The 61,910-nt window shown below is 41.7% G+C and overlaps 5 protein-coding genes and 1 long non-coding RNA gene across 8 annotated transcripts in view; 5 read left to right on the top strand and 1 right to left on the bottom strand.

Annotated features, from left to right (window-relative positions):
* The first annotated feature begins 1,341 nt into the window (after positions 1–1,341).
* Positions 1,342–34,398, top strand: LOC127603889 (uncharacterized). Its single transcript, XR_007963151.1, has 2 exons — positions 1,342–1,441; positions 34,154–34,398. It is a non-coding gene; the product is annotated as an uncharacterized LOC127603889 (long non-coding RNA).
* LOC127603880 (galactose-specific lectin nattectin-like) lies at positions 5,797–7,366 on the top strand. Its single transcript, XM_052070564.1, has 6 exons — positions 5,797–5,846; positions 5,979–6,041; positions 6,170–6,256; positions 6,368–6,490; positions 6,893–6,995; positions 7,139–7,366. Exons 2-6 carry the CDS (start codon positions 5,979–5,981, stop codon positions 7,219–7,221), a joined length of 459 nt encoding a protein of 152 aa, XP_051926524.1. The 5' UTR covers positions 5,797–5,846; the 3' UTR covers positions 7,222–7,366.
* Positions 11,911–34,398, top strand: pemt (phosphatidylethanolamine N-methyltransferase). 2 transcript variants are annotated; one of them, XM_052070555.1, is made up of 7 exons: positions 11,914–12,651; positions 12,968–13,075; positions 17,302–17,417; positions 22,487–22,632; positions 25,738–25,849; positions 31,729–31,803; positions 34,041–34,398. In XM_052070555.1, exons 1-7 carry the CDS (start codon positions 12,553–12,555, stop codon positions 34,087–34,089), a joined length of 705 nt encoding a protein of 234 aa, XP_051926515.1. In that variant the 5' UTR covers positions 11,914–12,552; the 3' UTR covers positions 34,090–34,398. The 2 variants fall into 2 exon arrangements, with proteins under 2 accessions (XP_051926516.1, XP_051926515.1); XM_052070556.1 differs by lacking the exon at positions 31,729–31,803 and having other exon boundaries at positions 11,911–12,651.
* Positions 34,399–36,330: 1,932 nt separating this feature from the next.
* On the top strand, positions 36,331–38,004 carry LOC127603866 (dexamethasone-induced Ras-related protein 1-like). 2 transcript variants are annotated; one of them, XM_052070546.1, is made up of 2 exons: positions 36,331–37,191; positions 37,369–38,004. In XM_052070546.1, the coding sequence occupies exons 1-2, from the start codon at positions 36,921–36,923 to the stop codon at positions 37,782–37,784; spliced, it is 687 nt and encodes a 228-aa protein (XP_051926506.1). In that variant the 5' UTR covers positions 36,331–36,920; the 3' UTR covers positions 37,785–38,004. The 2 variants fall into 2 exon arrangements, with proteins under 2 accessions (XP_051926506.1, XP_051926505.1); XM_052070545.1 differs by having other exon boundaries at positions 36,338–37,191; positions 37,310–38,004.
* Positions 38,005–59,007: 21,003 nt separating this feature from the next.
* Positions 59,008–61,910, bottom strand: part of LOC127603874 (5'(3')-deoxyribonucleotidase, mitochondrial-like) — an 11,342-nt gene continuing 8,439 nt past the window's right edge. Inside the window, exon 5 of the mRNA XM_052070557.1 lies at positions 59,008–60,040. Within this exon, the coding sequence (XP_051926517.1) occupies positions 59,901–60,040 (140 nt within the window). The 3' untranslated portion in view covers positions 59,008–59,900. The remainder of the gene's footprint in view (positions 60,041–61,910) is intronic.
* The window catches only part of cops3 (COP9 signalosome subunit 3), a 16,716-nt gene continuing 15,864 nt past the window's right edge, over positions 61,059–61,910 (top strand). Inside the window, exon 1 of the mRNA XM_052070512.1 lies at positions 61,059–61,447. Coding sequence (XP_051926472.1) covers positions 61,435–61,447 — 13 coding nt within the window. The 5' untranslated portion in view covers positions 61,059–61,434. The remainder of the gene's footprint in view (positions 61,448–61,910) is intronic.

Raw genomic sequence — 61,910 nt, 5'->3', positions numbered from 1 at the left:
ATTAACCACTCTAACTGAAGTCTTTCATATTCATTTATGGTTCATTTCCCTTTTATTTTAAACCTATGAGACCGAATCATTTATGTGTCATAAATCTGATTGGCTATTGTAATTCAGATTAATTTATTGCTTATGTTTGTTAAAAAAATACATAGAAGACTTGGGGTGGGGGGGGATGCACCCTTTCATGCACCCTGGAACCTGATAAGCTGTCCACTGTACTGACCGCTGTCACTGAAAAGGTTAAATCACCATCATAGTATTTCAGGAACAAAAATTGGAATTGGATTACTTTGCTAAATCGTTCAGCCATAGTGTCAAGATAGTTGTTTGTCTAATTTGTGTCCTGGAAATGGCGGTTGACCAGTCCAGGATGTACACCCCCTCTCCATATAATACATATTTAATTGCCTTTTTATTTATTCTCTTCTGATAGTGATTTTCACAGGAATATCCAGTACATAGCCTCCGCATCATGGACCGCAGGGAACGCGATGGAAGATGCAAAGGATGCGTCCACAAGTGCCAAACAAGGTCGTGTGTGTATGCGTGTGCATACGGCGTGAACAGGCAAATAGGAGCAATCATAGTGACGAGGTTCCATGGAGGCGAGTGACTTCAGGGGCCCTCATATGACCAGAGGACCATCTGTTACATGGGATGTTCTTCGTCTCATTAGACCTCCGCCGAGGGCACCGTAACCCTAGTGGCCTCGCTGCACTGGTCAAGCTGCGTGTGCAAGAGTGCGGATTGTGTACGCTCGTACTTCAGCAGTTGCCCAGCAGTCCACTGACTGCACTAAATTGACTAGGAACCCCAAACAAAACCATGTGGCCCGTGTGTGTGCAAATGCTGCTTCATTTTTTCCTCTCAGGAATGACATGCATGCTGAGACTAAGTGCAGCATGCTTAAGTAGTCCAACTTGAGTCCATTTGGCGTGCTCGTTGTCATCTGCCCTTTGTGATTGAAATTGATTTCTACAAAAAAACAAAAAAAAATATATGCTGTTGTGTGTGTATATTTATATATATATATATATTTTCCCCATGTCACTCTATGGAAAGGTGTTTGATCATATGTACGGTAATTCCCATTTTAATACCACCATAATTGCGGTTATAGAAACCATCAATGCTTGATAGAACACAAGGTAGCAGTGCATGCAAATGTGTCATGTAACAGCATATGGGGCAGTTCATCACACTCATCAACAAATGTTAACTTTTTTTTTTTTTTAATCAATGATGCAGCGAAACTTTTCTGGATTAATTTTTAAACGGATTTGGAATCTCCCCTTGTTTTTTCTCGAGCAAATCCTGTTTTCGTAATATTATGTTGTGTTTATTATTTTACCTTATGTTAACTGTTTTGTAAAGCGCTTTGTTACAGCTGCCGCTGTTGTGAAAGCGCTATATAAATCAGCATGTATTGTATTGTATTGTATTATAAAATAAATTAACTTATGAATTAAGGGTTTAAGCCAAAATATGCGGTATGCCATTGTAATCAATATTTATCGAATAACATGACACAAACGTAAAATATTTCCAGAAAATCACCAGAGATGTTGATGATGCATTTCGCTCGTCAAATTCGGTTGGAACTTGTGAGAGTAAACAATTCGCACCATGGTTGGATGAAAGTTATGCTGATGTCATCAAAGGCCCATGCTGACGGCTTGAGACGGACTACCCCGAGCACTGTTGTCTTCGTACATTTTATGCTCAAAACAGTCGAGATCCCTTCCAGCTTGTGTTTGCGCTACAGCGAATAAATCGATTAGCATTCCCGCTAATGTACACTTCTTCATCTGTACAGACTGGACTTACAGTAATATGGATGATGTGCTGTCGTTGAAGCCCTTTGACAGAAAATGACTCAGTGTTTGCGTTTGTGCACGTGGCTCTGTGTTTTGTTTGTTTGTGTGTGTGTGTGTGTGGGTGTGTGTGTATGTGTGTGTGTGTGTGTGTGCGCGCGCAGGTGCATCAGTAATGTTATGGAGCCTGGCTCGTCTTCCAGCTTTGCAGTCTCATTAAGATAAGCCGCTTCCACTCAGCTGATGAATGTCAACAAGTAGTGAGTCAAACTCTAGACATGACAGACGTGCACACACATTACACACACGGCTCATCACGGTCGATTTGTTTATTTTTCTCTGGAAATAGCCAGGACGGCGTACACGTGTCCATCTATCTTTCCGCACAAAATGCACTCTCGTGTCGTATCGTGATTATATTACCCACGGTTCATGTTTTTTAATAGGGGGGGGAGGTTGCTTAGGAAATAGATTGTAATCCATCCATTTGTTTCCTCCAGCCTTTGTCCTCAATGGGATGCCCCTCCCGGCAGACTTTGGGCACAAGGTGGGATACACACTGGAATGGTCGGGAGTTAATTGCAGGCCAGATGACTGGTTGGTTCACTGCAAGAACCATGGTGTCAAATTTGTCACATTCACCCAATTGGATTGGAAGTGTGGTTGTGGCCCAATAAGCTGTGAATCACAACAAATAGTTTTGCTGCACATACCGGTAATTAAAAGTACATTCGTAAAATATTCACGTTTTTGTCTGATGACTGTGAATTTTGTGAACCCGTATAAATCATGAACCACCTCCACGTATTACATACGCAGTGAGCAACTAATTGAAGGATAACTAGTTTTGACATCAGAAGTCAAGAAGAAGGGGTTGTTTATTACATTGTAATTAGAACGTTTTAGATGAAAATTTGAAATTTTGGTTCAGATTTTAGTTGACATGCTTGAATTGCTTAAGCGGGCCACATAAAAGGATGTGGCGTGCCAGATCTGGCCCCCGAGCCTTGACTTTGACGCTTCCGGGTTACAGGGCGCATGAAAGGGTAAAATATTCGCAACTTACAGATCACAGTGGAGGTGTAAATGCACAGGCCATCAAACCCTAGAAATCATTTTAAATGATTGAGACAACCTCAACTGACTCATCGCACCAAACAAACTAAAACGGTGCAAGCGGTGGGCATGTCAGCTGAGTCGCAATGCCTTGAAAGTTGTATGAAAGTGTTTTTCCTGGTTATCTCAGAAATGAATTTGAAGAAAAGCAAATCATTGCTGGTCTTTATGAGAAATCCAGAGTTGGGCCAGTTCAAGACTAACACATTTGGGAGTTTAGTCAGGGGACAAGACAGAGAGCTTCAAAATGTGGTCTTGGGACCGGTCTCAGATCTTTCAATGTGACTTGATGCCGAGGGCAATATCAAGCAATCTTGACGTAAGCAGGATTGACAAATCAGTCCAAGTATCTTGGCTATGCCAATGTCACACCCGAATGATTCAACTGACGAAAAAAAAACCCTTTCATTCACCGCTACCCTGTCATTGCCCAATAAAATGGATAAGTAAAAAGATCAAAGTGAGTCACCAGCAATCCAAATTTGGGCCTAACAAAGAAATCATTTATTTCCAGCCATCCACTTTTGGAGTTCCTTGTCATGACTCAACTCATTTTTGGCGAGCGGTGGGCAAATCGCAGGGTTATAAAATAACAGTGCTGAATGGATGATCACGTGACAGCAATTGTGTTTCTGGCATTTCAAAAATGTTTCCTCAAGGCTCTTCTTCCATGACCAGTTTCACTGGTCAGGATGTATGTATGTAGAGCACACAAGGAATTTGTCTCCGGTATAACACGCTGCATTAATATCATAAACAAGGATATGACAAATAAGTATGAAAAAATGAAGTATGGAAGGACATTTCGTAATGTAAGTGAACCGGAGTGCGGTGGTACCATCCCGTGACAAGTGTGAGACAATGTGCAAAGTATCAAGCAGAGCTAAAGTGATCAGTGGTAGAATACAATACCATAACAGTTGTACAGCTGGTGCAGAAAATCATTTAACCATTTTAAAGTGACCAGTTTTGTACGATAAATAGTGTGAAATTGTGCAGTTGTCCTTGAGCGCTTTGAAGTGTCTAGTGCGGTGGAGTATATGTCAGTGACTGTTTAGGGAGTTAACGGCTAGAGGGAAGAAGCTGTTCAAGTGTCTGCTGGATTTGGTGCGCATGGATCGGTAGCGCCTGCCTGAGGGGAGTAGCTGGAAAAGGTGGTGGGGAGGATTGAAATTGAAGGATTTTGAAGGCCACTCTGCTCTTCGGAACCTTGAGTCCTGGAGAAATTCTTTTGTAACCTTGCCCACAATTCTCTCTCTTTCTCTCTCTAATCTAGGAACAATTGCCTCATATCGCAAAAATATTTCTACCTCTTCCCGCCTGGCTACTCCATCGATATGAGGTGTTGGCGTACGTGCCACATTACGGACGTGTTGCATTCACATAGAAGTTATTTTTTATTTTTTTTCTGAGGGAAAGGATTTATCAGAAAATCTGATTGGTGCATCATGGCCTAAGGTTGCGGTGCATCAAGAGTTGCAAAAATTGTTGATAAGGTTGAATGATCAAATAAAAATGAACTTTGTTTCACCTTCCTTGAAGCTGACGTTTTGGTTAAGTTTCTTTCCTGGCTTTGTTCCTTTTTTCGTGTAATTGCTTTTGTATTTCAGCTATTCTAATATGAGAAATGTAGCTGGAGCGCAAGTAATGGGTAGATAAACAGGTCTAATTGCATACAATTAACTGTCCTAAATTGTCTTCCAGCATGGGTTTACGTGCTGCTGAGTGACAGTGTGAATTTTATTTCCTTTTTTTGTGTGTGTGTGTGTGTGTGTGTGTGTGTGTGGCGACCAGTCCAGGCTAAAAATAGTTTGCCATTCACACAGTCAGCTTGCCCTTGAACAGGATAAATGATATAAAAAATGGATGGATAAGTGGATGATGGAAACTAGTTGGACAATTGCACGGCACGCAAACAAAAATTATTGTTATGACTGGAACAGAAAAGTATTCTCTCGTTTAAAGATGCCAGTGATGCAGCAGAAATACAGTACCTGCACTGCGACTATCTATCTATTCATCAATCTATTCATTATCTATCATCATCAAAGAGCTATCCATCTAGCTAGCTAGCTAGCTAGATGGATAGCTCTTTTCTTGTGTGGATTAGTCAAGATGACCAACGCAGAACATAATTTCCACTGACAATCCTGAGTCTCCGCCACTAACATTTGTTTTATAATACACACACACACACACACACACACACAAATCTCCTCTGGCATTAGACAGATCCAAATACTTTATTGTGTATGACCAAACACATGAACAGGACATTCATCTTCCGTACCGCTTGATCCTCACGAGGGTCGCGGGGGGTGCTGGAGCCTATCCCAGCTGTCTCCGGGCAGTAGGCGGGGGACACCCTGAATCGGTTGCCAGCCAATCTTTTGAAACTGTCCTGTTCATGTTTTTTTTTTTTTTCATGTTCATGTATTCCAAAAACATGAACAGGACAGTTTTAAAAAAATTACCAAAAAAAACACAGGGCATTCTGACAGCCAGAAAATACAATGAACAAATCCAAATAGTAGAAGACATAAAAAAATGCTAGGCTAACAGTTAGCTTCTAACCTACAAAGGGCAAGTGCTTTTGAAAATGGACGATAAAATATTTCTACATTCGTCCCAGAGGTGTGGCTTTCGATGTCCAAAACGGATTTGGCAAAGACAAGAACGTTAATGGTTTTGTTTTGTTGTGTGCGCGTTTTTTTGATGACTGGATTTTAATTACAATTAATTACATAGAAATGATCAACTTTTTTTGGGTTGTTGTTGCCGAAACTCACCCGAATTGTCATGTGATCTTGGCACCCCTGGGATATTCACAAGTGACACAAGACTGTCAGCCCAACCTTTAAAGGCGATCGCTCGCCGTCGTGATCGTCAGCAGCAAACCTCGCGACTGCAAAGGTAACTTTTCAAACTCCATTCAACTTGTTAGGATGGACTATTTGTCTTTTTTTTTTTTGCTTCAATATGAACAAATGTCAATATAGCCTTCGTTTATTTGTGACAAATAAGGGTTTTTCCATAATTGTACAGATGGCATTTACTCTTCGCTCATTCCTCCTCCTTTGCATGATCAGTGGGGCAGTGACTAAAGCCGTAAGTCACACTCTCTCCCGCCGACTTAAATAATACGTGAATGTGTTTACGGTGGTGTTTGCTCCATTAACGTCTTCAATTGTGTCAATTTTTTGCAGTCTGATTTTGAACAATGTGCTTCTTCACAGTGGAAGCGGTGTCCAGAGGGCTGGATTGAGTTGGAGCACCGTTGTTACATCTACCAGAGTCAACAAATGACATTTTTAGGAGCAGAGGTTTCGAAAGCTTCCATGCAGTACATGTGGATTTTAAATAGAATTTAAAATGATGTGCTGATTTGTTTATTTTTACGATTGTTTTTTTTTTTTTACTCTGCTTTCTTTCAGAACGCCTGTAATATTCTTGGTGGGAATCTGGTCTCCATCCGTAATTCCCTGGAAAATGCAGTCGTTTTTGATCTGATTCAGAGCGGCCCCACAGCCTGGATTGGACTGCATAATGCAGTTTTGGTAAGAACACCCCCCCCCCCCAAAAAAAAAACTGGGCAGTCCAAGAAAATGAATGTCATCCATATTCTGAATGTTTTCATTACTCTCTTATGCTTTTTTAAATTGAGTTAAAACAGTTTGCAGATGTCATGACACCTCTGTGTCCCAAAGGATCAAGAATTACGGCATACTTGACACTTTTAACAGTCCACGGGAAATAAACCGGATGGGGATGGTGGATTTTTTGAGTTCCTATAGCGACTAGGGCAGGGGTGTCAAACTCAAGGCCCGGGGTGCCAAATCTGGCCCACCACATCATCTTACGTGGCCCATGAAAGCCAATCAAACATGTCAACTTCCACAGTGCCCCCTAAAACTCATAACCCTATGACTCATTCAAATCTGACTTTGTTTTTCTGGCAGGATCAGGACTTCCTATGGACAGATGGCTCCGTTGTGAAATTCACCGCTTTTAATTCTGAAGGGCCTGACGGCTTGGGCAACTGTGTCCAGTTTTCTCGAGTTGGTATGTAAAGTTTGCAATGAAAATAATGCTGTCATACATCGACATTTTGTCGTCATCTATAATGTGGATCCGCATACCTTGTTATACTGGCAATTTTTTTTTTAATGAAGGACATTTAACATTTGAACATTTCTTTCTTTCAGATGGATTTTGGCAGGATCATCCCTGCGATGTGAAGGCCCCATTCGTTTGCATCCAGGATGTGGAGTTTTTTGGCGGCTTCTAATCTGTCCTTTTACCACCGCGTCTTCTGCCACGATGTCTTTCCCGAATCATTATGACGCAACGACGCTCTTTTCTTCCTCCAAAATGCTGAGTTATTGGCAACACGCTGATATGTTCATTAAAAAAAAAATCGCATCTGCATTCAATTGTGTTCGGATTTTGTCTTCTGAAACTTGTCGATGGTATCGCTTCTTCACAGAATGGCTGCAACAAATCCAACATATTCAATTTGGTAAAATAATATCTTTCTTTTTGTTGATTTGAAGATAAATGGGACAGAATGACCACCGAATACTTGCTACTTAACCCTTTCGGGGACAGCGTTGATGACAGTGGACAGCTGAACATGTTACAGTATCAGGTTACAAGGGTGCAGGAATGGGTTAAAGGACCCTCGGTATGGTGTCAAGATGGTCCATTTTTCTCGAACAAGCGTTGTTTTGAAACACTTCTGATACTCAATTTGAATGAATATCAAGTTTTATAAAGGATCGTCGGAGATAGGCACTCAGAAATAACGACAAGACACTTCTGGCTACCAACAATAGGCACTTTATTGGTCCCACACAGAAATGATAACACAGTTCAAACAAGTTGTATGAAGCTAAAGAACTCTTACCGTGTGCCAGTAGGGTGGAGAGCCAACACCCTCAGCAGAGTGAGCTTCAATACGAGCTAGGCGTTCGTACGTAAACCCATAGCTGACTCTGCTGAGGAGCATCGCTCCCCTCCTTTTATCCTCTAAAGTGTGTGCATCGGGAGAGGTGAGTGGCCATTCTCATCCCTCCCTACGCCACACTGTTTGTTGTGTAACCAAGTGGCACGGACTTGTAATTATTTACTTGCAATTATTCCAAAGCAGGTTCAAGAGTTTATCTCACTTGTGATCATTTAAAAGCATTCCAAAGGGTTTATCTTATTTGTAATCATTTACTTGCAATCATTCCAAAGCAGGTTCAAGAGTTTACCTCTGAGAAGATATACATTGGTTAAAGGAAACATCACAAAATATCTTAATATACCAAGCGTCTTGGGAGGGGGGGGGGGGGGGTCTTTGAGATGAGGTTGATTCTATATATATATCTACATGCACAGATTCCGATCTGATTGAAAAATAATCTATTTATGGGCGAAACAATACAATACGATTCGGTTTAGTATGGAAGCGATATGACACTTTGTTGTCTTCAAATACTCAAAAGAAAAAATTGCAAGAACCAGGGAGAAGTCATTCCATTGTAGATACCGCCCACCCCCTTCTAGTGAGCCTAAAAATGAGCCTGATCGTTTTTTAAAAATTATTATATATTTTTTTAACCTTGTCTTTTTTGCCATTTTACAGACAGAAACATCGGACAGATCATGGAAGAATATCCAGTGTGCTTTTGTGTCTCACGGGAGGTGACGGGCAGTATCCAGTTATTGAGAAATGAGTCTCATTACACACACAAACAGTCACTCAACCACCCGATTGAACCCCTTGACCGGGTGAGTCACTCTTGTTCTCTATCTTTGGATGGTCACAATTAATGGCCTCTTCGCAGCCTGCCATTGTCACCGTGCCAGTTGCTTCTCCATGACGGCCTCATAATGTTAGCATATGCAAATTAGGAGACGTATTAATAACTAGGGAAGGCTGGAAAGAGCCACCCCTGGAGGGAAGTGACGCATGTTTCTTTCTGACAGTGTGGAGTGATTTGGAGTTGAGCCTGCCTTCTGTAACTCCAGGGTGTATAACTCACTACAGCATATTTTATACTTCTTAAAATTCAAACAGCTGCATAACTTTACACCAACAGCTAGTGTCAGAAAAAAAAAACGCTCTGAAAAGATATTATGATACTAGTATACAATTTGTTGCTTGACGGCCGTAAAGCAATCTGTACACTTTGACATTTCAAAATAAAAGTAACAACATTTATAAATAACGAGAACAACAACGAAAATGGATTTAAAATATACAACAATCCGCTTTGCATTGCCGTCTAGCAGATTGGAATCAAAAGTTGTTGCATCCTTTGCGTGCGTAAGTGACGCAGATTAGAGGGTTGGGCAATACTGTATGTTGCGCGAAACAAATGAGTAAACAGCTTGTACGTTGCAAGTCGCGAACGGGAATCATCATTGGCCGTCGCCATTGAGATAAATGCTCAGCGCTAACAATATCCTGCACTGCGTTGTCTGATGGTTTTTGTGAGACGTCATGGCTAATTAGCACTGAGCAATGAACTCTTCGAGTGGAAGAGAAAATTGGTACTGTAATTATGGTGGCTGACTCAAATCGCTTGTGATTACTGTTTGCAGACAGTCATTAGTGGCAGGTTGTCCGAAGTGATTATTGATTTCTAAAAAACAAACAAAACAATGCATGTTAATTTTATGCTTTTGTGTGCTTAAAAAAAAAAGGCCATAAAACTAGTGGTCTGTGTTCACGCTCACAATGGCGCAAACCACATTTTTCTCACTGATCTCACTCATCTGCAAAAAAAAAAAATCAAAATAAAGCCAATCTCATCGTAATCCGAATTAAGAGTTCATCCATGTGTCTCTTTGATGAACATAATTCTCTATTTTTTTCATGCACTGTTGCCAGGAAAACAGATTGCGCAACATAGTGATAGATGTCATCATAAGTGAGTTAAAACGGGGTACCTCACATTACCGATTGCTTTTTCATTTTTATTTTTTTTACCCCCCTTCGTGGAGCGTATATGTCAGCCCCGCTCCTGTGCAATTATCAAACGGCTGTATATTTTGCTGGTCCACAGAACGTTCAAGTATTATTCAAAATTGGAAGATGAGATGCCAAAAACAAAAGAGTGGTTTGTTAACGTCAACCTTTAAACATTGATGTTAGAGCAAAGTCGTCCGCACAGGAAGACAACTCAAACATTTCACTTTGCAACGGTGAGCTAGACGTCCTAAAACGAAAATCCAAGTAACAGTCAGGTTTTTATTTGTTGCCAGGCAGACTTCAAGGACTTCCATTTTAAGCAAATTACAGACCCGTAGGAAGAACTTAATCGAACATGAGAGATGGAATTATAACATAGAGAAGGTGTCACCAACATTTTTGAGGGTGAGAGCAACTTCATGTGTACCGATTGTGTGAAGGGCTACCAAATTGATACACGTCTGAAATAACATATTTGTCCAAAATACCTTCAATAATATGAGGATGTGTTATTTTTAATACTTGATGATTTAAATTGTCAGACTTTGATCGTGTTTCGAAATGTCTCACAGTACTGCCAATGTTTGCATTTTTAAATCATAATTTCTACTAGCAAATCACAATGTCCAGGCACTGGCGGGCTACTCAAGTGGTCTTCACGGGCTACCTGGTGCCCGCGGGCACCATGTTGGTGACCACTGACATAGAGCAAGGGCCAAAGTGTATCGAAGCAAGGACACCGAGCGGGTGTGTCAATTACAGCCGTAATTGTCACCTGCGGGCTCGATGTCACGTTCACTTCATTTTACACGGCAAAGCGCTTCGCTCCTACATCTGGCCGGCTGATGAAGAGACAGCATGCGGTGTCATGGAGACGGCCGGGCTGCCTCGACATGGGGCAGCTTCTTCACAAACGGCATTACACGAAGCACATTACCGGAGGCGAGTGGAAGACACTAGCGGGAAGGACAGAAGATAAAATAATGTGGTGGGATGGAAAAAAATATATTTTAACACCACTTTATCAGATATCCGTGACATAAGTTATTAAAACCTAATGCTCATTTTTTCAAAGACTAAAAACACCAAAGTGTTTACGAATTAAAGCTTGATTGATGAAACATCTGGTGTCTGTTTGTTTTTTTTTTTTTTTTAATCTTTCCGGATATCCATACAGTATATTTTCACCAGAATACGTTTGCTGGCAAAAATTGGTGAGTTGTCAGACATTTTGGGCGGCCCAGTAGTCCAGTGGTTAGCACGTCGGCTTCACAGTGCAGAGGTACCGGGTTCGATTCCAGCTCCGGCCTCCCTGTGTGGAGTTTGCATGTTCTCCCCGGGCTGGCGTGGGTTTTCTCCGGGTGCTCCGGTTTCCTCCCACATTCCAAAAACATGCGTGGCAGGCTGATTGAACACTCTAAATTGTCCCTAGGTGTGAGTGTGAGTGCGCATGGTTGTTCATTTCTGTGTGCCCTGCGATTGGCTGGCAACCGATTCAGGGTGTCCCCCGCCAACTGCCCGAAGACAGCTGGGATAGGCTCCAGCACCCCCCGCGACCCTAGTGAGGATCAAGCGGCTCGGAAGATGAATGAATGTCAGACATTTTGAGACCACCCCCAAAAGCCAATTCAGGACAACAAAAACAGCAATTCATAGAGGGCAGTGGTGCTCAGGCCCACAAAAAAAAAAGATCTATCTATATATCTATCTATCCATCTATATCTATATATAGATAGATCTATATATAGATATAGATAGATAGATAATTTATTTATTTATGTATGTATTTATTTAAATAAGGTCCCAGAGGCTCTGCATCAAATCCATCTCTTGTCATGTCGTCCCGGTTCCAAAAAATCTCCACCTCAACATGTCTCAATGACTAATGGCCCACAGCTCTCATTTTGCGTCATCACCAATTGGCTTGAGGTCACACTGTTTAGTTATGAAAACACATTGATGGCGTTGCATTAATTCCACGACGTTGACATTGCAATAGCAGGTATAAGCATTAATGTCCAAATATTTCAGAATTGAGTGTTTATTTGTGCAGTGTAACTAGTATAATTACAAATGCTGATTTGATGTTGCTTAGCTGCTTTTGTCATTTTCGTGTAATATTCTTGTATTGGATCGCTACATTTTTCTGGTGGGTTGCTTCAGTGTCGTTGATCTTTCACTTAATGTAGAAGCTCTACATTTTGGAAGTGGCATGCCCAATGTCTCTCGAATCTCGATACAATCAAAACCTCATCAAATCTTAAAAAGGATATAAAACTCCGCCTCCAGATGTCGCCGTTAACGACACCATAGCCTAGAGAGGATAAAATAGAAAATCGAACAATTTGATTTACGAGTGACCCGTTTCACGAGTTAATTTGCACGAATTATTTTCCCCATTTTAAAACAATCAAACACGGCACTCCCCTTCATCGAATCACAACTCTTCACTCTATCGGAGTTCATCTAAAACGACTACATTTCCCAAGATGCAGCACGAGCTGGGTGACACGCTAACCGGCCATGTGAAGCAGCGATTGAACGCTGTCTCCCTTTAACCAGTGTTACACTCGACTTTTTGCACTTTCTTTTGATACTTTGAATACACATACAGTATACCGGTGTTGACATTGTGTTGTTGTCAGCTGAACGTGTTTGATGAGCAACCCAGCCGGTGGGGTTAGCAACAACCCTGCAGAAAATAAACATCACGTGCCGGACTGTTGTGGAGGTCTTGGCAACATCGACTACTCCAAGGTAAAACTCAAAACACTTGCACACGTAATTGTCACAAATAACACTAATTGGTGATAGTGAAAATGCTCCGAAAAGCGAAACGCTAGCTTTCGCTGATTATTATGTCACCGCATGCACGTAGATTGACAGCCAGGAAACCAGCTGGGACAACTTGACGTATCAAAATAAAACTATGAATTTCTGCAATGAGATAAAAACATGTAACCGGCTATGCATTCCGTACCGTGCATGCAGCGAAGTCATTAATCAGCGAAAATGGAAAATATAATGTTTATGTTTACACGTTTTTAACATGCTTGACTCTTTCTCGTTTCAGATGGACCTGAAGGTTTTTGACGAAGTCTTAAAACACATCGACTTTCACGACCCCAGCTTCCACATTGCTGTGATTGCAATCATTTTCAACCCACTTTTCTGGAATGTGGTAAGTGGTTCCGTTTTGAATTGCACTTGTCACACCTGAGTGTGCTCGCACACCACAAATGAATCTTGTTTCTCAAGGAGTAAATTGTGCAGCTTGACTTAACTGTCCCAGTGGTGCCCTTATTCATAATTGATTTTTGTAATAGGTGTAAAATTTGAATGTTGACATGTTTAATTTCGATATCCATCTGTTTTCTAATCTTAAATCAAGAGTCGTGGGGGGGAGGGGGGGGGGGGCTATCCCAGCTGTCTTCGGCCAGAAGGGGGGGTGTGGGGGGTTCCACCCTCGCCGGGTTGCCAGCCAGGCACATGTAGATGAACAACCATTTACGTTCACGATCACACCTGGGGACAATTTAGAAGTGGTACATCAACCTGCCATTCATGTTTTTTAAAATTCGGGAGGAAACCGGAGTACCCGGAGAAAAGCCACGCAGGCACTGGGAGAACATGCAAGCATATCTATATATTTGTACTTATGACAAACTTTTTTCTGAAGGTGAATGTGTGTTCCTGTGAGTTGCTCCCCTTTAAAATTGTACATTTTAATGATTTCCACAAAAAAAAAAAATAGTTATATAATGGTGAATTATCCACCCGGACCGCTTCCTTACTTGGAAGTCTCGCCGGCGAAAAGCTAATTAAAACGCCCAGGCACAAGAGACTGAAACTGACACTTTTTTTTATTTTAATTTAAGGCTTCATTCATGTTACATATCACGCCATCCCCCGTTTGCCCCCCCCCCCCACACACACACACTCCGAGGCATGACCAATCAACCACGGCGTAATCCACCTGTCGGATTTGTCTAACAGTTGGCTCGAACATCAATTGTTTAGTCATGCCTACAGAGTGAGCAAGAAGGATGATGTCGTCCAAACTCCGACTGCTGTTTTGTTGCCGTTTCAGAGGTTATGTTACCGCGACAGCATAGACAACTCAGTCATCAAATTAAAAAAAAAAAAATTGGGGGATTTTTGTGACATCCAGACGATGACCCCGGATGCCGCGAGTCTTTTTCCGAGTGTGTGCAAAATGTCTTTCCCTTGTTGTCTCCGCATCAGGCAGAGGTCAGCCTTAGTTGAGGAAATGCGCCTGGATGCACGTATCTCCCCTCCCGTCCATATGTGGCAATGAAATCGATAGCCCAGCTAGCATAATTAAGCATCACCTGATCTACCTGCTTCGGAAATTTCTCGGTCATGGGGGGGGGTGCAATGTCAGGTGACCTCAATCCACGGGGAATAACCTCATCAAACTCATTCTGTGCCTGTCTTCAAAAAAAAAAAACACAAAATAAAGGCTCATCTGCTGTCTCTCAAGAGTCAACCTTTGACTGATCAAACCGGAGCGCCACACGCTTGCAGTATTCATGCGTTTTGGGGTTAGTTGTCAGAGCATAACCTCAAATGACTTCCAAGCGGAAGGTCAGTATCAAGAAGCGCATCTTTAAGTCATGTGTATTTGCCTCGGTCGTGAACGAGATCCTCATGGGTATCAATTATGTCAGCAATGACATGACACACTTGTCTGATGTGCTTTTATTCGGTTGCCTTGTTTTGACCTGCCCTATACTCTGTGCAAGGTGAAGGTTGTGGTTTCCTGTCCACTTGTGGGATTTTTTTTCAACCTATGTCAGGGCAAGTGTTCACATTTTTGTTGTTGTTAGGGATTGGTTGATTTTTGTCCCATTAGGCCTCAAATATGGTTTCATTCTGTCCAGTATACGTTTTGTGCAATTGACATTTTTTTTGGTCTTTGTTTCATTGTGGTGAAGTCATGTGAATTAATCTGCCTTGAAGTTGTGGCCGCGTGAGTGATGTGTAGCCTCCTGTAGCTCTCCCACCCTCACAAATCGTATTCAGTACAGTAACCAAGTACTGGGAGTGAACTTTGTTACTTTTCACAACTGCCTGTGATTCGCTTGGGACATATTTACTCTCCAGATTGGAGGCATGAGAAATAGTTCACGCGATATGTTGTGGTCATCGCTGTTCCGCTTAGCTTCCTGTAGGTGGTGCTAAAGTGCATTTCAATTTGTAGCACATTTCAGCCATCTCCGGACTCGTTAACAGTTCAACCAAACTGCATTTAGATACACAACAACAATATTGACTCTCTCACAAATATAAATTTGTGTACTGACTGCGCTTATAAAATACTTAATAAATGAAAAAAAATTGTGTACCGTTTCAAATATTGCGATCATTCAAATTTTGAATGGGCTTGTTCTGTACGTTGTACAGCTTTACTCATATGACAAGTGATGGAGGACAGTCCGTTATGTACCAGAAATGCAAATGTGTGTTCATTATGTAAGGAAACGTGTCGGACGATGTCATACTTTTTAGGGACTATCACATCCTTTTTTTTTTTTTAAATCCACAGCTTGTTCGGTACAAATGCAGTTAGCGAAACATTTATGCGTCTCCCGTTTGAATATTCAGTCAGCTCTGTTCTAATTAAGACCCATTTGATCAGAGTGTGCATGTGATCAATGTTTTTGTTCCTAGTCTCGCTAGAGAGCTCCACACACACATACACACACAAACATTCACACATGAATCCACAGATTCATGGTCAGGCGTGTGTTCGCATTCTGTTGAACACGGTGTTCAACACTGCGCAAAAAAACCCCCTAATGGACGCGCAACTATCAGCCAGACCCATCCCTGGACAGTTGAACATGTTCTGTGGGAAACATCAAAACCGCAGTCCGAGCCAAATGTTCCGGTGGGGAGACACAAGGGCCCTGTTAGCTAACTTGATTGAATTAGTCTTGCAGGGCTGCAATCCGCTTCTTTGTAACCTCGAGATGTACACGACTTGATAGATGAGCGGAGTGCATTACCGGTGTTTTTACAGTATTTTTAGCCCGTGGGCGTAATGCACTGGAGAGTTTGTCAATCACTTCGGAAGATTGCGGGGGAGCTCGAATTCCTGTCACCGCATCGTCTGAAATGGATAGCCGGCGCTCATATTTCTGGTGGCCGTTTTTTTTTTTACAAAAGATAATGTGATGTGGCCACGGGTTGATATTTTTTTTCTTCTCTGATGTAAAGAGGATGAAAGGAGGAAAAGCTTTTACTCTCTTGGACCAAACGTGCCAACTCTGTTAAAACTACAAACCCAAATTCATGTTGAACCGACTCATCTTACGTGCAGGCTACACGACAAATTGGTGAATAACTAGTTTTGAAATCAGAGGCCAATAAAAAGTTATTTTTTCAAATAATTGTTTCCTTTAAAAAAAAGGATGGTTGGGAATAAAAATGCTTGCTATATCTCAACATTTTAACTCATTCAGTACCAGCCAATTCTGGACCAAATCTGAAAAGACATTTAAAAATGTATTTGGGAGTGAATGAGTTAAAAAGTAAAAGAATTTGAAATTTTGGTATTTCGGCAAGAAACATGACGTGGATGCACATAATTTTCTTTGATGGGCCACGTAAAATGATGTGACGGGCCAATTCTGGCCCCCAGACCTTGAGTTTGACACCTGTGATTTTGGGGGGGAAAATGCTGTAGGTCATTTCTAGTAACTCAAAATATCTTTTCAACCACCTTTTTGCTTTTTTTCTATTCTTATTTTATTCTTTTTTTAGGGGTGGTGTAGGTTTTTGAAGAAGGAAACTCGGTTTATTGGAAAATGTGACCATCTCCGCATGAATAACAACAGTGGCTTGCCAGTCTCACAGACTCGTCACTGAAGCACACGATGCTGCTCCGAATATGCCTTAAAAAAAACAACAACAACAACAACAACAAACTTTTGGGTGATATGCAATCACTCTTCAGCAACACTGTCATAATAGAATTTCAGTTCAGTTTATTAACCAACTGAGCAAACCTAGGCTGTCTTTTATCACCACATGGAGTCTTTTTTCCGTTCAGGTTTTTCTTTATCCTTTTTCTTTCTTTTTTTTTTGGAACCAATTGAGGAAAAAAAAGGGGGTTGCCATGGCGATATCTAGTCCTTTCTGGCTTAGCCATCCAGTCGTCTACGCACTTCCTCAACCCACAGAGTGTTATTTAGAGTTTGGCAATGAGTCCATCCATACAGTGTCGTTATTTCAAAGCATTGCAATATATCGCCTGCTCAGATTCATCCAGACGTATGCAAATTCGACCTGAACAATTTCACATTTCTCAAGAACAGTGCCGATTCATGTACGATGGGATGAAAGACGAAAGCTCATGGTATGATCTCGTTGATATTTCAGGTGGCAATGTGGGAGCACCGCACACGGAAACTCTCCAAGATTTTTGGAAGCCCCTACCTCGCCTGTTACTTCCTGGGTTTTGTCATCATCCTCCTCAATGTGTATCGCAGCCACAGGTACGACGACACGCCTTCCTGTTATGTTTAATTAATCAAACTTTTTTTTTTCCTAATGGAATAATTGAAAATATATCGTTCTGCATTGTGATGGGAATTCAACCCTTTCACGCATTTCATGCGCCCTGTAACCTGATAAGATGTCCACTGTAGTAACCGCTGTCTCTGAAAGGGTTAAAATGGGTTCATAGAATGTGCCTGCGGGATTTCATCCAAAAGAATATTTTTCAAGTCGGCCATGTTGGACATGAGGAAGGGTCTCTAATTTTTTCTAAGTTTGAGGTCAACACATATAGACGAACAGCCATTCACACTGACATTCACATCTATGGACAGGTATTCCTCAATAACCCCAAATAGGTAAATTATAAGACCGTTGAGCCGCTCGGCTTTCCTTTTGTATCTCTGATTTCTTGCATCTTAGCATCGCATTTTGTTCTTGATACCACGCACACTCCCACACGTCCCACTATGGATCAAAATGGCAGCAGAAGCTTTGGAGGACTTTGTGCTTCCTTTTTCCTCAGGCGATTTGTGTTGCCTGGGAACAGCACTTTTCGAAAACAACGGTCGCCAACAACAGCGTCGTATCCTACTGGACTGCTCCTTGTTGTCGCTCGTGTTGCTCAAAAAGACCTTGTGTGAGTTTATTGAGTATCGGAATACATTGGTGCAAAATAGTGATTAAATCCGTTTTGTGCAGAAGGGTGTTATCTGTATTTATTCCCCCCCCCCCCCCCCCCCCATTTTTTTAATGGAGGTCCAGTAGAGTTACTTCAAAGGAAAAAAAATTGTCAAAGTCCAGTAGAGTTACTTCAAAGGAAAAAAAAAGTTGCTCGTGGCAGGCCTGCAGAGGATAACGATATTCGTCTCAGAACTGCACGGCTGTCATGCTTTATGCGTGCCTCTGTTCTGTCACTGACGTGTAGGTTGAGTCTACATACAGCGTGTAATCATACACTTCTTCAAAATTGGCCTAATTATTGAACTAAATTACGTCAATATGCATTTGGCGAAAAAAAAAAAATCAACTGTTGTGGTGCAGCCATACAGCTGAAAGCCTTCTGTCCAAAATTGCACTTCTTGTCGTGTAAACAACTTTATTATGTAATGCCACGTCGGATGAAAAATGTAAGTCAGTTCTACGGTGTCCTGTAAAACCTTTTTATAAATATCAGTGGTGAATGGGACTGCATTTAGCCAGACATTGCCCATGTAACTTTAAAGATGTTTTTTTTTCTTTCAAACCCCCTCAATGGCAAAGCTGCCCGCTCCCCTCTTTTTCAAAAGACTGTCCGAGCTGTGTTGAAGAAGTGAAGACTGCAAATAGTTCAGCTTTCAACTTTGTAAGATGGTGACGCATACCAGGAAAACCATTTCAAGCATTAAAAGCCAAAAATGTAGTAGCTGAGGCTAGTGTGCTTATGCCTGGAAATCTATAGTACTCCCTTGTACTATTTTAATTGCATTTTTACTTTTCCTGAATAAATAATCAAAATAAAATAATCCCAATAAGTTTTTGTAATCAAAATAAAAACTGTTATGAATCACTCAAAACTATGCTAACCCTGGCTCCAACTCACACGTGACCCTGAACAGGATAAACATTGTAGAAAAGAAATGGATAGAAGCAACTTATTATACTTAATTACTGTCTTTGTTTCTTCATAATAACTTCTCATTTCCTGTTTTAAATGGCAGAGATTTTCGTAAATTTGACTCTGTGGTTAAAACATGCTTTTTTTTTCATATTCCAGTTTCACAAATTTACATTGGTCAGTCTTTCATATACGTTTCACATACTTGCTGTTAACTAATCCATTGCGTCGAATCCCACGTTTTCTGCTATTTTCACTTCCTGTACGTCGAGAAATCAGTTTGTCATTCAATTAATTGTTAAGAACACTTTCAATTGAGTGGAATTGATTGTTAATTAGCCATTGAAGCAGTGGTGCTCAATCTCTGCTAGCATGCAAACAAAAACAAGATTTGAGCTACATCGACTCATGTTAAAAGGAAATAATTATTTATTCATGGGGGTTTCCCTGTTGTTAATCAAATAGCATGCCTGACTACAAGATTTGAGCTACATCGATTCATGTTAAAACGAAATAATTATTTATACATGGGGGGTTTCCCTGTTGTTAATCAAATAGCATGCCTTGCTACCAATAATAGCATATGCAGTAAAAGACTGTTCCCCACCACTGATTTAAAAAAAAAAAAGTATTTTTGTGGTTGTATAGGTTATTTTTGACTCAACTGCTTTCTCAGATATTTGCTACTACGATTTTTTTGATTTTGAGTCTTTATTTTGAAGAGGTCTGAATAAGCCACAGCTAACACAGCTAACTGTGCCTCCCGCAGTGCGTGTATATGCCAAAGGCCGTGTCTAAGCTCATCAAATGTGCGGTTAATTGTTGTAAATTATTCATCGTGTCAATGCTACCCTCTGTTCCAAGAGTGCGCGCGGAAAAGAATGACAGTGAACACAAATGACATACCCATCTTAGTTAGCTAACGATATAGCCAAAGCCCTCATCCGTTTTTTTTATTACAAAATAAAGCAGGCCCATTCAGAAATCTTAACTACAACCTCACCTACGCCCCATTTCTCAATTCTTTTCCTATCCCGATCCCAGCAGTATGTTATGCAGGCCCATCATAGCCCAGCAGTCGTTGTTTCAGTTTGATTTGATGCGAAAATCATACCGCATCTCTCAGCAATTTCTTTCTAACAAAGCCACTGCTCCATAAGTGTCGCAGCGCAGACCCCGTAACCCAGTTTTTTCTTATTAACCCCAAACCTAGTTTCGATTTGGAGCCATTTTGATCCGCTGGGCCCAAGCCAGTGATGTCTGCTGAACTCTAGAGCACAGTAGCTGAGCGGGGGCTGCAGGTAGGGCGCAACGAGAATCACAAAATGAAGTGACACACAGCAATGTAGGCACAGTAGCGCGCCGCTCACAGGCTTCGGTCTGTTTGAAAAGAAAGCCGCTGGTGCTAAATTAACCACAAAACTACACAATAACATTATAGCAGCGCTTTAAAAGGATGTGGCTATCAGCCCGGTGTTTCCTAAACACACACATACATACACATAGAAAGTGGGGAAGATTTAGGTGTCAGAAGTCGGCTTGTTTATTTCAGTTATATTCGGGTAAGCATTTCTACGAAAACAATTGGGGTTTAAGTCGATGTAATTTTTGGAGGGTTTAGCAAGAGCAACATCCTGTCCAAAAAAGATAATAATGAGGAAAATTTTATCTAGCTGTTTGATTTTTTTTTTATGGGCAAAATAATGCGTCCATTGTTAACATCAACTACCCAAAGGGGATTATGAAACGGCTGCCTCATGGTTGTTGTTACACAACACATAATCCAGAGTGAGGTAATAAAAACATCTTCCAAGACATACAATACGCAATACCTTGTATCATTGATATCGCGCTCTCGCAACAGCTGCAACAAAGTAAGTGACTCACATTCAATGAAATGGCCCAAAATGCAAGCAAGCACACAATCGGGTCGCCGTTCCATCCAAAAGGTGAATTTCCTTGACTATTTATGATGCAACCACTTGCACAACAACTAATATTGGCCTATTTTTCACACGCTGTGTTGAACATTTTCGTTTTGGGCTACAATCTTTCATGCTTGACTTTTTAATACAAGAAATCATACTGTTTTTACATTGTAATTAACAATTAGCATGCCTTACTTTCTAATAAAGATGCATTCCTGAGGCAAATCCAGTCGATGCTCCTCAAAGAAGAAAAATAGAAATATCGTACGTCGATACTTTCTGTGGCGTTCCAATTGCAGAGAGTGTCCTCCCCATGCAGTAATGTCACGTTGTCACTTAGCCTGTAGTGATGGCATTTTGCTTAACCCATGGAGCCAGATGACGTCAAACATTTGCACTTGGAACAAGACTCCTCATTACTCGGGATTTCTTTGATATTTTTTTTTTTTAAAGGTCATTCTCTGCTTCATGCCAGCATTTTTTGTGCCACATGAAGATAGGCAACACAGGTTTTTAAAAGTAGATAAATGAACATATTTTCATATTTTGGACGGGGCAGCCTGGTGGGTGGATCAGCGGATCGCATATCTGCCTCGCGGTTCACAAGTTTGGGTTTCGGTTTCCAGGCTCGGGCTTTCCTAGTGCTTGGGTAAGGGTCGTCCGGGTACCCCAGCTTCATCCCACTTTTAAAGCAGTGTTTTTGCTTTAAAAATATATACAGAGCAGTGGTCACCAACATGGTGCCCGCGGGCACCAGGTAGCCCGTGAAGACCACTTGAGTAGCCCGCCAGTGCCTGGACATTGTGATTTGCTAGTAGAAATTATGATTTAAAAATGCAAACATTGGCAGTACTGTGAGACATTTCGAAACACGATCAAAGTCTGACAATTTAAATCATCAAGTATTAAAAATAACACATCCTCATATTATTGAAGGTATTTTGGACAAATATGTTATTTCAGACGTGTATCAATTTGGTAGCCCTTCACACAATCGGTACACATGAAGTTGCTCTCACCCTCAAAAATGTTGGTGACACCTGATATAGAGTATATAAAAATAAAATAAAAATATCCTGATTGTGCTGTCCACATTCTATCCCGACTTCACCGTGGCGGCGCTCTCGAAATGAACATTTTCAACGCGACATGTCGTTCCGTCCTGGCGCCCTCGCAGCACATCCGCGGTGAACGGGTTCATTGACGGCACGTTACCAAGTGCAGTGTGAAAAGGTCCGGAACTTGCTGTAACGAAGAGAAAAAAACTATTTTTTTAATGCCGTGACTCTTCAAAGTCATGTTAAAGTAGGCCAGCGGTTTCTATTGTCGCTTTTTGTCTGATCTCACTTCCATTTCTCATTAATACCGTTTCGAAGAAGCTGACAAAAGGTTGAACGTCAGTCCCACTCTTCCTATTAGACCTCTTTCTCTTTTTTTGAAAGAATAGCTCGGATATGTCCGTAATTTTCTTTTTTTTTTTTTTTTCACCTCGCAGTCCTTTCACTGCTCCCTTTAGCAATCATTGTGATCTGTTTTTTTGCAGTATGGCCGTCGTGATGAAGACCCAGGCCAGGTGGGAGGTACTCAACAGGAATGAGGTCGTCAGCCTGGGCGTTCTCCTCATAGCAACGGGCTCTCTGCTTGTCGTCAGCAGCTTTCTCGCTTTGGGATTCACTGGAACTTTCCTCGGTAAGTTGATTTGGTTTGAGATGTGTCGATGTCACCTGATCTCCCATTCCCGCCAATAATATGTTCCAAAGTCATAAAATACATTTGCCTTACCTTTGCCGGTCAGTAGCCCCGTCTTAATCGTCGTCCGCTTGCCCATCAACCTACTTTTTGTGACTGATATTTTAAAATAGGTCAGATCATAAATGAGTCAGCCTTGGCGAAATTCAACACGCACTGTGAAGAAATTCAACTTACTGACGGGTATGCAGATCAAATTCTGACACCGGTTGTAACAGGACCGAACAGCAAACAAGGGGTCTGGTACTCGGTCAGCCGTTCTTGAACTGTGCGGGGGAGGTGAAATAGCACATTGAAAAAATAAATAAAAAATGTCTTCGTGGATTTACATCTGGTGCACAAAACAAATTGCATTGTTTTATTCGCATCCAGGCGTTGTATTTTGACTTTTGCATCGGCGTTTGCATTTCAATTGGTTGATTTCCAAGATGGAGCTCTTTATTTTATTTTTTCCCCCACGATTGCAGTACCTTGTTCGTGTTTTCATAGATACACCTTGCCACCCTATCCATGACTCGCGACCCCTGCAACATTGGGTTGGGACCCTGCAACTTTTGCTCAAATGCAGTACAATGATCCCTCGCTATTTCGCGGTTCGTTTCTCGCGGATTTGGTGCATCGCGGATTTTTTCCAAACACATTCATTTAAAATTAATTAATTCCTATACATGGAGTACAATACTATATATGTTGCTCTAAGCGACCTGCTGTTGTTTTGCAGCTTCTCACAGACTGTTTCCTGACTTTTTTGCGGACTTAAAAAACAACAAACATTTTTTTTAACCTGTATGTGTTAACTCGTTCAGTACCAGCCAATTCTGGACCAAGTCTGAAAAGACGTTTAAAAACGTCTTTGGGAGTGAATGAGTTAATTGGTCGCTACTTCGCGGATTTTCGTTTATCGCAGGTGGTTTTGGTCCCCATTATCCGTGATAAACGAGGGATTACTGTAATTTCTGAAAAGTTGCGTCTCCAATGCAGATGTAAATAAAGGCTGAGCGGTTGATCCGTTGCCTAATATTTATGATTGAACGTGCAACCCCAGATGCTTCTATCTACAGCCAAAATTAAGGAATTTGCTTCGCTGGTGCATATCATTTACCCTTTGTCGGCATCCCAATATTTACGTCCATTTAATTTAAATGATATCTAGGACAGTAGGTCTCATTGTAATGCCAACCCCGGCCGGTCGTACCTCTTATTTTCGGAACACGAAAATTAGGAGAGAACTGTATGTATAATATTCGGAAAGCCTTTCAATTGATTTAATGTATGCTCACAAGTGGCTGGGCTAATCAAACGTGTAAATATGTACATTATTTACACATTAATATGAAGATTTAATATAATACATTGTATAAATGGCCTCTTTCGTCAAGGGAACAAACGGGATTTCAAAGTGAAAATCCCTCAAGCCCACAATAAGATCACGGGGTTGTTGGCCCAATGAAAAGACAATTACGCCTCACGAACATTAATGCCTCCGCGGCGCGCGATGGGATCATCGACACCCAGACGCTCTCGGCCTCTCAGGCAGATTTCGAAGCAGTAGTACGCGTAATTAGGATTTAATTTAGCGAGGAGGGAGGTGGGGGTGGGGGGGGGGATGTAAGCCCTCCCGATCCACGCGGGCCTTAAGAGACTAAAGCCCGTGTTGATTCGGTGTGTCATCTGCGCTCTATAATTAACCCCCTCATGTCACCGTGACCTGATGAGTCAAGGCGATAGAGCAGAAACAAAGATCATCAAACGACACGGGGGCGTGAATGTGTCCGCCACCTGGCATGACAACTTTTCCATTTTCTTGCCACTCCGCACTTGAGGGAAACCAGCTTTGGCCTCTTCTGCCCCCCCCCCCCCCCCCACTAACATCAACTGAAACCAAACATCGGTGACACAACAATGCAGCAGGTTGCACTTGGCTTTGAATGGTTTGAATTATGGATGAATGGATGTTGGTTATCCGGAAGCCAAAAATTGGGTTAAATGAATGTTATGCATCCGTATGGCAATTCCCCCCCCCCCCCCCCCCCGCCCAGCCCTCCTCCCAATTTCAAAAACAAACAATTGCCTCCAAAGCCGTAGGGGTCTCGATGATGTTGCATCACTGCGCCAGTTATATAACTTGGACATTAGCAGCACACAAGGCCACAGGATGTAGGGTTTTTTTTTTTTGGTAAACTTTCCCTCCCCTTTCTACGGTTATTTCCTCTTCCACTTGGTCGAACTATGTCCATGTGTGTACAAGATCTGGGTCAAGCGTATCGCATGATGCTCAGGTTGCAGTGAATGGCCGTGAAGGATAAAAACGATGTTGCCCTTCAGCTGTCACTCCAGTTCTGTTGTTGCAGTTCACAACTTAAATGGGCCGAATATTTTTTATTTTTTATTTTTTCCAGAGTTTATCTGTAGAAACTCCCATTCCGGGACATCTCGATTGATTAGGACAACTTCTGATTTGCCAACCTGTGGCTGATTAAAAACAAAATGCTCCATCTAATTAAAAAGAATAAACTGCAATATGATGATGTCAACATTTTTTAACATTGCAACACTGATCTTAACCAGTTCATGCACGATAAGCTTGTCCACTGTTTTGACCGCTGCCCCTCAAAGGGTGAAAGACACACACACACACACACACACACACACACATGCACGCATTGAGTACTGACTGGAAGACGTCAACTCATTTGAAGTGATGTCAAATTATATTCCGTGAAATAACATTGGGTTGAATGTGTTGCGTATTTCTTACCCACAAAAAAAAACGGAAAGCATAGATAGCCCGTTCATTTTCGACAACATACAAATGCAGCATTCATGACAAGGCACAGCGTTCTGAACACAAAAGTACATTTGTAACTTTTATTTTTATTTTTATTAATTTAATTAATCCAGCACAAGTGGGAACATCTTGAATATGTCACACGTTGTCAAATAAGCACAACGCCAGAACCACGAGGGCGGTTGACTCTCATGTCCTCTTTTACGGCAACATGTTACATGAAACGGCTGTATTGATGTCTCTTACGTACTCTGCAGGTAACTACTTCGGCATTGTGATGGACGAGAAGGTGACGGGCTTCCCTTTCAACCTCGCAGAGAATCCGATGTACTGGGGCAGCACGGCGAACTATCTCGGCTTAGCGCTGATGTAAGTGTTTCTTTGTATTTACAATGCACGCCGTCGTGCGTGATCGGATAGGCAGCAGTTGCGTTCAGCCGCTGCGACTTATTTCCGCTGATTCGTCACTAAGCATTTAAGTGCGGCGTGGTGAATGTTAGGGTTGATAAATGTGACGTGAAATTGCACCTCCGAATACTTGGGGAGCTGATGTGGAAACGGCCCGCACGATGGTCCGCAAATGAATCGATGTTTTGTCGAACTTGGCTCCTTCTTAAAACGGCGCGGAAATATGTTTCCGTGTAAACCGGGAGCACTCCACAATCTCGGCCTGCGTAGTTGAGGCAAGTGCTTGGGTGGGGTTAATGAACTACTAACAGTTGCTGTATCGGCTCTTTTCTGTCACTCACCCCCCCGCCCCCCCGGCCCTTAAATCCATCACCTTGATTGTCCGTTTGCGACAAACGTTTTCCGTGCTCTCCCATTATGGGTTAGTTCATTTTGAAGACGTCACTCAACCTTTAAGAGTATTTGTAAATGCCGCCGAGTAAACGGGGTCTCCCAAAGAGATGAATTAGCCTGGATGCTACGAGACCAGCATTTTTATTTTTCAGAAATGAACAATATTTAAAAAAAGAGCCAATCATATTATTGAGATCTATGGCAGGTTTATTCGCCGTTCGATCTTTCATCACTTTTTTTGAAAAATTGTGATTAGTTCTTTCTCAAAACTACTCTTTTCACAGTTTTTCTTCAGGTTCTGCATTCTTATCATATATGAACGCATTTACAAGGAATGTGAAAGGTTACAGACATAAATATAAATACCAGCTTATTAGCATATAAAACAATGAGTCGAGATTATTTCAAAAGTCTTTCCACCATTGTGACCAATACCCTGTACAATTTTTATTTTTTTATTTTTTTTGGGGGGGGGCATGTTTTCGTGACGGCAACGAAACAACTGAGATGGTTTGTACACTTGTGCAACTATCACCCGCGTTCCTCATATGTGTCGATTGTGAGTGTATCAGGAGCCACGAAAACAAATCCACTTATCGTATTTTCCGTACTGAAAGGCGCACCGAAAAGCCTTCCATTTTCTTAAACGCTCACAGCGCGCCTTAAAATCCGATGTGACTTGTGTATGGTCATAACGGGAATATATATGTATGAAAAAAATTACAAAATAGGCCATTCATTGAAGGTGCGCCTCATAATCCGATGCGCCTTATAGTGTGGAAAATCCGGTAATATATTGTGAGTTCTGTTCAATCTTGCTATTGCCGTAGGCTAGTATGATGAGGTGGGATGTCGTTTTCTGCAACAAGCGCTTTTGGCATTTGCCATCAAAAATGTCTGGAGCATGCGTACGGAAGCGGTTGAGCGGTCATAATTCACAACAGAATGGCTTCAAACCATGCCTTCATCCAGTGTGAGTGCCGATGAATGTATATCTGTCACATCTGCCACGGGTGAAAAATGTCCTAATTATCATCTTAGCAGATGCAAATGAGGAGTATGAATAGCGAGACGAGGAAAAAAAAAACAAATGTCATTCTTCTGGCTCTCGCTGTTCCAGGCTCCAACACATTAGGCAGCCCGCTGTGTAACCACGAAGGGAGTTTACCTGACCCGCATTAGAAGCACTTAGATGAGATGACTGGTTACATGAGCCCAGAGTCGTGTCGTTCGAGAAGCAGGATGCTCGGATGTGAATCGGTCACATGATGCTCCTTCTCTTTTGTGGCAAGAGTGGGGTGTCTTTATATGCAGAGTATCACTTCAGACCCAATGCTGTGCTGGAAAAGGGACTCTGACGTAGGGCAATTACGGAGCCGTGGAGCCATCGGTCAGTTATGTCGGCCAAGATAATGTGCTTGCTCTAATTTCAACACTTTTGGCTTGGGTTGATAGGAGACTCTTCTTCGATGTGTTTCTTCGTGTCTCTTCGGTGCCACAATATATATATTTGACCAATTGTTTCAGAAGGCTGATACAAAGCAGGCATTTGAAAGCCAACCCAGATTTTTTTTTCCTTCCATATGATCAGGTGTATTTATGTGCCCGTTTCAAAGCATTCTGTTATGTGCCTTTGAAAAGCATTCTCCACTAAAATTCAATAAAATAAAAAAAAAAAATCTGCATCCAATGTCGTCACGTGAGCAATAGAAGGAGAGATAATTAAAGGAATACTTTTATGCAGCTTTTTTTTTTTTAAACTTTTTTTAACCAAACAACTCGACTGACTGGTATTTGGAACTGTTCATTTAAGGATGTTTGATACCAATTTTTCCCATCATGAGTACAAACAGTATGTGTGTATGTATACTTTAGTGATGAGTACTGTACAGTATAAACCAAATGTTGCATGGCTGATGTGTCAAACTGCTGCAGTATAGCGCCACCTTGTGCAGAGGAGGCCTTGAAGTCAGACCCACCCCCTGCCCCATACCTTCAAATAAGGCTTGTATAAGCCTTCCTAACTGGTATCCTCCTCTTCTTTCCATCAATTTGGGAGGAACATCCAGTTCTTAGAAATATTCCTGTTGTGGCATATTTTCTCCACTTGAAGGTAACTGTACTGACTAAGGTGTTCCACCACCCCCCAAGTTATAAGAGGTGGCACACACTTGATTTTGCCGAATCAGCAGAATATCGTGCTGAGTGTGGCTGCGGACAGCATATTATTGTCAAAAAGATTTGGGGCCTGACTTCCCCCTTTAAGTCATCACCACAACCGCAGATGCGCTCTATGCGATGTATTCATTTGCATTTCGGTCCCTGAAACTACGCGCTTCACCGTTTATCCACAGGCAGGCCTACAAATTACATTTTAAATATGGTTAGGTGTTGTTTTAAATCACTACAGTATATGCGATATTATCGCTTGATTGATGGGGTCCTGGCAGCCTGCTGGATTTTGTAATTGCTATTTTACAACTAATGTATTTACGATGTGTATAAAATGTGGCCAGTTTTCAATGCCACATCAATCGCTTTTGCATGAAATAACACGTTCTAACCCGTAGGGGCCTTGAGTTTGACACCGTGATTAAACGTTCCTTGCGAATGACTGCTGATGACCCCATTGTGTGCTCTGCCTTTTACCCAAAATCAGCCCTGGCAGACTTTTGATTGCAAATAATACCACATCCGCTGCATGATTGAGCTTAGTTTACTCGTCTCGTCTTGTACCATTACTGGCCTCGCACAGCCAGCTCACTCATCCCGTCACCTGAGGACAAGCACCGTTAAATGTGCACGGATTAATACAGTGTCAAAGTTGGTTAATGTATACCTTGACTCACATCTGAAGACCTCTCATCACGAAATGCAAACGCCTACCTTTTTGCCCATCATTTCAACAGCATGTCAACAAACCTTGAGCAGCCTTTTCAACGCACGTCTTACTGCTTTGAAAAGTCTGCACAATAGCGGTTTCCATGTTCCTCTTTCTACACTTGCTACGTGAGGTCAGCATTCGCACTCATGGTCGACGAAAACGTCACGACAAACCTCGTCACAAGCACGCCCGCTCGCCTTCCAAACTTTCCGTTCTATCAGCTGACATTTGTGTTGTCGCATTCGAGTCAATTTCAGCGGCTGCTTTTAGTGCGCTTTCTCATCTCACGCCGGTCAGAGCAACACTCTCTTCTGAAATCTGTGTCTGTGTCTGGAGCTTGTGGGGGGCGGGGGGGGGGGGGGGGGGGGGGTTCCTTTTTTTTGTGGATGTCAAATAAAAATTGTCAATCCAACCAAGGGGCAAAATCAGGTTGAAGTACTCACCATCTGTAGTCTGTATTTAACTCATTCAGTCGCAGCCAATTCTGGACTGTCTGAAAAGACGTTTAAAAACGTCTTTGGGAGTGAAGGAGTTAAGCAGAGATACAAAAAATTCAAATTACAATAATTGATTGAACTATTCGGCATGTGCATTCAAAAGCTGAGTCACATTAAGTTCACCAGGTACAGGTTTGAACGCTTTTTAGGCTCGTTCTGAAATTTCACCTGAAAGCCAAATTTTCCGAACGTTTTGACTGTAATGTCTACTGGAGACTTAATTGATCCAAGAAACTTGCTCCAAAGCTAAACAATCAATCTGTCCGGATGTTCCACAGGGAATCTTTACAGTCGATTGCCTGTTTGCGATTTTTGCAACTGGGAATTGAACAAACATGCAACAAGACACTACTCTAGTCACAGCAAAGGTCAAAGGTCAATTATCCCATCGTCCTTTTTCGTCGTAATATGACCCAGGGGGAGTTTCAATCGTACGAGATGAAGTGCTGCATCTCAGTGTGACGAACACCTCAGCAATGATTTTTGAAAAGGTCACTTGTCTGCCAACGGGCACAAAAATAAATAAATAAATGGAAATCTCCTGGCTCCGCTTTCGTCATCTCTCGTTTTGACAAACGTGGTTAAGTGACATTTACACAACAACATTTCGATATCCACTCAATGTTTATTTGTGGCGTAATTCATCATGTTTAAAAAAAATTTTTAAATCCAAACAAACGCCAAATAAAGAGCAGCAGTCTGCGGAATGTTGAGACAGACCTCGGTTGAATTCAGGAATGTGCGACTTTGTGAGCCTTCATTTACATGTTCTCACGGTGCATCATGCAAGCATCTTGAAATCCCATATGGCCGCGCACCAACCTCATGGCGCTTACTCATGAGGTTGGTGTGCACCGACGCAGTAGACAGTCTGTCTGGGTAAAATAAAGAAATAAATGAATACCGTGCGCCGCGAAGCGAACGTGCTAACCTCTCGAGCGCCGTGCCGCCCTTGAGATATTTCCATCAAACCCTGCCATTTGGATACTGATCTCATAACAAAGTGAACTGCAGAAAAAAATCTGATTATAAAAGCAACAAAAATACGTTTTGGCATATTCATATTTATTTAAGCATGATTGATGCTTGAGGCGAAATGACCCAAGTGGCTCATTAACGGAGTGAATGAGCTCGCAATTAGTAAACAACGGAGAAAAATAAGGTCACGGCATGATCGAGTCATTGCGGCGACACTGACCATTTTTTTTTTCCTTCTCTGCGTGTCACCATCACGGTCTGGCGAACTGGGTCAGTTTTATAAGCTTCATCAACAATTCAGCATGTCTCACCGCCATGTTATGGCGGTCATGTACATAGTTTTCTTTTCACGTCGTGAAGCGCAAAGAAATTGGTCACGGCCGTTTGGTTGTGACTAAGAAGTCAGCCTCTTATTTATTTATTTGTTTTGTTTTGGGTTGAATGCAAAAATATTTAGTACATGACGTGAAGGCTCTTCCTGGTTCACCCACAGTTTGTCGTATTATTTTTCATTGACCTTGTGCCCTGCTCTACTTTCATTCCGCTTTACAAAACTTAGTGTGCCTTCTGGATGAGTTATGTTTTTTCGGAAAAAAAAAAATTATTATTCCTGTCTAAAAAACGAAAAAAAGTAGTGCGAAATGTGTCAGTGGGCCACTTTCTCAGCAGGATTATGTAGGTCAGTGTATTGTACGGTGTATGCGTTTCATCTCCAACTGTCACCAGACATCATTTCAGACGGATGCTTAATCGGAAATAAATGTTCGATCAGTCGACGTCACAGTCCTGTCTGGTAGCATCAATTTATATTCAGCTAAAGTTGGCTCCAAAATACGAATATGATATCATTGGCATTCGGTGTATGTGTTCCGGCCCGAATCAAATTTGGTACAAAAATGAATCCATCTCTTTGGAAGACCATCGTCTGTCTTAGCGTGAAACTGAAATGGTGTTTTTTTTTCCCCTCTCACAGTTACCCCATAATAAACTTCAAGATGCACGTGTGTTGTTGACTGCAAGACGTACTGAACACACAATACGCAGGATTTATTTTCTCGATGGTTTGTTTTCCTTTTGTGTGTCACCAGAGGTGCCAGTCCAGTGGGTCTTTTGTTGACTGCAATTGTAGCGTTGGCCTACAAAATAGCAATACACTTTGAGGGGTAAGTCCTGCGCATGACTGAACTCACGTAGAGTACTTCTATAAATGGAACGGCAAGCCCCATTTCCACTGAAGTTGGGACGTTGTGCATGCAGTGCGTTTTAATTTCTTTTCAACCTGTATATTCCATAAAATTTATTCATGCATGCAAAGACAAACTTGGTGGGCAAAAATTCAAATTCAACCCTCTGATTTGAAATGCGCGGGACAATCAACTCCTCTGTTACAGTGTCTCAACGTCCCCCTTTTTTTTTTATGACTCTACCCTCCCTGCATGATGACGCATTGATATACATAAAACGATTTGGCTTTTTTTTTGAGCAAACAAACCTCAGATGACCACGGTCGTCAGCTATGTTTGTGGTATTTAGATTAAACTGGAATGCTTTGAGCGTTCCCAGAAGATTTCAACGCAACCCGAGTGGGGCCTCTTTCACATTTCCATCAAGTGGTACTGTCGAGTTCATCTGAAAATAATCACAGCGTGATGTCAATGCCGCACAGCGAGGTGCCAAGTTGTTACCCTTTCAATTAGTCCCTCAACGGGTTGGTGCAGAAAACTGGTCTGGTGCGGATTTGTTATCTCTTATACCGTCAAAAATATGCACCGAACAGGCTCGATCTGTGCATCATTGTCAAAACTGAAATATTTCTTACCTTTGTGAAATTGTTCCAAGTCCTTCAGCAGTCTTATTTAGGGGAACAGCCGGCCTATTCTGTATTTTGCGGTGGCCTCGTTGAACCTTTCGAAAACCTTGTTTGGGAACTGTGTATGCGACACGCTGAAGTGACAGTGTCATCCATTCATCATTCGTGGTTGCAAAAGATCACGCCGCATGCCGAGTTATCCGTGCTTCAAAGCAATGCAAGTTAAACCAAACCGAGCCATGATCCCACGTACAGTACGGCGGTACCTCTACTTACGAACATCTCTTCATATGAAATTTTCAAGTTACGAAATGTCTAAACAGGAAAAGACTGCCTCTTGTTACGAAAGAAATTTCAAGATACGAATGGTAAAAAAAATAGTGTGGCCTGCTACTCGCAATTCTGAGTTTCCTGAACGCAACATACTTAGAGCTGCTCTAGTCTTTGTTTTTTACATTCTGCACAACTCTCATTTATTGCCCAATAGTCTAATTGTAACGTAATTTGATGTATTTTTATGCTTTAGAAAGCATTTTTGCGGGGCTTGGAACGGATTAGGGCATTTGCATGGAAAACGCGCCTCTACTTACAAAATATTCGAGTTCAGAAAATTTCTTCCAGAACCAATGGATTTCGTAAGTAGAGGTACCACTGTATTTGTTCCGATCGTTGTCAGAGTCACTGAAAAAACGACCCTCTGCTATATTTGTCGGTTATTATGACTTTTACGATGATAAGAGTTGAGTGAGGGCTCCTCCGTCATTCTCACATGACATGAGCCTAATCGCCGAACGAGAACTTTAAGCGACCTCAACAGGAGCCGAGCCCTGGACAAAGTTCGTTTTCTTTGTCGAAGATGAATCAATCAATTCATAAGACTTTTCAGGCAAGGAAACAAACGATTCCGAGGATTGGAAGGTCCGAGTTCTCAAAAATAACCCCCTCTTGATTCCCGTTTCCATCCATAGTTTTCCGCTCATAAATAGCGAACGGGTTTCACATTTCCCATTGTCAGCTGACCGATTTCTGAGCGTTTCAGGGAGGAAAAAAATTACCGGTATCTCAAAAGTCGAGAACAGTATCATCCCTCTGGATAAAGCTTTCAGAGAAATACGATAACGGCACCTGTGACCGACTTCGACTCAAACTGAAGGAAATGCTCAAATTCATGTGATCGGCGCTATCTGTGTACCTCGCTTTGCGATCAATGGCGCTCAGACCTTTGCAAAAAAACAACCAACATAACAAAACAAGGCAACACAGGTGGCTCCCATTGTGAGCCGCACACAATGAGAAAAATCTCTGACCCGTTCCAAGCCGGTGAAATGGCATCGCGAGTCGATATAAAACGAGTCCTCTATCGTCGGCACCGTCGATCGATCAATCTCTCGATTTCGTATGTGACGTGAAATCTTTGACTACACATCTGCGTAAAACGGAAGCCATCTTATATTGGTCCCCGCCGTCACATAGTGTACACACGTATAGTCAACTCACGGTTGATGGAACATGCGCAGGATCCTGGTACAGGGTGGTACGGCTTTCAGATTTATTGTCCCGTAATATATGTTTGTTCTGCTGTATTTGCAGAGGTTTCATTGAGCAAATCTATGAGCAGAGGACGCGCAAACATGAATAATCGCATCCTGTTGGGGTTGTGGGAGGATTCCCACCTGATCCAGAGGACCGTGACATGGCACGAGCGATTGTCAAGACAATTCCAGTGTTACGTTCAGTTGACATTTGCACAAATTTGTGTTCCTATTTTTTCAAATGTCCCCCCCAGCAAATCATAGATCTCATTTTTTAGGATCAAACATCTGGGAAATGTGTTTTGTGGTGCTCTGGGAACAATTTCAAACCATAATTACATGTCAAGAATGCAGCAAGCAATTACGGTAGCACAACATAATTAAGTTGAAGCAAAATACTTTTTTTTTTAAGAAAGGGAAAAGAGCAATTAAAATAAATTGTATGAAGAAGACTAAATTATTTTAGTTTTTCCCCCCCCCCATTATTTAAGAAATTTGACTGAAGACAAGGATTGCTTTTGCGGCCAGTTTTTATTTTATTAAATTGTTTTTTTGCTTTTGCATGCCCAATTTCAAATAATCAATAACCATTTGCTGCTAAATGACTGTTTTATTTTGGCCAAATTTCCACAGTATTAAATCTCACATGAGCTCTCGTGCCTGTAAGAGTCTCAGAAGAAGCTCATTTTGTTGACCCCTTGGCGTCAGTTTAGTTGACACGCATGAAAATATTCTTTCAGACTGAAGAATGTAATGACGATTATGTTGATTGGACATGTTTATGTAATAAATGAAATGACTGGTTTCTCTTTTCCTGTATTATAAAATCGTGTTTATGAATGGCGGAACTAAATTCCGCAAGATGGGTGAACTTTCATTGATTTGTACAGTCGACAACAACAAAAAAACTGTTTTTTTGGTTTGTTTTTTTAAATGATTGATTGTAATTATCTACCATTTGGTTCGTTTTTGTTGGTTTGACCCTTTTTCAAGGCCGTACTTTGAATCGTCCACCTGGACAATCCAATCAGCATGCTGGTCACGGAGAACTCAGAGGTGTGGGGCAGGGCGATCCCGCTTAAAGAACGGAGAGAAAAGGGGGCATCTGTCTTAGCGATCGGTGCTTGACAAAAGGTCGCCATGTTCACTCGGTCACAAATGCGCACGCCCTGACCCGCAAGTAGTACAAATCTCATTTCCTTCTTGTCATCAAGATCGAGTGATCTAATTTGAGTCCGTGGTGCATTTTAATAACCTGAACATTTGTAATTTTCTCCTTGCCGTTATCTTTGAACAATTTTGTCCCTCTAATTCTGTGCAAGCTCTCTGTGGACAATGATTTGGACTAGAACAGGGGGTGCCCAAGTCCGGTCCTCGAGGGTCCCGATCCTGTTTGTTCCCTCCTCCAACACACCTGATTCAAATCTTCAGAAGCCTGATCATGAACCTGATGACTTTAATCAGGTGTGTTGGAGGAGGGGAACATCTCGAGGATCGTACATAACATACAAACTTGGTGGCTTTTATGAGGCATTCTTGTGAACAATATATATATATATATATTACATTTTTTTAAAAATCTGACATAGCCTACTAGAGGATTTTTTTATGTAAAAATGTGTTGACCAGTGTTGTTCTTGCAAAATGTCAGTACAATTTTGTTTCTTCAGTTACAAAAAAAATATTCAAAAATAGATCATATAAAAGCTATACTAGACAATCCGAATTTATGCTGTGCAAATGGAAACAAAATCACACATCTTATATGACCCACAGCACGTACTGCACTTTTACATGGTTTATTTTTAAAAGGTGCACATCCGAACAGAATTTATCTCTTCTAATTTCAGCCACTTTTCAAATGGTTTGCAGTAGCCGCAGACTAACCAACATTGTGCTTTTAGCGCCCCTATTCGGCCAATCTGATAACTGCAGAGATGATTTGCATCCCATCAAATGCAAGCGCCGCACAAAAAAAAAAATATTTACACACTTGCACAAAGCAAGGTCCGAAACGAACTGATTTTTGTGTGGAAGCTTTGAAATCTCAACCTCATCACAAAATAAATACATAAATAAACGTAATTGGATTGGAAAAGCAAAGAAATAAAAAAAGTACTTTACAAAAACAAAAGTACCGATGTTACACGAACAAGATTTTTGAAAAAAGATTTTTAGAAATACTTTAAAAGACCTTAATCATAGGTATGGGGGGGCAGATCTTTACTTTGGTTTTGAAATCATTTACACTCTGCATCATTTACTTTTATCTGTGAATTGAACTTTTTTGGTAGCTAGCATCTTTTCAGACTTGGTCCAGAATTGGCTTGTAAAAAAATAGATTGATTTAATCTTTCAGAAGTGTAGTTTTGCAAACATTTATTCGGGTTTGATTTTAGTTCAATTTTCTGTGCACTTCTTAGGAATACAACCTCATTTTTGATGAACGCGTACTATAGTACTGTACAGTATTTATATATGGGGTCAAGATGGCTGTTTATTTTTTTTTAAGGTGGTACTTTGTGTAACGTTTGGCAGTTGCGTAAGTCACTTTTGTGCGTCTAAGTCATTCTCCTAGCGCACTAAATTGTCTTAAAGACTGGACATGGAACTTAAGTAACTCTCAGGGTTCTTCAATATTTTTATTTATATAGCAAAGAACCCTCCGTCCTCTTCGGTTTCTTTCTCAGGTTCGAAAAACATTATGACAGTGAATTTTCGAGAATTGGAAGACTGACGCACCAGTGGGAGTTTGCGCCGCTTTTTTACTGCGCTCGAAGGACCACCCTGTCGGCGAGCCGTGACGTCACCGGGGGCGGAGTCCAACCCAGCGCACTTAAATACCGCTCCGAGTTTCATCCTGACCGACAGAAAACCACACAACCTTTGAGAATCGCCTCTCCACACCTCCTCTCGCTTTCCAAAAGACTCGCACGCCATGATTAAGAAAATGTCCCCGTCGGAGAGCGACTTTGACATCCCGGCCAAGAACTGTTATAGGATGGTGATCCTGGGCTCCACGAAAGTCGGGAAAACGGCAATCGTGTCCCGCTTCTTAAACGGGAGGTTCGACGAGCAGTACACGCCGACGATAGAGGACTTTCATCGGAAACTGTACAGCATCAAAGGGGACAATTACCAGCTTGACATCCTGGATACGTCTGGCAACCATCCGTTCCCTGCCATGCGGAGGCTCTCCATCCTGACAGGTACTTGCGCGTCATTTTACGCACGCACTGATTTCGAATTGGCACTTTTTTTTCAAATACAAAAAAAAACCGTGCGAAACAACCGAACTTAATTCTCTCCTCTCTCTGTCTCTCACAGGAGATGTGTTCATCCTGGTTTTCAGCCTGGATAACAGAGACTCCTTCCACGAGGTGCAGCGCCTCAAGCGTCAAATCTACGAGACCAAATCGTGCCTCAAAAACAAAATGAAAGAGAACCTCGACGTGCCCCTGGTCATATGCGGCAACAAGGGAGACCGCGAGTTTTACCGCGAGGTGCAGCGCGCCGAGATCGAGGAACTGGTGGACGGCGACGAGAACAAGTGCGCCTATTTCGAGATCTCGGCCAAGCGCAACGAGAACGTGGACCGGATGTTCCAGACCTTATTCACCCTCGCCAAGTTGCCCCACGAGATGAGTCCCGACCTGCACAGGAAGGTGTCCGTGCAATATTGCGACATGCTGCACAGAAAGTCCATGAAGAACAAGAAAATGAAAGACGTCGGGGAGGCGTACGGCATGGTGACGCCGTACGCGCGCAGACCCAGCGTGCACAGCGACCTCATGTACATTAAAGAGAAGGCGATCGGCGGAGGGCAGGCGAAAGATAAAGAAAGATGCGTGATCAGTTAAGAGGACTTGTTGGAAGAAAGTATTTCAAGAGAGACCGGGGGTGGGGGGGGGGGGGCGCGGGGGGTGAGAAAAAGCCGGTTTGTGCGCGCACGTTCTGGCGCCGACGCGCAACTGTCGCCCCATGGATACGGAGCGGATTCCAAAGAACAGCCCCCCCCCCCCCCCCCACACCAAAAAACAGACATAATCCACGACAGATTGAAAGAATGTTCCCTTCTTCTGTCCAACCGTGTGACTTTTCATCACCGTACTTCGTGCGCGTCAGAAAAAAAATTCCGAAATGTGTTCGTTGACGTCATCAGAGACGCAGCGGTGGACAGTAATGTTGTTTACATCTTTGTTTTCTAATAACCACACTTGAATGTTCCTTTGCAATCAGCACTATTTTTACGTACTGTATATTTATTGTGACTGTCACTTTTTGCAAAAAAAAACAAAACCTGATAAAATAAAAACAAAAACAACCAGCTACAAATAGCGCCTGCATTCCTTATTTTATTTACTAAGACGGGGTTCTCATCAACAGTCATCCATAAAAAAACAAAACATTTGCACACGGTAATTATATTGATGAATATGAGAACGCGGGTTGTTCAATGAAAATAAAGCCCCGCCCCCTTCATGTTTACACAACAAATAAATTTAACCATCAAGCAAACTCCATTCCACCGATGGCCCAACTTCTCACACCATGCAGTCTGTACTTCTACACAAGTATATGTACTTCTCTGGACGTACAGATACTTGTGCAGAAATTTGAATCTTCGCTCCATGTCATACATAAAGCATAATTGACAATAAAGATGACCTTGACCCTTGACCTTGACCCCTTGAAAAACAAGACTGTGGGAAAACAATTATTCATTCAAAAGGAGTGTTTACTGCCGTTTTTATGAATACCTGTTTTGATAACTTAAAAAAAATTAACATAACATAAATCTCTTTTATTAACTTCCTGTACATTTTCATCCAGACATCCATTTTCTGATCCGCTTAACCTCACGAGGTTCGAGGGCTGGCTGGAGCCGATCCGACCTGTCTTCGGCCAACAATGGTTGCCAGCCAATCACAGGGCACACAGAAATAAACAAAAATTTACGGTCATAATCGCACCTAGTGACAATTGAGAGTGTTCCATTAACCTGCCATGCATGTTTTGGGAATGTGGGAAGAAATCTGAGCCCCCGGTGAAAAGCCACGTTAGGCACAGAGCCAGAATCGAACCGTGCTCCTGTGCAATTGTGAGGCGGACATGCTCACCAGTCATTCACAGTGCCGCCCCGGACATTTTTATGTTCATGTCATGTTTGGAGAATATCTCGCTCAATTCTGTTGTCATTGCGAGTAATACTCCACAATTCACCTTGTCGTCCCAAAATGTCAATCAATCATCCTCAGGCCTATTCTGATGAATTTGCATAAATCCAAAGTACGTACTGAAGGAAATAAAAATTCATTTTCTCAACTTGAGACAACGGTCAAGAGTGTTATCCCCTGTTTGCGTGTGTGTGTGTGTGCGCGCGGATGTGTGTGTGTGTCTGTGTGAGTCGGTGTTTTAGTACCCACAGCTGTGTGCTCCAACACTGCCCAGCCACTAATCAGTAACACAATGTGCTTGACTCCTTGTTTCATTTATAATAAGATACACACGAATACTAGCTCTTCTCCTTTGCATATGTTTGAATAAAACATGCTGTGATCCACCGGTCGGACGGCGGAAACATGTATAAAAAAAAAGAAGTCGGAATGCAATGCCGGAGGGAGCTTAAGGAAACAACATGAAAGCCTTGCTAACCCTCGCAAGAATGTGCTTCTGTTCAGTGAACTGTGAGGTGGAGTTAGGCAGGCGATTTGAAACCACTGCAAATTCCACCCGCAGGAACATAAGTATGGACTTGAGTTGTAAAAAAAAGCCAAACATTTCAAATCAGAGACGTGCGGTCAGGGGAGGCAGGTGAGGCAGAGCCTCACCTCTGAATGCCCATTGCATTGCGCAATCATCACAAACTGGGTTGATACGTTCAACTGGCTCGTGCTGCTTGCCGTATATCTGCATGTCGCAAATATAATGTTTTGCCAATTGAATAATTGCTAAACATAAAATATTTAGCTTTATATATTTGTAAATCTGACACTAAAGGAGTCAATGCCTCACCAACCATGCACCTCACCGCACGCCACTGTTCGCATAGATTCTTTGGCCATATTTTAGTTGCTTTTTTTTTTTAATCCTCCGTGAAAAGCAAGACATCAAATCTGTTTATGATCAGACATTGATGCTCATCTGTGCAGCCAACGCAACTCAATGCAGCTCTGCTTACCTTTTGGCTTTGATGTATTAGTCGGGGAGCCGCACCTGTGGAGGTGTGTGTGTGTGTTTCTGCGGAACAAATTTATATGTATCATCATGTTTCACACGGTGGGCGGCACGGTGGTCGACTGGTTAGCACGTCCGCCTCATAGTGTAGAGGTGCATGGTTTGATTCCGGCTCCGGCCTTGATGTGTGCAGTTTGCATGTTCTTCCCGTGCCTGTGTGCGTGTGTGGGAGGGGCGGGGGGAAGCGGGGGGGCGGCGGCTTCCTTATTCCAAAACATACATGGCAGCTTCATGGAACACGTCCCGAGGTGTGATTTTGAGTGCGAATGGTTGTTCGTCTCTGTGTGTCATGTGATTGGCTAGCAACCCGTTCAGGGCTTACTACTGGACGAAGACAGCTGGGCGAGGCTCCCTTGTGAGGCTAAGCGCATTAGAAAAATGTATGTATGGATGGATGGTTTCACACAATCCGGTTGCCCGACTCTGGCAGTTTCTTCAAAGTGGCTCTGGACTAAGCGCGTCATGTCATTGATGGACAAATTCCATGCGATTGTAAAAATGTCATGTACTTTTCCTTAGTTCCTAATTCCTGGTATTTTTTGGGGGGGGGGGACTTATTACAGCATACGATTTGAGTGATAAATCCATTTTAGAGCCAAGAATTATTTTTTTTCCGAAAAGATTTATGTGTTCAATTTAGGCTGGTGCAATTGCAGTATGTCACACTGGTCGAACACGAGGATGTTTGTGTTTGTGCTGGCATGGCAACTGCTGGCCAGGCATCATGTCGTGAATTTCTTCAGGTTCACGTGAACGTTGTCTGTCCGTGAAGCGTTTGAAGAAACACAAAGAAAAAACAAAAAGTTGAGCCACTTTTTACATGTTTTGTTATTGGTGTGGTACTTTTTTGCTTAGATTAGCCTTTCACTCAGTTTCCCGAATCCCACAATAATGCTCTTAATCTATATTAATCTGAACGTTCAACTAAAACTCATTGCGGCGCTGCTTATTTTATTTTATTTTTTTTGCTGTTGGCAAATAGCAGTGGCAATAGAATCATCTTCATCATCTTCCGGGCCGCTTGATCCTCATTAGGGTCGCGGGGGGTGCTGGAGCCTATCCCAGCTGTCTTCGGGCAGTAAGCGGGGGGACACCCTGAATCGGTTGCCAGCCAATCGCAGGGCACACAGAAACGAACAACCATTCACACTCACACTCACACCTAGGGACAATTTAGAGTGTTCAATCAGCCTGCCACGCATGTTTTTGAAATGTGGGACAGAAACCGGAGCACCCGGAGAAAACCCACGCAGGCCCGGGGAGAACATGCAAACTCCACACAGGGAGGCCGGAGCTGGAATCGAACCCGGTACCTCTGCACTGTGAAGCCGACGTGCTAACCACTGGTCTACCGGGCCGCCGCAATAGAATCATTGTTGGTATTTATGATTAAAATGCTAACTGCTTTTTGGAGGCAACAACAAAAAAAAAACGTTTTAAAAATGACCGCATTTTTGGTTTCCGCGTTAAAACGGAATAAAAACAGTCTGAGGCGTGTGCTGCAGTCTTCTGGGCACATACGAGCACAGTGAGTCACCGTGGCGGTACAACTCAAGGATGATGTGTTTGTGCTGGCATGGCAACTGCCGGCCTGACATCGCCGTATATCAATGTTTGTTTTGTAGGTTCATGTGAACAGTTTGGTCTGTATGTGAAGCTTATTTAAAAAAAAAGGAAATTTGGAAAACGTACCCTTTGTCCGTTCCCGAAGAGGTTTGTAGTTGGAACGCACTGTCTTTACGGTCGCTGTAAGAAGTACTAGTTTGTTCCATGCATCTCGTCTATCTAGAACGAGATTGCAGTTGGAAAATGTAGCGATCGTATACTCACCAAAAATCCGTCAGAGTTGTGTATTTTTATTTTTTTTTCCTATGGCTTTTAAAACAACCGAACGTAGTCCGCTGTGCAGCTTGTGCAACAGTGTAAATTTGCTGTCCAAAATAACTCAACAAGCAGCTATTAACTAAAGAGCGAAAATGTCCAAATGGATCCTAATTAGACGTTTATCCTTTCCGGTGTCACACGAAATCTTAACTTTGGTGTACAATCTAACTTGCCATCTCTTCCATAATAGACAGATACGATCCATTTTAACATAATTTACAGTGATTTTCTAGTGTTGATCTCTGTGTTCGGGCAAACAAAAAAAAATGTTGGTTGATAATCACCATAAGTTGCATCTTTGGTATTTTCTTTTATACTCTATGGTAGCATGAAGCGAGTCAGTGTTACATTTTAACTTCAACACAGACTTGCGGCTCAAAGAGAGGGCAGTTGGCGCTGTTGTGAGAGTGGTCACAGCCGATTGCACTCATGGCCAATCAAAGCAGCTCCTGTCATTTCCTTCAATTGTGACATGCTCGTCATGTCATGTGGTAGAAAATAGGCACTTGGAAGCCTCATCACCCTCAATCGTTGGTGTGCCCCATCCCTTTCCCCAAGCTGTGTCGCCCAGTGGAATGATTAAAAAAAAAATAGAATACAAGGAACAGAAGGTTTGATGTTCTCTGTTCCCGTATTTATGAATGGAATTCATCTTTTTTAGAGTAGACCAACAGTCAGCGGTGCGGCCATTTTCGATTTTTAGACTGAGCAGGCATAAAGTTGAGACTTTCTGCTCCCAAATTCGCCACGCCCATATCTCCAAGCTCTTCTTAGGATCCGCCGATCGAGGCGCCACGGCAGAGCAGAAGCCTGCTACGGTCAATCGTTTCAAAATATATAACAGAAAATCCTGGTTAGTGTCTTAATTCATTCATTCATCTTCCGAACGCGTTGATCCTCTCTAGGGTCGCGGGGGGTGCTGGAGCCTATCCCAGCTGTCTCCGGGCAGTAGGCGGGGGACACCCTGAATCGGTTGCCAGCCAATCACAGGGCACACAGAGACAAACAACCATCCACGCTCACACTCACATCTAGGGACAATTTAGAGCGTTCAATCAGCCTGCCACGCATGTTTTTGGAATGTGGGAGGAAGCCGGAGCACCCGGAGAAAACCCACGCAGGCCCGGAGAGAACATGCAAACTCCACACAGGGAGGCCGGAGCTGGTAGTGTCTTAATTTTAATGTGTAATATATTTACCTGTACGTTGCAGCCAGGCATGACAGCAGAGTCAGACCTTGCCCAGACGGTTCTGATATAACTGATACACAGTGACATAATAACTCTACCACTTCCACTTCAAAGGCTTAACAGCTTCAATGTAAGCCAGGACGAGACACACCAACTCACTTTTCGGTAAAACAATTATGTAGAATACAAAAATCATTGGAGTTGGTGAACTAGACACGGGAAAAAAAAACAAATTACAATGTTTCCAGAAACAATGCTAAGAAACAGTCCCAATGTTTGATTTGCAATAGAATGTCCAATGTTGCCAATGCTTTTGTGTCTCTGGAAAAAAAAAGACAGTTGTAAGTGATGCGTGATGCATACACGCAATTCACACTTAACCTTTCAAAGTAATTGAGTAACAAATTGGTTTCCTCCAATAAAATCCTCCTCCGGCCTCTGCAGTTCATCATGGAGTTTATTTTGGTTAAGATTTAACCGAGTCACAGGAAGTCATTTACAGTGCCTGTCATACAGTGTGTTTTTTTTTGGTGAAACTAGCAAATGGTTTGTGGTTAGGAGCTGTGCTTCGGCGCACTCCAACCACGAGTTGCACACACGTGACAATAAGAAATCGTAATTGGAGAAATGCCACATTTTGCGTTGTCAATTGGTAACCATGCAAATTAAACAAAATAGTACAAAAATCACATTCGGGACACGCAAAATTTAAAAAAAAAAAAAGGAATTTGGATTTTACGTTCCTGTGTCATTCCTGTGGCAAATTGCTTTGTTGGGCTGATAGTTTTAAAGCGGTTCCAACTTAAATTACTGATTTAGTTGCTTTTTTTTTAAACTCAGTGTTTTGCAACATCAAATAGGATAACAAATGCACGATATGCTGGCAAAATATCTGGCAAAAAAAAATAGTAAAACTACTGAAAAGAAAAGCTTAAAATCATGAGAGCAAATTTGAAACTAATGGTGATATAAACAAATGACTGATATAAAGAAACAAGAGAAACATTTATTGCCACAGATCTCGGCCACTCGTGCGCGTCTTTGACGTCGTCTTCTCCGTTTTGACAGCAAGCAGCGGCGAGAAACAACAACAACGGCGTTTGTAGACGCTCGCGAGCCACAGACCGCTCCTCACAGACCTCGTATGAAAGCAGAGCCAGGACAGACGCAGGCGTGAAGATGAAATTATCGGGCGACATAAGGCGCTTTCATCCAAGATCCCGCTGCGAGCGTGAGGGTGGGGTGAGGGTGTGGGGGGTGTGGGCTGCTGACGCACGACATCACAAAAGCCAAACAAAGCGGCCATGCTTCACACATGTCAAGATCTTGTTTTGGATTTAATGCACTGGGTGCTGTCACTGTAACTCAAGAGCAGCGCTCGTGATAGACACGTCGCCTGCTCTTTACGTATTGCAGTGTTCACTTCAGGCCCATGCGGGGCGTGAAACGAAAATTTGATTGAGGCCCTTTATTTCTTAAATTATATTGAGTATCGATCATACAGCGACTAGAAATTCTTTTCTATAGGATCCTTATTATGGCAGATGTTTTTCTTTTCTTTTTTTGGGCGGGGGGGACCTTGAACTGCACATGATTGCTCAGCACTCCTCCGTTGTTTTTGCCGTCTTCTTTCCCATCTAAATGCTGACATCATCTAAACAATTGTCCCTCCAAAACAATGGAAAAGTGACACCAATGCAGAGGTAGGATATACAAAGAAATTTATGAGTTGGACTTATGAAATGAGCTACGTTTTATAGCTGCTCAGTTACCCCGGTAACATTTCCCCTTGACCGTCCCCGGTGATGACATTACAAAGCAGTCTGTCTATACAAAATAAATGCCCTGACTAGCCATCCTGGCATTTTAAGAGCCGGACTACCTGGAAAAAAAAATGCAGGATAGGCAATGCAGAGATGTATTTCTAACATGGCGATTAAAAAGTCAATTTTTCACAATGTGTCCCCTTTAACTCGTTCAGTACCAGCCAATTCTGGACCAAGTGTGAAAAGACGTTTAAAAACGTCTTTGGGAGCGAATGAGTTAAATAAAGACGATCTTCTGAAAGTAAAACAAATAGCCCGGCTACATTCAATTGGGCCTCATCCATATGCGTCACTGGAATATTACGCATTGATTGAAGTCTTGATAAGAGCAGTCGATTAGCCTTTTAACCTCAGTCAGGGACTCGTATTGTGTTGGTTACGAAACGACGTAACGACAGTAAAAGATGCTTCGGATAATTACGGTGCTTTCGGCCTCTGTGCGTCCACTTTTCTCTCATAAAAGCTGAATTTTAGTGTCAAATCTACCGGCGGGGGGGTGTTCAGCGAAGCGGCGGCAACAAAATGATTAAAACGCTTTTGTAAGAGGAAATAATGACCCTTCTTGACTGAGCGCAATGCTTTCTTTTGTGTCATAAACGCATATGCTTTGTGAAAAGTTATTTGTAGTTGGTACTGAATAGTTGGGCTGGGTTGAATGAGGGCATTTTTTTGCTGCTCAGTGGAGGGTGTGCTGGGGGTGAAGGGGTTTATTCCAATGCATGCTGGCGTCATTGTCTGGGATGCTCAAATACATCCACATGCAAAATGGCTCCATAATGGTCCACAAGCTTGTTGAATGGTGCTATTAACGCAATAACATCTTCAAGGAAATGTTCATCATCATATGACATTTACTAAATTCCGATTCTATACTCTATAATGGTACAATACAATACAATACATGCTGATTTATATAGTGCTTTCACAACAGTTAACATAAAGTAAATGTATATATAATTATAAGATATATGTATAATTGATAAGAATCAATATTTTTATGCATTTATACATTTGGAGCATACAGTAGGAATGGGGGGGTGTCCAAATGGGATATTCGGGCTATATTATGTCAAATTAACTTTTAATTGCTTCCATACAAAATAATTGTGTTTCTGGAGGTCCTGCCCACCCTTAACATGTAAAATTAACAACAACTTACAATGTGCAGTAACATGGATGAACCCATTTGTTGTGCTGCAAGGCGGGACCCTTTACCCTAAATCTAAAAATAATAAGAATAATAAAATATTTACAGTATATAAATAAGTTCCTGGTACTGAATGTGCAGCATCTGAAAAGACAGGTAAATATGTATTTGGGAGTGAATGAGTTTTAATCTTGCTTGGCCGTACATTGCCTCATTGGGATGCGGAAGAAATTGTTGTGGCGGCTGACTTGACTTTGAATTTATTCTGGCCTGACCTCAATCCACTAGCCTCAATCCAAAAGACGAAGTGACTGTCATTTTTGTTTTTAAAAGGGAAAAAAATGTGGTTTTCTCATTTCTCGATTGTATCTTCGAGGCATCCCAAAAACCACCTTCATTTTAATGCACAAGCTTTGTGTTGTTTTACTGACATACACACACAAGAACACTATTGTTCTCAAATGTGTGTCATGAGGTGCATAATGTGATTAGTATTTCGCACGATGCAGTGGTTAGAATTTTGCATTGTATTTTGGATGCCATGCCGTCTTTGTGTATGTCTTGTACATAACACCTCAAAGGGGATTGCTCAATTTGCATTCGATCGTTGAAATTGTGGTCAGCTGGACTTCTAAGTGCATATTGAGCGACTTCTTTTTATCTCACTGCAGGCTGTTGTAATTGGCAGAGAATAAGTGACTCAGACATTTCTGCCTTCACATTGCTCCGGATATTCGATTTCTCCCAGTGCTTGAGTACCCTCCCCAAAAATGCGTGTGAAGTTCACTATGACTCTGAATATTTATTTGGTGCCGATGTTTTTTTTTGTCTAAATATCCAGTCCAGGGTGCATGCCACGCTCAAATTCAGATGAGCGAGGCTCCTACTCACCCGTGATCCTACTGTCGGAAATGGATGGTTGGGCATGGAAAAGCATAAATTCCAGCCATATCATATACCATCGTTCTTTTGTGTCAGACTAGTAACCTACGGTGTGCATACACATCCCACATGATTCATTCGGTGGGAGCAAATGGACAGACAAATGCCAACCTTAGAGTGGGTGAACAACTGAGAGATGCGAGTGTGGGCGAGAGTGCACACGACTAGTTTCGGTCCACATCAGCCTTGCACGCCGGTTATCTTGTTTTTGTTACTAGACAACACTGCGTACCGCAGTTCGAATGTGGGGGAGGCACGGCCTGGGGCTTCAAAAATGGAAATTGATCTTACATCTTGATGCAAACAGGCAGCACAATAGTGTGGTTGGTTGGGTTAGCACCTTTGCTACACAGTCTTCGGGTTTGAATGTCGGCCTGGGCGCTTGTTTGTGGAGTTTGTGTGCTCAACCCTTGCTTGGTGTTTGATGTTGTGCAAAAACAGGCCAGAAACGCATATTAAAAACAATTGTGTTCCGGTAATGGCGAGGCTTGTTAACAAGACATCAGATAGCTAGCTAGCTAGTAGGTTACTAACTTCTAGCTAGCTAGCTAGCTAGATAAATAGATCATAACAATCAACCCGCACTGATGGTGTCTTGCGGCATCAAGCATTGATGACGACACAGTGTCATTCCGTATATTTCTGTGAACAGATTTAAAAGATTTCTCTGTTACACGCACACCGAAAAGCCCACACTAATGTGGGAATTTGGCAGGGTCTCACACTGTGTGAGCTTTATTTTGTGTGGTTCTCGCAATCTGTAGAGGAAAAGACGTCAATGTATTAATTTTCCTGACATGGGGAAAGTTGAGTCAGGGTTGAATCCCTCACTTGCTCTTATTGACACACACCTTATATCAAGGACGTAGCCTGTGGATTACGTAAAGAGTGAGTGCAAAGCAAACACGATGTGAAAAGAAAAAAAAGGCTCAACTCGTGTGGTAATGCGTGATGATGAGGAGACAAACACATCTTTGTTGATTGAGATGCTTGCTCTGGGCTGTTGTGATTGGAGGGTAGAATTGGCCTCTCTGTGTTCAACTTTCCCCGTGGAAGCCTTATGTGAAGAGTATTGGGAACCAAGAATCATTCCCTGCACCTTGAGTAAAGAAAGCCACAGTGCAATGTTATTAAGAGGAATTCAGTCCTTACCCCGATGACCCATTGGACCAATTGTGCTTATCTCTCGAACTAGCAAAACTCGTTGCAGCTTTGCTTACCTTTTGGCTTTGAAACACTAATGGGGGTGTTGCGCATGTGAGCGATGTGTGCACGTCGAGGTTCTGCGTGATAGTGTTTCAGACAGCATCGCGGTCAGACGCCATTCATCCCTTGAAAGTGGCTCTGGATATTCGCTCAGCCAAGCTGATCATGTCATGGGCTGTTAGTGTGTGGTTGAACACGGCTCACCACATTCGATGAAACAGGGCAGATAACTAAAGCTTTATTTATTTTGTTGTTTGATTTTATACTTGGCAGGCACTAATAATGATTTGGATAAAAACGAAAACATTTAAACCTTTTCCCTATCCAAGTTGGCTGCTCAAATGAATAATCTTAATTTTAACACGCTTCTGTCTATGTTTTATCCGCACCGCATCTTCCGCTGAATATTATTCCAAAATGCTTTCAGCTCTTTTCAATGTTGCATGATTCCTGGAACTCTCCCCTTGTGCATGGTATCCTTATTAAAATTTCTCACACTCAGAAAATCCTTGAAGCCTTTACATTTTCACACCACGGATGATTAAGCCTGATTAAAAATACCAATCTCATTTCGATTTCAAACATGAAGGGGCTTTGTCACATGGAAGTGAGTCAAGCGCGGAGCCACCCAGCGACGTCCCCGTTTCTGTCATACAAGTTTGCGTCAAACTGCTATTTCCATTGCGCGGATGTACGTTGCCTCGATTTTGCCACCTCGGCTTCTCGCATCATTCAGTTTGTTTCACGCAAGGGGGGGAAAATGGCTACCTCATGAAAACAATCGAATTTCAATGCTCTCCTTTTTCCTCGATTTGCGTAGATGTCAGAGTGGTGCGTCTTCTTAAAGTAGGATTTGATGTCATTATTATTATTATTATTATTTCTTCAATTCAGACGTTTTCAATTGACCCTTTGAGGACTTAAAAGAACACCAGCAACAACGTTTCCAGCTCGATACTCGGAAAGACAACCAAAGCAATTGTTGTGGCGAAACATTTTAATTCGAATGAACCTCTGTCACGTGAAGAAATAATTGACAGATTCTGTGTCAGCTCAAATGCAACCGAGTTTGTTCTTATAAATTATTCGAAGGACACCGTGGACGTGCACGTACGCGCGCGAGACGTCAACGTCCCCGACGACGCGTAAATGTTCCAGATTAGCTTCACCGCACTCATCGGCCGCACGCAGCCTCTGCGCTTTTGTTGAAGATAGATGGCAGAGAGAGATGGGGTGGTTTTTGGAAAGTTACCAATCCCTCCCCCTCACAAATGCACGCACGCACGCTGACACACACCTTCGAGATGAACGAGGCATAGACAAACAAACAACGTGTGCTCTTCGTTCCCTTTCCCGAATGCATTGTAAATTAATCATGAATAAGCAATACAAACAGTTTCCACTTGCTTACATTGTGTTCCCGCTTTGATCCCTTTTGCATTGCTTGTTTAAAAAAAAAATAATAATCCAATAACTATTAGAAATTATCCTCTCAAGTTCTTCCTCACATCGCTCATCCGCCTCGCCTGCAGAAAAGATCGAGCCGTACCAGGAAGTGAATGACGTTTCCCGGGATCCTTCCTGATGATCAATTTAGTGTTGGAAATTAGACACTCTTTTGTGAGATTAAAATGTACAAGTCATAGTTAGGCCATTTAACCGTTATGTAATTTGTTTAGCATGAAAGAAAATTTAAACTTGGACTAAAATGCAAGCACAAAACAATCATTTTCGCAGGGTTAGGTTAAAGGTCACGATTAATTGGCGTAGCTATGCTATAGTCCGGGCAGTTTTCAAAATTGAAAGTGGTAAAAATACACTGCTACTTACAGAAAATTACCGGTACTCAAAAGGAAATGGCAAAAGTACTATTACAAGAAACTTAAACCAACCATTAATAACAAGAAATCCAAAACATGAAATAGAAGAGAAGAAGCAGGAGCGACTATCAACGTGACTGTGACGTCTAGAAAATATCTCTTGAGCAATCAGCAAGCAAAGATCAGTAATCCGATGAAGACTTGGAAAATTGACTGTCGAGGACAGGCTCGAGTGTGAAAGAGAAACAGGTGCACCGTTGGAGAGGCACGCACTCCACTCTAGCCGGCGCCCAAAACAAAAAGCTATTAGCTTCCGAATGTTATTATGATATATTTATTTATGTCATTGTGAGATTGTTAATTCAAAGGCACACTGCATAATACCATCCATGCCAAATTTAGATCATCGCTATGTTCCAGCCTCCCCCAGAGTTGCATGATAGCCAACTGACCGACAGTAATGTGACATGCTTGAATTACACAAACAATTTCAATGAGGAAAATGTCAATCAAACTGAAAAAAAAAAATGCAGTTAGGGGACACCGATGATTATCATCTGCAGTCATTTGGAGCTTTTGGGAGTATTATATACTGTAGTCGGCGAGCGTAGGTGTATTTGTTCAGTAATTGCTCATTGTGTTTGACCAACACCCACAACGCCAGAGCTCTGCAAAAACATTGTGTCCTCTTCCTGGATGCACACCCATGCAGGAAGAGTCATGTAAGATGCACAGACAAACATCATGCAGTAAAGGCAGCATTAAGCCAGGCCAGCAGACTGACCGACGTGTGCCAACGTTTGACTCATTTGCTGTAACATTGCCACCCAAACACTCGGCATACCTCTGACTCAGATCGAACAAGTCAGCTTGCACGTGCGCTCGGAATTATTCCCGGTCTTCAATAAACTACGTGTGTAAGTGTGCAAGGGGGCTCAGTTCATTACAAATATAGAAATAAAGAAATAAGTACTGTAATTAGAGGCAGGCTAGTTAATAAATCAATCTTATTTTGACACATTATGCCCTATTGCCATATTTGATGTTTTGCAGAACAAGATCAGCTGAGAGGCAAATACTGAGTCTGTATGCAGATGAGTTAAACTGTTTTTGATAGCCAACATTCAGATTCAGATTCAGAAAACGTTATTTATCCCCGTGGGGCAATTAGAGTTGTGCGAGAGCGGCTTATTATGGAGACAGTCAGAACAAAGGAATGACATGATCCTAAACATGTCAAAAATATATATAATAAAATAACAGTGGTCCTAAAATAGACTCTTGCAGTACTTTTTTCCATGTGTGCATATTCATGAGAAAATCCATAAGATGTCTATTGGAATACGTTGTGTATCCTCCAACCATGCATCTCTGTCGTTTTTTTTCTTCATTTGAAAATGTTTATCTTTGCTACAAACATGCAGTCGCTCGCCAGTCCACCGTTGTCCTTGTTATTCTTGCTACTTTGTCAAACGCAAACTATACGCCAGTTACAGGACTTCCGGGCAAGCTGCAAAAACACCAAAATACCATCTCTGTTATGTTGTGGAAAAGACCATGTGACAAAATGATATTACAACATGCTCTGTGTGCCTGTTTCCATTACTTCCATAAAGCAATTAGATGGAGATGTCTATAAACAGACTGGGTGTGAGAGATAAAGGGGGAGTGCGGGCAATGGAAAGGAATACAACTGAAGTAAATAGGAAAGCCTATCAGTCATATGCGGTTAACCATAATGTTTGGCCTTCTATAATATGCTGAGTCAAACCACTAACGCTGACATTTGCATTGTGTTTTGGTCTTGGTTTGGTTTTGTTTTGTCTTCCTGCATTTCCTGTTAACGCCTGTCTGCCCCTCTGTCATGTCTTTGTCTCCACCTTGTCTTCTCAATTCTCCCTCTCGTCTATCAGCCAATCAGCTTTCTCCATCTTCTCCCGATTTGTGCGTCTCTGGGTATCATCCTTTTGACCACATCTTGTCGGCTGTCGTATGTGGTGGTCAGACTGTGGCACTTACTAATTTGTTTCATTGGGATATTTTTTTTTCTCCCAAAGCATATTTGCGGTGAAAGACAAACAAGGCTGTGTGACTCGATGATCGCCGAATTGAATCGTATTTTTAAACAATGTAAGTTGTACAAGTTAAGTGTGCAATGACAATATTAACAGTTAAATATGTCAGGACATATGAGACTGCCTTAAAAAATATATATATAATAAGTGAAGTCCAGAAAGACGCACTGTCAGGTTCACTGCCACTGTCGTGTCCTCCATTTACCTCGTATCGGGGCTCGGGAGTGACAAATGTGGCATCAGTCACAAGTCCGCATGCCGCCTGCTTGGTTGGAACACAGAGTTCGGCCGTCATCTGACCATGCTTCGGCGGCGCATTGCGTTTTGATCTTGGCTTGGTTTTGTTTTGTGTTCCTGAATCGCTTGTTTTTGCCTGTCTGCTTATCATGTCTGTCTCTTCATCTCCCTTGTGACTTGTCTGGTCTGTTTGTTGCTTCTTGCCCGTCGTCTGTGATGGGGTTTCCATAATAGTTTAAGACTTTTGATTCTGGAACCCAGTATCCTTGTTTGCCTTTTTGAGATTTCCCTTCCCCCCCCCTGCCAGGCCTTGCCTTGTACTTGACCATGATGAACCACCTATGTGACTTTACCGGTGCCACAATGATCACAAACCCTACAGTGTTGTACAACGACAATCATAAAAATAATAATAATAAAAATGAAACATGTAAAATGCACACAGGTTCAAATCCCAAACGTTGCCGTGCTAGCATGCTATCAACCACAGTGCCGCCCTTTATTAAAGTAATCCATCACGAACCCCCGTCGACACAAGTTCCCACCTTTCTAAATCCTTGTTACACCTCATAAATGTTGCCTTATAAACGTTTCAGCCTGAAGAAAACAGCCTAAGATTGATTAGCCAATGAGTATGTATTTTGTTAGCCAAGTGAATGGTCTGTATTATTTCGTCATGGCAAACAGCTTCGCATGGTCGTTAACGCTGCGTGGCCGTTAGCGTTTTTTTTTCTGTTGTTCTTTGTACTGTACTATGCTATAAACACAGATTACGGTACAGTGCAGCATTTTAATGAAAAAACAAAACTAAAACCAGGGCAAAAAAAGAAAATGCTAATTTGTGAAAACCCGCGAAATATCGAGGTACAATTTGGAGAATCCCCCGCAAAGTAGACGTTGAGGTCGCAAATTAGAACACCGCAAAAGTCAAGCTGCAATCGCCAAACCATGAAATAGCGAGGGGCCACTATATACGAAATTAAAAAATGCTCAGTGGCGTATGTTTAGCAAAACGTTTAGAATGAGATTGTAGTTTATGGCAGTGAAGAACTGGTCGGCATCCGTACCAAGCACTGTTTCTTTGGTGTTTTCTTTTGTTTCTTCAATCTGTCTTTATCATACCATCTTTTGTTGGTCGTTGAAAGTGCACAGTGCTCCTTAAAATGTCCCCAAGCTGAGGATAAGCAGTTAAGATGAATACCTCATTTGAACCAAGTGGGCCATGATTTCTTTGTGATTAATTCCAAACGTTGACATAAATGAATCCAATCAGTGTGTAATCACAAGCAGTCAACCACAAGATTGGCTGTTTGTCGTCGTCTTTAAAAAAAATCTCCTCGAGTTTCTCCTGAAGCGATGGCAAGATTGATTGCATGATGTTTCCTTTAAAGAGGGCCACATTGACGATCATGTGACTCATGACCACACGGGCTATTCAAAAACAAACACAAGAAGTCCAAATCCATTCTTCGTGGCGTTTACTTCCAGAGGGCAGAGACTATATATACATATATATAATTTGTTAAAAACAGAGCCACGTGCACCCAAAAAATAATTTTATTCACACCATCAGTGACGATCTTTTCGCACAGCGCTTGCCTTCGGAAGGATTCGTCACGGGGTAGGATGCGCCACCCGACCGCCCCGCTGAGTTAAAGTGTCAGGGACAATAAGTAAATAATGAAAATGACATTTTATAATTAACAAATTTCAAAATACTGCATGTGTATATCTGTTATTAACTGAGCGGGATAAATATTGATGAGGAAGTGTGACCTGGCAAGTGTAGGGTGCTGAATTGCTTCACCGCCAGCCAGTAATGTTTAAGCGGAGTTACCGGTTAAAGCCAATGCCAACACCCGTTTGGGGCCGGGTGGCGCTCAACGGAACTTGCCAAATAGAGTACAGATCAATGTGGCAGACATATTGGATGTGGCTTAGCCAGACCTAAAGTGTATCGATTTTTTTCCTTTGCGTTCAACTCAATGAAGTCACTTCGAAATCTACTAGATTCAGTTTTAAGCTTACATTTTAATTGTTATTTATATTTGAATGACACGTTCATTAATTCGTTAATAATTTCAACATGTAACAGACCCCCGTGGCGACTGACCAATTTCAAAATAGGAAATTGACCAAATTTGGGTATCGGACGTTTTGTTCTTACAATGACGATATAGCACTACTTTCAATTTCGGTGTCAACCGAGGAGAATACAGTCGAGACAAAGGAGACACTAACACGAGTGACGCTTTTCCTCAGGAAGACGCGAGGACTAACGTCAGGAAGACGCGAGGACTAACGTGGTCGAAATGGTAATTATATTACATTTTGATTAATGCCCTTATCAATTACATCATTGAGGTGATTCATTTACTCCAGGCATGTCCAAAGTCCGGCCCGGGGGCCAAATCCGGCCCGCGGTCGAATTTCATCCGGCCCTCGGCCCCTGTCATAAAATCAGTGCCGTCTGGCCCGCAGGTTGGGCGCAATGGAACACGTGTTGCATTGACTGAGGTCTCGTCGACTGGTGAGTGATGCTTCATAGAGTACTGCTTCCCTCTAGTGGCTAAATGAGTAATCGCATTCACTAAATGAGTAATAGCATTTAGACACTAGAGGGCATCACTCACGAGTTAACAAGACATCACTCCGTGTTTAGATTGACTGATATGTCATATTTCAAATTAACCAAAAGAAATTCTTAAGATTGTTGAAATTAAAATACAAATGGAAATGTGAAACAGACTGGTTTACTAAAATTTGCTGAACAATATTGTTGTTCAATGTAAAGAATGTCAGCCATGGTCGGCCCCCCGACATTTTACCACATAAAATCTGGCCCCCTTGGCAAAAAGTTTGGACACCCCTGATTTACTCGATCATAATTCTCCAGAGAGGCGTTTCATGACTTAATCAAACTCAGGAAATATGATAATTTTTTCTCAAATTCCCACTTTTTAGTTGATGATGAACATTAATATTCAAAAAATCTTTGATGATAAATATTATTCACCGCACAGCAGAGAGGGGAACATTTAAAACGGTTATATAACTCCCAATTTAAGATGACGCAATACCAGTGAGAGTGGCGCCATCATGATTTTTAATCAATTCTTGATGAATGAAAACCACTGCAAAACCACAATATGGCCGTTTCCGCAAAATTATGGCAAAATTTCGATAAACGATTAATTGGCCGATGTGGAAAACTCTAGATATATTTTTAGTTCCTTAACCTCCTGACTACCAGTACTTCAAATTTGTCCTCTGTAGAAGACAAATTTGTGAACCATTTCTTCTTTCTACCCACAATTTTGCTGCTGTAGACTGTAAATTTCCCAGCTACTTTACTTTGACTTCTCAATAGAAGAAAATCGCTTACCTCAGTGCAAGCACTTTTTATGGGTAGAGGAAAAGTAATACTTTTTATCAAATACATTTTGTCTTGAAATGCTGCTGGCATTTTCTTTATAACACTCTTATGAACACGTTCAAGTGTTGTTTGAGATGTTTTAAGTGTATTTGAGCCGAGTATTCAAGTGTTTAAAAAATGTCCTATGGAGTGGAATTTCAAAAATTTTCTTTTGGAGTAGTCCAATTGTTTCACATAGATTGGGGAATTTCAAAATAAACATAAACATTTTTTCTTCCTGGTAATCAGGAGGATAACACGATATGAAGTACAAAGAGAGCATTGGACTTATTTACTGTACTTTGTCCTTCAGAATTAATAATTGTTCAACTTTACAACTGAGTGAAAAAAAATCTGCCTTTTTTTCCCTTCGAGGGTGGGGGGGGGGTGAAATTGTATTTAGTGTTTTTGTTGGCTTTGTTTGAATTCGATTTAGATTTGCTTTATGTATTATCATGATTTCTGTACCTTTTTTTTCTCCCCATGTTTCATTTTTTTCTCATAAGGTTTTTGCTTCCACCACCAAAAGACTCTTGACAGGTACATTGTAATGGTTGAGATGAAAATATACACATTCGATCTCTTCTACAACCTCCTGATAACACAACTCCCCCAACTCCTAATACATGTCTTGTCATCAAGAGCATTCCCGTGTGTATAAATGCAATGACACTTTTCAGGACTTTTGTGTTCTATGAGCTCACACACTAGCCTTAAAAAATAAAATACCGCAAATGAACCCATGCCAGATACATTCTGATGATGTTAAAAGTAACCGACATCGAAAATTACTCTTAATAGCCTCAAACGAGGGGAGCACGCCGGGTCTGATGTGTATGCGCAGCCTGTTGTTTTATCTGCTATCTACTCATGTCCCAAGATGAGTACAGACAATCAAGCTGATTGAAACATCCATGGTTATGCGTTGATTGACTTGAGGACAGTACCCATATGCTGGTTGTCTTTAAGTGGTTCTCAGCCAAGATGGTAAACTCATCCAGCGAGTCTCAAATTGTGGTCTGCAGGCCACTACTGGTACTTGGGTTCCCTCTTGTGGTCTGCAAAAGAATTACGACATAAGTACCATTTGGTCGTGTTTCACTTGGATGTTGAAATTTTTTTTTCATTATTTTTTAACATTTTGGTAAATTTTGATGTAACTTTTATGCGCGATGCATTTTAATTGAACCACCATTTAAGTAGTTTTTTTTGTTGTTGTAATTTTCCTATATTTAAGCAAAAGTCATTCAGTGCATAATGTGACAGAGGCTTAGAATGATCAATACATTTTAGGAATGATTGCTGATTGAATGTTGGTCATGGTGGTATTTGAAGAGACTAATATTTTTTGACCTGGTCTTTTTCTAATTTCTGCGCCACAAATATTTTCAGTAGTGGCTTTCGAAATGGCAGTGGTCTCAATGGAGACCACTCATTGACTGAAAAAGTGACGCGCGTAGGGTGCTTGGCCAAGAGTTCACTTAGTTCCCTTGTGTCAACAAAATGGCTATTGGGAAGGCGCTCAGTTGGAACGATGCATTTTTGTCGACTTCCTTCCAGAGCTGACCTAGTTGACCAGCTCTTAAAACAACAACAAAAAATACCCTATACAGTGTGTATTTTTTGGGGACGTATTCTAGTAGAGTAATGATGATGTCAGTTTTGCGTTGCTGCCATATTTACATTTATTCTAATGAAAAGGACCTAAGAAGTGAATTAATCAGTACAATGGATAGCAACTGTCTTTTAACAATGAGAACACAAAGTAGAATAGCAATTCATGCAGCTATTTTGGCACCATAGCCACATATAAAATGAATTATAAAATAGTATTCTCTCCAGCTTCCTCTCCACATCTCCAAAAAGCATGTTTCGCATGTTAGCTTCTCATTTATAATCAGCTAGGATGGGCTCCAGCAAGCAATCCAGAAAACGGATGAAACAACATTCAAGGAACGCACTGAACGTTATTACAGATGGTGAGTTTGCAACTCATTTCCCTTTCTTAAGAACGGGTTCTCTGAAAAGAAAAAAAGACATGCCTGAAATGCATGAATAAATAAGACTCAATGTCCAAATCCAAGGATGTATAATGTTTTTTTTGTGCCTTCGAATAAGTGGAACAGATATACTTCACCTTCGTTTTACTTTCCCCCTACGTGACTTCTCTGAACTCCTGCGGCAAGCTACATGCCTATTAATAAAACAAGATGAAGCAAAATAGGCTGAATTGAAATATTTCAGGGGCAAATTGTGATGAGTTTACAAAAGAAACCAACCCAAGGGAACTGCACTTATCACACAATTTTTTTACAATTTTTTGTTTGAAACTCAAACTTGAATTTTAAATGACACTTTGCTGATGATGATTTCAAAAAGCTGGTGTAGAACAAACAATAAAAAACTACATTGATATTTTTTGCCCTGCACTGTAATTTTTTATGTGTGTGTGTATATACAGTATATATATATATATATATATATATATATATATATATATATATATATATATATATATATATATATATATTAAGTGCATCTTTTTTTTTGACGAGGCCAGTACCATTGCTTATTTATATATATATATATAAATGATGCACTTAATAATCACTCCAATCAAATATTTATGTCATGCTGTTGACGGACACTTGACCCGCAGGTGAGGTCAAGTGCTCTCACACCGCAAGAGCACATTTTGCTCTAGAATGCCTTGATAGTCTTGAGATTTCATTGCGTGCTGCACAGATTGAAGACGCCCTGTACCCAATGCGAAATAAATTAGGACTGGAACGTACGCAAACCTTCGATGGTTCTCAGTGGCTTTTTTTTTTTTTTCATTTTTATTCAGAATGGTATGCAATAGCTTGAAAAAGTCTACACACCTCTGGCAAAACACGAGAATGATACGTACGTCCTTTCTAAATCTTTATCGACATTAATGCCGCCTATAATGTGTGTAACTAATGACATACACAAAAAAAACAAAAGCAAATGCATTTTATAGATTACTCACGCAAATAAAACCAACAGACAGAAAACGGCAACAGACGTAAAAGTGGATTTATTATAGACAATCTTTTCAGTAAATACATCTTTTTTGACAACTCAAAGAATTATCATAAACACAATAACTGATGGTGGAGGTATTTTATCAGTCAATGGCATATTTATTTTCACAGAAACAACCTAATTTGGTTCTTGTAAATGACATGTTACAGTACTTAGATCTTTTGTTTGTTTTTTTAGTCAGGTTCAAAAACAATAAAAACAGGACACGTAAACCACAGGATAGCAAAATTCAGTTCTCAAACCAATAAATCACTTCTTCAAATGTAGTTGCCAAGCCCTTCAAAAATAATCAGTCCTATTTTACTGCCTCTTATTCTAAACTAACAGCACCGCATGCACTGCTCTGTGCAACTCTTGGGAAATTATTCCGTTCAGCTGTTTGACTGTGCGGCAAAATGACAACAAAATAACCCTTGTTAATTCAACGCATAGATATTTCAAATGAACACAGGAAAAGAAGCACCAAAAATGAAAAAAAAATGTCTTTACCTATTAAAATGGGGTTTCTTTTGTTTGTGTATTGCACACATACCTTGAAAAAAAATATTATAGGTGGACTATTGGTGTGTCACCGAGTGAATTTTATATGTCCAGTGGTTTATTCTTGCGCCTCTGCAAACATCTGTTAACTGTTAATCCATTTTTCTTGCGGAGTACATAACCTCGTGACATTGAGCTGTCCTATTTCTGACACTACAGTATGTTTGAATTAATGAAAGTCTTCAGTCTTACAGCGCCCACTTGTGGTCGATGAGGATAAGACGTGTGGTTCAATCGATTCTTGGCTTCGTGTCCCCTGGAGCCTTGGCACCCAGATGGAAGGCAACGCTGCTGGTGATATCGGGCCCCTGGAGCTTGTATTGAAAGACGTCACTGCCTTTTGCTGTCCAGGATAGCTCTCCAGTCGTCCGACCAGGACAGCAAGCGTCTCTGCGAGGGGCCGTTGGGAAGGTGCTTGTTGTGGCAGGCGGTGAACAAAACGTGCTCCCAGGTGGGTTTGGGCTCCACGCCTGTGCACGGGATACAGTCAGTTATTAAATCCTGTATTACGTAAGGTCGCACAGAGTTATTGCCTGAGAAGACACCAAGATGATGAAGCAGATGTCTTTACAAGGTGCTGGTGAATCGTTTGAAACACCCCACGGTATTACACAAGCAGCGTTACGAAAGCATCCTCGCTTTTGTTTTTCATTCCCTACAAGGCACATGGAAATCCCTTTCATATTTGAGATGCCGTATTTACACAGTAACTTCAATTGGATATAAAATTGAAAAAAATTACACATTCACGCTCAAATTTCTGTTTTTTTGTCATATAAAATATGAGACCAACACAAAGCAACCATTCGTGTAACCAACCACTCCAAATAAATGGGAGTCAGCGCGCACCAGCCACAGTTTAAGTGCCTTTAACGCTTTCATTCCACAACACGTCTTTTTTTTAAATTAGGCCCCGCCTACCAAGGATGAACATATACGTTTTGTTTTTTTTGCGTCATAAATAATGAGAATAAGCCGTTTGCATTGTCATGTAAAAAAGCGACCAGTAGGTGGCAGTGGTGTCTCACGTGCATGAAATGCATGCTTTTACAAAAAGCTCCTTTTCTCCGTTTTTTGCCCAAGAATCACCATTTTCATGAAACGTAGCCATTTTGTAATGCCGATTGCTGAAGAATGGAAAAAGATGGGAAAAAATTTTGTTGTTTCTGCAGAAAGAAGAGAGTCCAAACTTTATTTTGGTAGGCTCCATGTTTATATAGCACTAGCTGGTTCGCCGCCCTCCGGGCGGCTCATCAGCTAGTTCCTGCAGAAGGCTGGTAGACAACATTTTTTTGCTAAGATGCCCGCGCGATCGTAGTGAGCCACTGCCTGAGCAGCGCGCAGTGGCGGCGCGCAGTGGCGGCGCGCAGTGGCGCGGTGAAGTAGGTACGTTTTGAAAAGGGACAGACTGAAGGACAGACCGCGTGCGGGACGACGCGCAATATATATATATAGATGAGAAATATTCTGTGGGCCTTCGAAGATCAGTCAAAATCCAGTAAAACGCTGGGATTGAGAGGGTTGCTCCAGTGAAAATGGCTGGGATTGAATGAGTTAATTACATTTCCTTTCGCTGTTCTCACAGAATTTCCCTTCTATATATATTTTTTGTAACACTGAATGCTATTTCAGATTCACTCCAGCTTGTCTACGGCCTGTACTTGAATACATCTCGTGGTGCAACCTCAACACCTCGTCGGTGATGTTCCCGGGGACCATAGGGTGTTGCAGGTCTTACGTCAGACACCCTCACCCGGGTGACCCAACCGAGGGGTGATCAAACCCCGACTTGTATCCAGGGAGCGCACTACTCCCTAGATCCATCTGAAGAAAAACAGTCCCAATTCATGATGCTGCCGCCATCATGCTTCGTTTATGTAAGTTGCTCTTTTGGTGATTAGCACTGTTGATTTTAAGCCAAACATACTTCTGGGAATTAAGGCCACGATGTTTAACGTTGGTTTTCATCAGCGCATAACAAAATCCCACAAATAGAAGTGGCAGAATGTGACGAGGAAACCAGTTCAAGCATTGTGAACAAACAAGCAACACTGTCAAAGAGGTCACTTAGGGTCAACTGGGGCATAAAAATGTTTTTGAAATACTTATCAATGCAGGGATGGCAATGGGTAGTGATAAAAAAAGCTGAAAGGGGCGTGGCCTGGACGGGGCAACCAATCACAACAAGTAAGACATCATACACGTCCAATCGCAGGGCTGTTTACAATCGGAAGATGGAAAGACTGATCGGGAGAGCTCGTGAAAATTTGACGATAAGGTACCTGACGATTCACAAAAATGATCAATTTAAGAAATAAAACGGCGGATTTCCGCGTATCG

The sequence above is a fragment of the Hippocampus zosterae genome, chromosome 7, assembly GCF_025434085.1.
Source record: "Hippocampus zosterae strain Florida chromosome 7, ASM2543408v3, whole genome shotgun sequence".
Classification (NCBI taxonomy): Eukaryota; Metazoa; Chordata; class Actinopteri; order Syngnathiformes; family Syngnathidae; genus Hippocampus; species Hippocampus zosterae.
This window is presented reverse-complemented; position numbering and strand designations above follow the sequence as displayed.

What these genes read in the sequence shown, in the direction of transcription:
- LOC127603880 (XM_052070564.1), top strand. Translation starts at nt 5,979, where the DNA reads ATGGCATTTACTCTTCGCTCATTCCTCCTCCTTTGCATGATCAGTGGG. An exon ending in GTGGGGCAGTGACTAAAGCC is followed by an intron (nt 6,042 to 6,169) that starts GTAAGTCACACT and finishes GCTTCTTCACAG; the next exon opens with TGGAAGCGGTGTCCAGAGGG. An exon ending in GACTGCATAATGCAGTTTTG is followed by an intron (nt 6,491 to 6,892) that starts GTAAGAACACCC and finishes TTTTTCTGGCAG; the next exon opens with GATCAGGACTTCCTATGGAC.
- pemt (XM_052070555.1), top strand. Translation starts at nt 12,553, where the DNA reads ATGAGCAACCCAGCCGGTGGGGTTAGCAACAACCCTGCAGAAAATAAA. An exon ending in ATTCACTGGAACTTTCCTCG is followed by an intron (nt 22,633 to 25,737) that starts GTAAGTTGATTT and finishes CGTACTCTGCAG; the next exon opens with GTAACTACTTCGGCATTGTG. An exon ending in ATAGCAATACACTTTGAGGG is followed by an intron (nt 31,804 to 34,040) that starts GTAAGTCCTGCG and finishes CTGTATTTGCAG; the next exon opens with AGGTTTCATTGAGCAAATCT.
- LOC127603866 (XM_052070545.1), top strand. Translation starts at nt 36,921, where the DNA reads ATGATTAAGAAAATGTCCCCGTCGGAGAGCGACTTTGACATCCCGGCC. An exon ending in GAGGCTCTCCATCCTGACAG is followed by an intron (nt 37,192 to 37,309) that starts GTACTTGCGCGT and finishes TGTCTCTCACAG; the next exon opens with GAGATGTGTTCATCCTGGTT.